This window comes from Silene latifolia, chromosome 3 (assembly GCF_048544455.1).
Source record: "Silene latifolia isolate original U9 population chromosome 3, ASM4854445v1, whole genome shotgun sequence".
Classification (NCBI taxonomy): Eukaryota; Viridiplantae; Streptophyta; class Magnoliopsida; order Caryophyllales; family Caryophyllaceae; genus Silene; species Silene latifolia.
Window position 1 is genome coordinate 6,360,796 of NC_133528.1, and position 71,127 is coordinate 6,431,922.

The 71,127-nt window shown below is 35.3% G+C and overlaps 8 protein-coding genes across 11 annotated transcripts in view; 4 read left to right on the forward strand and 4 right to left on the reverse strand.

The window, feature by feature from the left end:
- Nucleotides 1-3,178: 3,178 nt before the first annotated feature.
- Nucleotides 3,179-10,855, reverse strand: LOC141646952 (ABC transporter G family member 9-like). Its single transcript, XM_074454962.1, has 4 exons — nt 10,499-10,855; nt 5,259-6,060; nt 4,752-5,077; nt 3,179-4,030 (listed from the first exon to the last, which is right to left on the reverse strand). Exons 1-4 carry the CDS (start codon nt 10,595-10,597, stop codon nt 3,365-3,367), a joined length of 1,893 nt encoding a protein of 630 aa, XP_074311063.1. The 5' UTR covers nt 10,598-10,855; the 3' UTR covers nt 3,179-3,364.
- A 7,826-nt stretch (nt 10,856-18,681) lies between these two features.
- On the forward strand, nt 18,682-24,330 carry LOC141646953 (COP1-interacting protein 7). Its single transcript, XM_074454963.1, has 9 exons — nt 18,682-19,083; nt 19,456-19,635; nt 20,046-20,170; nt 20,430-20,476; nt 20,562-20,614; nt 20,715-20,867; nt 20,955-21,193; nt 21,510-23,113; nt 23,584-24,330. The coding sequence occupies exons 1-9, from the start codon at nt 19,025-19,027 to the stop codon at nt 23,845-23,847; spliced, it is 2,724 nt and encodes a 907-aa protein (XP_074311064.1). The 5' UTR covers nt 18,682-19,024; the 3' UTR covers nt 23,848-24,330.
- A 3,634-nt stretch (nt 24,331-27,964) lies between these two features.
- LOC141646957 (uncharacterized) lies at nt 27,965-30,547 on the forward strand. The gene is made up of 3 exons (XM_074454968.1): nt 27,965-28,297; nt 29,714-29,919; nt 30,122-30,547. Exons 1-3 carry the CDS (start codon nt 28,208-28,210, stop codon nt 30,339-30,341), a joined length of 516 nt encoding a protein of 171 aa, XP_074311069.1. The 5' UTR covers nt 27,965-28,207; the 3' UTR covers nt 30,342-30,547.
- Nucleotides 30,548-30,671: 124 nt separating this feature from the next.
- On the reverse strand, nt 30,672-32,874 carry LOC141646956 (GDSL esterase/lipase At5g08460-like). Its single transcript, XM_074454967.1, has 5 exons — nt 32,509-32,874; nt 32,070-32,197; nt 31,709-31,948; nt 31,260-31,515; nt 30,672-31,094 (listed from the first exon to the last, which is right to left on the reverse strand). Exons 1-5 carry the CDS (start codon nt 32,777-32,779, stop codon nt 30,874-30,876), a joined length of 1,116 nt encoding a protein of 371 aa, XP_074311068.1. The 5' UTR covers nt 32,780-32,874; the 3' UTR covers nt 30,672-30,873.
- On the reverse strand, nt 32,600-37,859 carry LOC141646954 (putative disease resistance protein At1g61300). The gene is made up of 4 exons (XM_074454965.1): nt 37,534-37,859; nt 32,938-35,948; nt 32,777-32,833; nt 32,600-32,688 (listed from the first exon to the last, which is right to left on the reverse strand). The coding sequence occupies exon 2, from the start codon at nt 35,940-35,942 to the stop codon at nt 33,096-33,098; it is 2,847 nt and encodes a 948-aa protein (XP_074311066.1). The 5' UTR covers nt 35,943-35,948; nt 37,534-37,859; the 3' UTR covers nt 32,600-32,688; nt 32,777-32,833; nt 32,938-33,095.
- Nucleotides 37,860-37,973: 114 nt separating this feature from the next.
- On the reverse strand, nt 37,974-40,376 carry LOC141646955 (disease resistance protein At4g27190-like). The gene has a single exon (XM_074454966.1). The coding sequence runs from the start codon at nt 40,374-40,376 to the stop codon at nt 37,974-37,976; it is 2,403 nt and encodes an 800-aa protein (XP_074311067.1).
- A 5,887-nt stretch (nt 40,377-46,263) lies between these two features.
- LOC141646958 (uncharacterized) lies at nt 46,264-54,766 on the forward strand. Of its 4 annotated transcripts, none has more exons than XM_074454972.1 (10): nt 46,264-46,472; nt 46,633-47,956; nt 48,057-48,156; nt 48,271-48,622; nt 48,843-48,927; nt 50,444-50,500; nt 50,924-50,983; nt 51,087-51,305; nt 51,712-53,085; nt 54,035-54,766. In XM_074454972.1, exons 2-10 carry the CDS (start codon nt 46,724-46,726, stop codon nt 54,428-54,430), a joined length of 3,876 nt encoding a protein of 1,291 aa, XP_074311073.1. In that variant the 5' UTR covers nt 46,264-46,472; nt 46,633-46,723; the 3' UTR covers nt 54,431-54,766. The 4 variants fall into 4 exon arrangements, with proteins under 4 accessions (XP_074311073.1, XP_074311070.1, XP_074311071.1 ...); XM_074454969.1 differs by having other exon boundaries at nt 46,289-46,472; nt 51,682-53,085; nt 54,032-54,766; XM_074454970.1 differs by having other exon boundaries at nt 46,289-46,472; nt 51,682-53,085.
- A 10,840-nt stretch (nt 54,767-65,606) lies between these two features.
- LOC141646961 (uncharacterized) overlaps nt 65,607-71,127 on the forward strand; it is a 7,179-nt gene continuing 1,658 nt past the window's right edge. Inside the window, exons 1-6 of the mRNA XM_074454975.1 lie at nt 65,607-67,855; nt 69,375-69,465; nt 69,638-69,795; nt 69,907-69,958; nt 70,044-70,126; nt 70,568-70,661. Coding sequence (XP_074311076.1) covers nt 66,173-67,855; nt 69,375-69,465; nt 69,638-69,795; nt 69,907-69,958; nt 70,044-70,126; nt 70,568-70,661 — 2,161 coding nt within the window. The 5' untranslated portion in view covers nt 65,607-66,172. The remainder of the gene's footprint in view (nt 67,856-69,374; nt 69,466-69,637; nt 69,796-69,906; nt 69,959-70,043; nt 70,127-70,567; nt 70,662-71,127) is intronic.

Here is a 71,127-nt window from a genome sequence, read left to right on the forward strand (position 1 = left end):
ACGAAAGCCTTCCATCTCTTCGATTTCATCCCAGCGCCTCTTCAGTTTGTTATAATACTCAGCCACTGAACTTTGATCTTGTCCAATGTTCCGCAATTCTTTCTTCAACTGATACAGTAGCGGCGCGTTAGATTGACCATAACTTTCGACGATATCGCTCCACAATTGCTTTGCAGATTTGCAAGAAAGAAAGGCTTCCTTCAATTCTTGACTTAAAGAACTCAGAATCCAGCAACGAATCATGTAATCGCATCGCATCCACATCTTATACCTCGGAGAAGTTATCGCCGGCATCACGGTAGATCCGTCAAGGAAACCGTCCTTGTTCTTCGCACCGAGCGCCAACATCACACATCGACTCCAATTATTGAAGTTTTTACCATTGAATTCGGTATTCGAGAGCTTCATAGAAGGACATTCACTATTCGATAGGAAAAGAGGATCGTCATACGGATTCTTGTAAATCTCGTTATTGACACTGTTATCGGAATTAATTTCTGGCATTGTAATTGATTTGAGAAAGAGATTGAAGATCTTGATGAGTTTGTAGAAGAAATCGAAGAAAAAATTGATGAAAATTGATGAATTTTAATGAAAATTGATTTCTAGGGGTTTTTTTTTTTGTGTTTGATAAAAGAAAAAAAATTGACGATTTAAAAGAGAATTACGCAATAATAAGCACAATCGATCAAGAGACAGGTCCTAACCTGCTCTGATACCATGTGAAAACTTGAAGATGAACTTTCTAAGCTCCATTAATGGCGGAAGCTTGAAGAATGTAAGATGGAGAAAGGTTGATATTAAAATGTTCTAGTAATTTCTAGAGAGAGACAAAAGAGGTAAATAAAAGTGAAGTGTATTGAATAATTATGAAGTATGTACATGATACAGTATTTATATGATGTATGTACAAAATATCTACATGTGCTAGAATATTACACTATTGCTGACGTAATCAGCTCAACCAACTCCAACTGATATGGCAACGTAATTTCCAAATGTATGATCCACATGCTCCTTCTCACATTATACAAATTAATTATACTATATAGTTTTAAATCACTAGCACCGTGTGATGGACCCGATTAAGGGATCTCAATGCAAATACTATATATTTTGGGTTAAAAGTATAATATAAAGATGCATTGATGACGAATACTTATGGAAACTAAATTAAATTAAAGTAATTAATTTTAGAAAACACAATAATATAGTAATTTTCCTTAAAATTAACATGCCCCGCTTATGGAATTAAATAGTATCATCATAAAATTATAAATTAAATTAAATGTAGTCAAAGTAATAGTAGTAGCAACGAGATTAAAAAATTTAACAGTGTTAATGTGGGAGTAGTGACAGTTGTAATAATGACATTGGGAGTAGTGAATGTAACAACGAAGGTAGTGAAAGTAACAGTGATAGCAATGAGAAAACGTATGAACAATTAAATAACCAATCGACTCAAGGAAATATTTTATTTATTTAAATATAGGCCGGATAAAATTAACGCGAATAATGAATTTAATAGAAAAAAAATAGAAGAATTAGTAAAAGAAACAATAGTAACTACGGGAGTAGTGGACGTAATGATATTAACAAAGAATGTCGTGAAAGTAATAATATTAATAGCGGGGCAGTGAATGTGTCTCATAATTTGAAAATAAATTTTACATTTTATCATAATTACAAAATATGTTATAGAAAAATATATTACTAATAGTAAACGTGTGAGTTAGACACCTCCAACATAGTTTATTTCATTGAAAATGAAATTTTAACGGTAAAAAAAGGTAGCCCGGGCAAAGCCGGGCACCAAACCTAGTAAAACCTAACCTAATGACCATGCTCTACGTACTACTATCCTATTATTAAACTGAAAAATTCTTATATGCTCCGGGGAAACAATCCTCCAAAGTTTTTACACCTAATAGTTCATTTGGTGAATTAACTTTAGGTTAGAGCTGATCATATGACCCAGGCCCACTAGCCTGACCCAATCCAGGTCCGATTTTTTCCTGGGCTTGGGCCTCGATTTTAAAGTCCATGGCCCGATTGAATATAATAGGGCCGGGTTTGGGTGGCCTTTACGGCCCGAATTTCGGCCCAGTCGGCCCGAACATATGCAAAATTTACGAATATGTACCATTTAAGAATGTTAATAAGCATTTAGCAAAATAATTAACCAATCAATTGTTGTATTGTAAATAAGTCGTAGTCACTTGTTTACATGTATTAGTTTGATAAGGCTTAGTATTTTTCTTTACCAGTATTTATATGATAAAAAATGAGCTAATGATTTTGTATCAAACTACTGCCGATAAATTGTTTTAACATAATCGACGTGCTGAGTCAATGTTTTTGAGCCTAAAGAACACCAAATATCAAATTAATTACAACACTACAACAATATACAGTGAGCACCACATTAAAATATATTATTACATCATTAAAAATTGTGCATTTAGTTTGTATGGGTCACCTCAAGCAGTAAGTACATAAAAGCTACATTAGGTTACTATTTCTTAATTGACAATACTCGAAAAAATCAGATAATTCTATACGAAAATTGTGATAACAAATACACAAAGTATCTAACTCCATAATAGGGATTTCTAAACTTATTTCAAAAGCAAAAATATTTAGCCCGAAAGCCCGCTTTAAGCTTGCATGGGCCGGGTTTGAGCCGATGAAATAGACACGCACTTGTAGCTCAACCAGGCCCGACCCACACACTTGGGCTTAATTTAATGCTTGGGCCTGGACCAAATCCAGCCCGGCCCATGATCACCTCTACTTTAGGTATAAGGAGGACGATTCCCCAAACGATACAGGAATTTTTCGATTAAGCAGAAGGCCCATTCAATCAAATATAGACAATAATGGATAAGATGTAATCAACCATTGGGCTTGGCTTTGACAAAGTTAGCTTATTTTTAGTTTCTTGCATGTGGGCATAAGGATCTTCAAGCTATACGCACCATATCGGCCTTCATCCACAATTGGATTGTGATTAAATGCAATTTCTCGGCTCCGATAATTTACGGTGCAAAACGTCCATTTCTGTAAATAATTATACAAAATCGTAGTAAACTGCAAAGGAAGGAAATAGTATACAAAATTGTGAAGTATGGAGTACTCTCAAGTCACAAAACAAATAAATCGACAACTTGCTCTATATCTTTTGAAACGATTCATTAAAATTAAATTGATCAAAATGTCACCCGTTAATTCGAGCAAAATTTTCTAATTCAAATCAATTTTACTCTTCCGACACAGCTATTATAAATCACTTACAATTTCAACTCCGTAGTGCATCCTTACTACATTATCTGTGTATAACGATCAATCTAAGAACCATAATTAATTAAGCAGTCTTGTTCTTCGTAACTCCAATGCGCATAAGCGCGACATAAGCAATTAACCGGTAGGCAACAAACATGACGACCAAAGCAATGACGGAATTAACTTGTCCGTCAAGTCCCACATTTTTAATAGAAGGAAAATCCGCAACCAAACACTCCTTACCATTACCACAAGGGTAAGTCTCCCCTATTTGATACTGAGACCCTAACAGTAACTTATAATTATAATTACTCGTCGACACATACTTAATCCAACTAATAAACTTGGGTATATGTTGAACATAAAACCCGCCTGCTAGTAAAAATGTTAGCATGATCACAGACCCTAATGTGGTCGCGGACTTTAAGTCCATGACCAAGGCTCCTAGTGCTAACCCTAACCCTTGCGCGACGAGGATGGTTAAAAGAAGGGTGAAAAGATAGTGGAGGAAACTTGTGACAGTTGGTTCAAGTCCGGCCATCCAATATGTTATGAATACGAATATTGTAGGGAGTACGAGTTCCATAGGTAGATCGCTAGCCATTCGAGCCATGAAATAGGATGATAGTCGATACATTCCTGACGATCTTTCCTTTGATAGTATCATTCTTTCGGGTGGGAATGTGAAGATTGCTTCGAATAATGGGAAGAATCCCCAAAATCCTGATGTGAAGTATAGTAATCCAATCTGCATTTTCGACAAATTTGATCATGAAAATATAATACTAGAGAAGTTGGAAATCTCGTAGAGCAGCTACCTTTAGGGCTGAGCATCGGTCCAAACCCTGACTGAAGACCGAACCTAAACCATTCGGTCTTGGACCAGATCAAACCCGAAATAATTGGTCAGGTCCGGTCTTGGACAGAAATGGATCTAAACTAGTTTTTTCACTATTTCGTATATGATAATTACTTTTTAATTCTTCTAAATAAATTACATTTAAATAATTAGACGGCTCTTTTTATGAAAATTATTGACAATGTTAATTTATAACGTGTTTTGAAGATAAAATGTTAATTTGATTCATGATATTTTAATGATTAGTCTTAAAAAACATGAAATTTGGTCCATTCGGTCCGGACCTAAATTAACCGGTTTAGGACCGGACCAAAATAATTCTGTCCATGTTTGGTCCCGACCAAATGGACCAGTCCGATACATTTTTACGGTCCGGACCAAAATTTGCTTGCCCCTAGCTACCTTAATTTGGCTGCAAATTTTCTTTAATCGTGTACTTTGTTTTAAACGTCAGCAGCTACATAGTATAATGTGAACTTTTATGGGTCGTTTTTTATGTTTTGGACCTGACGTTTAGCCTAAATGTAACAACTCTTTCTTTACCGCTGTCCATAACAAAAAAAATTTAAAAAAAATTAAAAAAACTACTTGTCGAAATAAAGTACATTACCTGGTCTTGTAAGTTAGAGATCTTGGACTGCCACCACAAAAGGCCAGCCAAAAGAGCAACCAAGACAATTTCGGCAATCTTAAGCATGTCGAAAGACTCATGTTTTCTCTCTTTAAGGCCTCTTTTAAGCAACACGGAAAACTGTTGCCACCAAGTTGTAGGCCATTCTTCCCCTTTGTACGGGTCATTACCCTCGCAAACGACACCGTCTTTGTCTTCCTCTTCTTCTAATTCTTCTTTCACTTTGTTTGCTAACTTGTTTTTGTAGGACACTATTAGTTTTTCTTTCACAATTACATGATCTTCTGTTTCATCTGGCCCAACTCCTAAAATTTTAGGTATATCATTAGAAATTAGTCAAGGCCGGATCTGACCCAGTGCAGCAAGTTATATTCAAATGTAGACTTTTTCTCAGTGTAAAGGGAGCCACAATGACAATTCTGAAGCTGACGGGTCCCTCTACTAGCTAAAGACGTCGTGAAAAACAAAATTACGAAAATGACATACCATTTGCAAGGTCTAGGAGGAAATCAGCAGGATTCATGGCAACAGAAGGCGCATACCCAACACTTTCAAAGTAGTCCATAACTTGAGCACCATTCCCAAAATACAAAGCATTACCCTCAGACAATAACATAACCTTATGAAACATGTAAAATAGTCTACTAGAAGGCTGGTGTATAGTCATCACAACTGTCCTGCCTCCATTAGCCAACTCGGACAACGTCGACACGATCCGTTGGGCCGTTGTCGAGTCCAAACCCGAAGTGGGCTCATCCAAAAACAACAAACTTGGGTCAATCAACATTTCTTGCCCAATACTAACCCTTTTTCGTTCTCCGCCTGAAACTCCTCTAAGATGATGTCCTCCAACAATGCTGCTTTTGCACCGAGTTAGGCCTAATTGAACTATAACTCCCTCAGCTTGCCGAATTTTCTCGTCTTTTGTCATAGTATTCGGTAGCCTTAACAAAGCGGTGTACACTAGCGTTTCTGTGACCGTTAAGTGTGCATATAGCACATCGTCTTGTGTTACAAAACCCGTGTTACGTTTTGTTTGTTTTGAGAACGGTTTACCATTGTATGATATACTACCTTTAAGATTTCCGCCTAGTCTGCCACCTAAGGCTGTAAGCAGAGTGGTTTTACCACTCCCTGAAGGACCGAGCATGGCTAGCATTTCGCTAGGTCTTACCACTCCCGAAACACCCTTTAGAATTACGCGCTCTAGGGATTCCGATTGTGACTCTTTCTTAAGAGAAATTGTTTTCCGTTTTGGTGATTTCACTTTGTAAACCACATCTTGAAACTGCAAAATGTAATTCAGTTAATTATACATGTAATTATATAGTTGCTACATAATATAATACGTCGACCAATTCATAGACTATACCATCAGGCACCGGCACTAGCACAAGCATAACTGTGGTATTTATCTTTATAATAAAGTTTTCGAGTTTTGTTATATCCACCATAATGTTAGCTTTATAATGAAGGTCGACCTTACTAGAACAAAATTTGCTCTATAACCTAATATCTACGTAACATAAATTATTCGACCCAAATTTCATGTCGAAAATTGATTTCCGACACTTGTCCGATTTTCATTGGGGTAGAAACTTCTTAACACATACCCATCAAACCATACTTCTTGGTACCAAACTTTGACATTACAGACAAAAACCTTTGCTTTTAAGGAATAGTAATATTAAATTCAAGATTTATTATGTTTAGTAATAATTAGTAAGTACAAATCTAATTCCAAAGTGTTCCAAATTTATGTGGATGGCTCTTCTACCACATGATGTTTCATCACAAATGTAGTAAAGATTTGTCTTTAAAGTTTCTTTAGTTCGTCATGTCATTTCTTGTTAAGTCCGCATACATCCGATCCATACCCTTTGATATAGGGTATGTCATTATTTGTGATTAGAATCGTGGTCTGCTTTAAATTTACGTATCTTCTAATGCTCGCTTAAGACCAGATACATGAATAACAAGACATCATCGACCTCAAAAAAATTACGTGACTTATACTTTACATACGGTAAATGAGTCATTATTCTACAACTGGCTCCCTTAATAAGGGAATATGTTATTATTCTTCTCATAGCAAGAAATAAACGAGTATACAACCATATATAATTAGAATATTTTCTTATTTTCTTATATTGGAGTGATGTAATATTCTCTAATCTCGACCATAAATAAGATTACAATAAATGTAAAATTGCATGTTTAATTCAAAGAAAGGAATATAATATAATTATTCGATTTTATGTATACTTTTGCCTTTTTCTTTACCAAATGAATGGTGTCGATTGTTCATTTGACATTCATATTTCTTGCACTTTCTAGCTTTTATGATACAATGATATGATGTACGCGCATTGACAAACTTTTCCTTTGTACATAATGCATATTAATTACGGAGTATAATCTTAATTAACCGATTCATGCATTAAAACTTATTACATTCATGAACTCACTAGAAATTAATTGATGAATGAAATTGATAACTAGAATGTGTAATATCACTTTCTATTTTAATTTCTACACCTAAGAAAAAACGTAATACTCATACAACAAGGAACTACAAATCGTCAATTATACACTTTATGACTAGTATTACTAAGGTGTACGGTTACATGGTACCCTGGTCACATATTCATATTACATAATCCATTACACAAGAATTGTTACACATGACGTACATGTATGATAATTTGCAAATGTCTACTAGTTGTTTAGTTTAGTTGATAAAAGTCATGAGAAGTCATGTTAATAACTTGGGTTCAAATCCCGTCAACATTAATGCTCATATGGCTCACTTTTAAGGAATAGTAATAATTGAATTCAATATTTATGTTTAGTAATAATTAGTAAGTACAAATCTAATTCCAAATTGTTCCAAATTTATGTGGATGGCTCTTTAACCACATGATGTTTCATCACAAATGTAGTAAAGATTTGTCTTTAAAGTTTCTTTAATTCGTCATGTCATTTCTTGTTAAGTCCGCATACATCCGATCCATATCCTTTGATACAGGGTATGTCATTATTTGTGATTGGAATCGTGGTTTGCTTTAAATTTACGTATCTTCTAATGTTCGCTTAAGACGAGATACATGAATAACAAGACATCATTGACCTCAAAAAAATTACGTGATTTATACTTTACATACGGTAAATGAGTCATTATTCTACAACTGGCTCCCTTAATAAGGGAATATGTTATTATTCTTCTCATAGCAAGAAATATACGAGTATACGACCATATATAATAATTAGAATATTTTCCTATATTGTAGTGATGTAATATTCTCTAATCTCGACCATAAAATAAGATTAAAATAAATGTAAAATTGCATGTTTAATTCAAAGAAAGGAATATAATATGATTATTCGATTTTATGTATACTTTTGCCTTTTTCTTTACGAAATGAATGGTGTCGATCGTTCATTTGACATTCATATTTTGTTGCACTTTCTAGCTTTTATGATACAATGATATGATGTACGCGCATTGACAAACTTTCCCTTTATACATAATGCATATTAATTACGGAGTATAATCTTAATTAACCGATTCATGCATTAAAACTTATTATACATTCATGAACACACTAGAAATTAATTGATGAATGAAATTGATAACTAGAATGTGTAATATCACTTTCTATTTTAATTTCTACACATAAGAAAAAACGTAATACTCATACAACAAGGAACTACAAATCGCAATTATACACTTTATGACTAGTATTACTAAGGTGTGCGGTTACATGGTACCCTGGTCACATATTCATATTACATAATCCATTACACAAGAATTGTTACACATGACGTACATGTATGATACTTTGCAAATGCCTACTAGTTGTCTAATTTAGTTGATAAAGTTATGAGAAGTTATGTTAATGACCTGGGTTTAAATCCTGTCAACGTCAACGCTCTTATGTCTCCTTTAAAGCAAAAACACATGCATGTATGATAATCTAAAGATTCACACACATTAAGCCAATATCTCTAATACAGAATGAAAACGCCACGTGTCAAGTGAAAGTAAAATTTTAATTTTTTTTAATCAAATGATAGGTGAAGGGGAGCCTTGGCGCACCGGTTAAGGGGTTGCTTTGTGACCGTGAGGTCACAGATTCAAAACATAAACTAAACTCATGTAAATTTGCACAGTATGATGTTTAAAACATTAGTTGTAACTAAAAGTATACAAAAAATGATTACATTATTTGTCAAGTCATATATAACATTTTAAATTTGAAATATAAATTGTATTTTACGTTTTATATTTTTCCTTAATAGATACTTTAATCTGTCAACAAAGAAAAAATTGTATTGAGAGAAAATTAAATAAATCCAATGCAAGTTTGTGGTAGGGTCCACCTATAGAAAATGCAATTATTTACCCGGAACCAATGAGAAGGCTAGAAATAACCTAGCTTTTATACTAGGTAGATGATAGGTAATTGTAATTTACAAGCCCATGAATGACTGATTGTGGTGTAAAAATGGAAAGAATTATGCAATCAAATTCATTTCCCATAAAATATGCATACAATTATACAAAGAAGGGAGTGATTTTATTTTGACTAACATTTTTTCACTACATATATTGCAATATCGCCATCAAAAATGGAAACTAAAAGATTTTCTCCAAGTTATTACGAGATAATGTTACGTAAAAGTACACCAAAAATGATACATATTGTTTTAACGGTTTTTCTAACGTGTGTACTAAGGTCACATATTAAGAACCTAAAAGTAAAAAGATTTACAAGATATTCTCACTAATTATAGAAACAAATTAACTAGTATAGTAAATTACCTATATTTTCGCTAAATACCCTACAATCTCGTCATAATTTCCAAACTGAATCAATTGAGTATTTAAAATTGGTAGCTAATCAGTATGTATACCTACCATTTCATTTCATGATACTTCTTAGTTGATTAATCTGTCTAGGCATAAGGGTTAAGTGATGTATGAATTCCCACAAAATGTATAATTATTGTTAAATTTTGTGTATATAACAAGAGTTTCGGTTAGGTCAACTTGGGCCGAGTGTCGTCAGGTTATCTGGGTCATTCAAGTCGGGTCAGTTTTAACAGATTTAATTGAGAGTAAATCCTCTCAATCACATTTGATTCACGCGTTTTAATTTACTTCCAAGTTCTCAAATTATTTGAGGAGAATTTTGATAAATGGTAAGAAAACAAAAAATAGATTTAGTAATATTTATGATTTTGAAATTTCATGTTATTTTTTGTCTTTTTTTTTAAAAAAAAATATATTTAATACGAAGTATGTGGTGATACAGGCTTGTGTTGGTGGACTCTAAATTACCGAATTATTGCGAGTTTCAGTTATTTTGGGTTACAAGTTGCGGTATGATTTATGGGTTTGGACTTAGATAAAACAAAGTTGGCTGAGTAAAGTTTTAACCGATCAACTTGAAAATACTCCGTAGTTATAAGTAATTTTATATTACAATTTTTAATAACAGTTTTGCGTAGTACGCGAGTTTAAGATTAGTTAAGTAGTATTCCTTCAATTCTAATTCAAGATGTAGTATAATTTGACAAAGATTCTTAACACCAAGATCATTACTATGATTATCATTCATGTTTTGTTTATATTTGATTAAAATACTCCTAACAAAAAAACTAAAAGAATAAACAATCTGTTAAATCGAAAGAAATAATGTAATACGAATAATATGACATACCTTCAATGTAACCGGACGTTTAGCCATTTTCAAAATAGCATGTCCATTGGATTCCGGCACATCTCTCTGAGCTTCGACATCGACGACATCCCCGTTCATGATTTAAATTCTCGTTACTAATGAAATAAGGTATACTCGTAAAATTAACTTAAAATTAAGTTAATTAAAGAATGATTAATTAAATGGAAAAAGTATATAGTATATGATGATGATGAAGACACGGCTGTTTTTATGGAAGAAGAAGTGAAAGTGTTTGAATAATAATGTATGTGGTTTGTCTTAAGGGTTTTTAGCGGATGTTTCTCTAATTCTGGTACACTTTTTATTCGAATAATAATTAATAAGGTTTTTAATTATGTTGCATATATACACGAGATGCAAGTGACATATATATACACGAATCAATAGGAGGCCATCTAAATTGTAGTTGGATGTACGTACTCCTATTTGAATACGGAGTATCTAAATTCTAAAAGTAGGTTAAATACGAATTCAAGTTGTTTAATTGATATCCTTGGTACGTGGACTTGGATCATATTTTTCGACCCGGTGATTTTAATCGAGTGTGAACTCGTAAATGGTTAAAATCAAATATAAATATGGCCTTAATTTTAGGTTTTTTTGTTTTATAACTCCTTTTTTTTGGACTTAAGTTCACTTCAGCTCAATTCAATTCATGTAGATTCAGTTCAATTCGATTTCTTATTGTTTATTTATATAAGTTCGGTTCATTTAAAGTCTATTCAGTTCAGTTCAAGCTATTTCAGTTCAGAAGAAAAAAGCCTAATGGTTAAAACAATTAGAAATATGATTTTTTTTCTTTTTTTTTTTTTTTTTTTTTTTTTTTGCAAATTCAAAGTTTAGGTCAATGGGGAGGTTTTAACCAGTTTGGGGTCCGAGCATATTAGACTATCAATCTTTTTGACAACTTACCGTGGTATTTACAGATTGCCTACCAATTCAACAAAAAACCGAGAATAGAAGTCGTATACGTTGGACTATTTACCAGTGGGACCAACCGCGGTTTATTATGAATTATGATCGGGAATATGATAAGGATATGTTTATTAGACAGTTTGAATAAGGAGTATTGTATTAAGACGAATTTGGCTAATTAATTTATGTTTGGTGTGTATACGTTTTTCTTTTTTGTGTGAAATACTCCCCAAGTCACAAAAACAAAACATAATGCCATTGTAAAAGCAGTTTTTTTTTTTTCTTTTTTTCTAATTAGTAAAGGTTATTTTCTCGTATACGGAGTATGTGTATTGATTAAGACGGTTGACAGTTGGACATTAATCTTTGTTGCAAAATTGATTTAAATGAAGATCAAGTTCCCAAAAGGTAAATGTGTTTCTCGTATGAACCTTTTTTTGACTTATTAGATAGATTGTGTTTGCTTCTTTCTAGATTGTGTTTCACGAGTGTTGCAATTTAATGATGTTGCTCTTGTTTTACAAAAGGAGCAAATGGTAATTTGTGGGGAGGTTTGATGGATAGTTTGGAATTAGTAGGTAAAACACCTTATACATTAATCCGATCTGATAACCCAATATGTATCTAATTCGACCTTTGAAATGAATATGGTGCGAAAATTTCAACGAGGATAGATGGGTAGTAATATAAAGGAAGCTCAAAAATTTAAGAAAAACATCGAAATTTCACCCCCCTAGCTTCAACAGTGCTAGAACTTGACCCATATATACCTTGAAATTACCCGACCCTATGTGACGTGACCTGAATATCTATTAAAGTGCATCAACAATATACATCTAAACAACTTAATAAAAATAGACCTAAAAATGACTTGACTTGACCCGAATTGTTGCAAACGAACTTTTCCAACCCGCACCGGTTAACACGTTTGACAAGTCCATAAGTGTAGTGGCAGCGGTGACGATGGAGCGAGCCCTTCCTAGCCTCTGCCTAGCGACGAAATTACGTGGGATTAACGGTGACTATTAAGGTTTAAGGGAGAATTAAATAAAGTTCTTAAGAGTATTGGTAATGGACAAATTAATAATAAAGATATGCATTTATTCGTCAATTTTTCTTGTTTTTAGTACAAACTTTATTCTTATTTTCAAATCAAGTTTGTCAAATAAAGGACAGACTTTTTGTCACAATGGAGAAACTCACCAAAATAAAGTTTTTGTGACAAACTCAAAAATAAAAACTATCCATTGTTATTGCTCTAAGTCATGAGTTTCCCACATATAAATACGTCTTTGTATAGGATGAATGACAATCAATACGTTCTTCCACAATGCTTATGGTACAACTAGATGTATAATCCTATTTTTGGTCATCCCCGGTACAATTATAATTTTAAGATCTTTAATTAAAATGTGTTCTTACCCTAGTTTACCCTTCCATTTAATTATTTTTTCACGACAAAACTTTGTTCTTCGTAACTATAAAATCTGGTTCCACCACAGGTAGGGATGACAATGGGTAGGGTCTGGGTCGAGTCCACCTAGACCCGGACCAGGACCCGAGATTTTCCCTTTGGACCCGTACCCGACCCAGACCCGCAAGGGTGCGGGTCTAAAATTTGAAGACCCATACCCGAACCCTATGGGTAAGGGTAGAGTCTGGGTCTACCCGCGGGTCCGAGTTTCAGCTACTTTAGTAACGGGATTAACAGCTATGGGGTCTATAATATTCAAAAAAAATTCATACTACTTTAACATTATGAGTTTATTAATCTCTATTGTATACTACCAAATCCAATATACATACCAAAGAGATTAAGAAAGATAAAGAAAACCTAAATTAATTTTACATCCAAATACATGTGAAAGAATCAAACTCGGAACCCAAAAATCAATACCGTACTTGATAGTCGTCTCCATCTGGCCATCGCTGGCTGCCGTTAATGGTGGTTGTCGGTCGCCGCCTATTAGAGAGGTGGTTGCCAGTCGCGTATCAGTGTTGTGGTGGTGGTTTTCTTGTGTTAGTGGTGGAGTGGTGGTATTGTCAGAAGAGTTTGGTTGGGTTTTATCACTTTATGGAATAAGGGAAGAGAAAAAAACTTTAATTGGGTTTTTACGGTCTGCCAGTATGATTTCAGAAAAGTTGTGATTTTTTTTTTTTTTTTTTTTAATAAAGGGTCTAAAGTCGGGTATGGGTCTCATAACTTAGACCCGGACTCGAAATATTTTCTTAAAACCCATACCCGACTCATACCCATTGAGTTTGAAAAAATGAGACCCATACCCGAGCCATTAGGGCCCGACCCTGAATGTCTGGGTCGGGTCCCCGACCCTCAGAGTCTGGGTCGGTCCCCGACCCACTGCCATCCCTAACCACAAGTACACAGGTAAATAGGTAATACAACTTGTGGACTCTAGTTTGTAAACCGGATAGCACTAGAGCGGGTACCAAACTCTCTGGTATTCCATAAAGCCCAACCCAGAAGTTGTTGCCCAAATTCAATAAAACGTAGAAGGCCAGAATTCAATTCAGCCCGACCCAAATGATTTTTATGTGGGACGGCCATCAACTTAATCTGCCCATTTGGTCTTTATATTTCACATTAGTTTATTGCATTTCTATGGGTTAACCCCATTTTCATGAATCACAAATTGATTTTTTGGAACGGTTTTTAATAAATTAAGAACAAATAAACCAAAATATAAATACTTATACATTGTACTCCCTCCATACCAGACAAATGGTAACGTTGTAAAAAAACGGGTTTTTAAGAAAATAGGGTAAAAGCAAGGGTAAAGAGGGAAAAAAATAGGTAGGGTATGTAATTGTGGGTTGATAGGTGGGGTATGTAATTACATTTTGTGTAAATATAAAAAAGACATAAGGATAACTTGGTAATGTTGTGGGCCAAATAAGGAATGTTACCATTGGTGTGGTACGGCCATATTAGGTAAGTGTTACCATTGGTCTAATATGGAGGGAGTATTTTGATAAGTTAATGTTTCATTATAACAAAAGGTATAATGATATATGTGAAAGTTTTGTACTTATTATAACGGATTTTCTAACATGTACTCAAGGGCCATTGCTGTTTTTAGTGGGGGTTTATGGAGGGGTTCCATTGAACCCGAATCCATTTTTGAAATAATGGTCAAAAATAAAATATTTGTCGTTTTGGGTCAGTTTTGAAAATATTTGTCAAAATGGTGTCCACGTAGGCTCGGGATTTCTGGACCTAAAACACGCCACTACCAATGGCGTGTTTATAATGGGTACGGAAAGAAACTTCATTAAAAAATGGACTAAAAAAAACACGCCATTGGGAATGGCGGGTTTCGGAGGGGAAACACGCCATCCCTAATGGCGTGTCTTATGTAATTTTTTTTTTTTTTTTTTTAAAAAGTTCAGTCAGTTGAAGAAAAAAAATTATTGTAAAGACACGCCACTACTAATGGCGTGTTTCCTTCACAAAACACGCCATTAGTAGTGGCGTGTTTCAGGTCTAGAAATCCCGAGCCTACGTGGACACCATTTTGACAAATATTTTCAAAACCGACCCAAAACGACAAATATTTTATTTTTGACCATTATTTCAAAAATGGACTCATTGAACCCCCACTGGTCTCAAGAAATAATATATATATATATATGACTAAGAATGATAATAAGTCTGTAAGATGGTGTTGGTAAAATGGTCTGTACATGACCTTCTATGTAGGAGATTTGGGTTCGATTCCCATGGTGAACGACCCTCATTCGAAATCCTCCTAGAATCATCACTGCCAAGGGTACATGTTAATAAGCTAATTAGGCAAAATATTGTTGAGAATATATCATGATAAATTAGAGTTAAAACTCATATTTACCATAATTAGTAAAATAATCTTGAAAATATTTCCCTATTATTATTATTATTATTATTATTATTTAATATTATTAATAATATTGTTAATTTTAATATTTCCATTATCAATACCTAATTATTTTTTCATATACGAACTTTACTCTTTCACATACACTTTTTCATAAACGTTCTATTTTGTACCATTTTCACCTAAAACTAAACCAAATGGACTCTTGAATCAATATTTTTCCCTAAAACTTAATTTAATTGCTCAAATGACTTAAAACTTACAAGATGGATTTTAATTTATCAAATAATAAATTAATTTACTTGTTTATCAATTATTAATATTATTTGTTGAGTTTTAATTAATCAGTCGAATTTTATTTATTTGTTAAAGATGAAATTAGGGTCTGTCGATTTTTATTTATCTAATTAATTAAATTAGGATTGCTATTGCTTCGTGGTGGATACCTAATCACTCAAATTAGAATGATACATGGCTAGACTTTGAACAACAATCTAGCAAATCGGCGCTCCATTATTTCACCTAATAAAATTGATGGTGTACTGTGGTTCATGGTGGCTACCTAGTTAATCACTCAAATTAGTATAATTACGAGTATTAATATTATTATTAGTAATGTTATTCTTCTTCTTATAATAATAATAATAATAATAATAATAATAATAATAATAATAATAATAATAATAATAATAATACTCCCTCCATACCAGACCAATGATAACACTTACCTAATACGGTCGTACCACATCAATGGTAACATTCCTTATTTGGCCCACAATATTACCAAGTTATCCTTATACCTTTATGATATTTACACAAAATGTCATTACATACCCCACCTATCAACCCACAATTCCATACCCCACATATTTTTTCCCTCTTTACCCCTACTTTTACCCTTTTTTCTTAAAAACTCCATTTGTTACCACGTTACCATTTGTCTGGTATGGAGGGAGTATTACTATTACTATTACTATTATTTCAGTTCAATTCAGCTTCAATCAGCTTAGTTCAGTTAAACTTTATTTATTTCAATTCATTTCGGCTCCATTCATTCATTCAAATTCCATTCCATTCGATTCAAATTCCATTCAAATTTCATTCAAATTTCTAAAAAGTCGAGAAAAGAACAGGGCCTTAGTATTACTTATAACAATTGTAAATTATAAAGAAGGGATGGACAACACCATAATCCTCAAAAAATGTGTTGCTTTGGGTGAATTTATACTCTCGTTGTAAATTATTCTTCTTAACGAAAATATATTAACAAATAATCCAAAAAAGTCTTATTAATTTTTCGTTATTAAGTTTGGACCTTTTTTTTCTTAAAAAGAGTCACAAGAACGTTTTCAATCTTAACGAAATTTTAATAAAGTTTTTTTTTATGGTCAATTTTAATAAAGTTTGAACTTTATTAAAATAGGTCAAATTTTACTCGATATCGAGTTCAACATTGGTTTGATCGATCATCACAAATTCACAGTACCACAACAAAATTTAAAGTGATACGGAATAGTTAAGTAAGAGTGTACGAGGCCCGCCAATGTTGTTGTTCTCTTCAATTATAAGCTTCCCTCAAAATCACATGATTAGATTTAGATTAGACCCCTCACCTCTCCTACTAAACAACAAGTAATCCAATACTCTTCCCATCATTTTCCTTAAACCATTTTTATTTGTCTTGTTATCATGTCAGTCTCACACTCTAATCTATTCTGTAATCCACGTATCAATATCATCACAAATTCTTATTTTAGACGATATTATTCATTTTAAATTTAAAACAGGTGAAGTATAGTAAATGAGAGAAAAAAAGGAGATGCTTAGTATCAAACCCGTTTTCATCTTGAGATGAATGCTGGCGTTTTAAGAGTGACTTACTAGAATAAGTTGTTTTGGAAAAACCAATTTTATGTAAACTTCTATCTAAGGTATAAGAACTATTGATCAACTCTTAATTATTATCAAGGTTCTGGTTGAGATAATCTTATCACGTGGAGGGGTGTTGATGAGACGAGACAGCTCACGAGTAACTTAAGATCGGCTCGGTCAAAGCTCGGCTCGTGTGAGATCGGCTGGAGCTTGGGCTCGGTTCGAGAGCTTAGCAAGTCAAGCCTGGCAAATGCCGGCTCGGCTCGAAAAGCTCGTGAGCGGCTCGAACTTGTGTGATTATATAAGATATTGCTCATATTTTATACAAATATTTTATCAAGATTATATCTCTGTATCACATATATCAAATGGCTCACCGATTTGCCTAATATTTTATATCTAATCTTTGAGTCTTGTTATTCAAAATAGCGAAAGCAAAAGAAAATCAAAATATAACCATTATATATAGGCTCGATAGAACTCGAGTTTGGCTCGAGCTCGCGTTAAAGTTGACAAACTTGATACCGAGCACATTTTTTACAAGCTCGGGTAAGCTCGAGATCGGCTCGAGTTCGAGTTTTGGTTATTAAGCACAAGCCGAGCAAGGCCAAGCTCGGGCTCGACTCGGCTCGTTAGCACCCCTACGTGGTATCAAAGATTCAAAGTGTGATAATTGAGGTTCCAAGTGCAAATTCTAGATCTGGGCACTATCCACTATTCAAGCCACAAAATAAAAAATTTGAATATTAAGATATATGAATAATCAACTGAACTGGCAAAAACCCGTTCGCACAGTTCACTTTAGAAACATTTTTAGGTGAACTGGTAAGGTATAGAGCCATCTTAAAAAATTTGGTTGAAATTATCAGGGTCGTCTAAAGTCCCAAGTCCGAATCCAAGGTATGTGCACCATCCATTTTATTTCCAACTCTAAAATACATTCAAGCAAGGGAGCATGTTAAGCTAAATAATCAATAATCGCGCCCCGAATAAAACCGAAAAACACATTCACACACTTGTCTCTAAATTATAAAAAACACAAATTTTCATTTGTAACGGCACTATCCCATTACAAGCTTGTGACCTCTTACAAAAAACAAGTGGAAGAACAAATAGAAGGGAGGCTGTGAAAGATCACAAGCTTATAAGTTATAAGTTAGTCTTGCTGAAGACGGGTCGAAGCAAGTGATGGGAAATGTCACTCACAAAACGGATAAGTGGATAAGGTGGGGGCACCCCATGTGCTCCCCTCTCTCCTCTATTTGGGTCATTTGTGAGAGGAAATGGTATCCGTCACTCCAAAGTGACGAATACGTGGCGTTTTCAATGAGATTTTGTGATAAGTTATAACCATTACAAGCAAGACATTCTGTAAAAAAAAAAAAAATTAATACTCGCCGCATCCTTCCCAAACCCGCATTTGACCACCCCCCATCTCTCGATCCCCCAACTCCCAACCCCAATTGACTCGAGTAAACCAACAATGCCAACTCATCCATAACCAACCACCCAAAAAGCATATCTCAAACATATAGAATGGTGTGATATGTCGGCATTAATTGGTGAAAATACAACATTTACATAAAAATGGGTCCCATTAAATGCATAAATTAGTTCAATTCCACAAATAAAAAAATTAGCAAAAATATAAAATCACACTCTTCCACAACTTGTCTTTATACACTTGATCCATGTGCTTTGATTCATCACTTCTAGCTGCCCATTATTTTTTCTTTCCTTTTACTTCCCTTTTTTTCTTCATATATATAATTCATTAATTCATAATTCATTTTCATGAATTTATAACCCTTTTGATTTGATTGAGTTGTGTGTCTTTTTTTGTCAAATGGAGTCTAATGCTCACCTTGATTATGTTCTTTTTCACCTCACCCCGACTCGTACCAGGTATCGTTCTAATTCTTATGTAAGACGGTTTTATATTCACGTCCAAGTTAAATGAGTCGGTCTTGTTAGTAATTCTAATTCCTTATTTTCCTCTAAGAATTAACAATATTAACCCATTTTCTTTTTCTTTCATTTAATAACGGTCTTACACAAGTATTTGTGTTAGGACGGTTTTTAAATAATCCGTAATGAAAATTGCGTTCAGTATATCTAAATTAATTAGAATTAGGGTTTACTGAGCTTAAAATCAAATTGAATTTAGTAATTTGACGATGATCCGTGATTAATTCGTGATTAATTAAATTTTGGTGCACTAACAGTATAATTGATGCTAATTTATGGATGTAATTGTTGAATTTTGATTGGTGATAGATGTGATCTGGTAATTTTTGCTGGAAAATTGAATGAAAAGTTAGCATATGGATTATTAGAGCCATTTATTGCACATTTGGGATCAGCTAAAGATCAGATTTCTAAAGGAGGTTATTCAGTTACTCTCCGGCCGCCATCGCCGTCGAATTCTCACTGGTTTACTAAATCCACTCTTCAGAGGTTTTTATTTCACATCATACTACTTGCTCAATAATTATTGTGTAAAACCGTCTTACAAGGTGAGACGGTGCTTTTTATGTATAAAAAAACACTCATCTATTGATAATAAAGTCTAAAGAATCGTCTCACACGGTAAAACGGTCATATTCCTTAATTTGTGTTACTTGAATATTCACTCCTTTTTATGGTCTCCAAGATGACACTTTGACCGTTTTTATAATCTCTGTAATTTCTGGTAGAAATTAATTTTCTGAAAGATTGTAAATTTTTATTTTTTAAATATATTTAAAGTCAAAGTTTTGACTTCGACTTCAAAAAGTCAAACAATAAGATTGTAGTGAGAAGGAGTGAGTAGTTATTATGTGAATTTTATATGATTTGGATATTGAAATTGGAAATTTGTGGATTAGGTTTGTGAGATTTGTTAGTACACCCGAGGTTTTGGAACGGTTTGTGACGATTGAGAGAGAGATTTCGCAGTTAGAGAATTCGATCAAGTCGTTCCAAGCTACGAATGCTGATGGTGAAATTGAAGGTATGAATGTGACTTTGATGTATGAATGGCGCGGTTTTGTTTGAGATTGGATAATTGGGAATTGGGATGCAATTTAATCTCTTTTATGTTGATTATTTGCTTCAGCTTAATTGGACTCGTTTAGTTTAAGTTTGTTTTAGTGATGACTGATTCTACTTTTGTTTACGAGGGTTAAGAAATTTAAAAGACGATAGCATTTGGTTTGTATAGACTTGCTCTTTTCTAACCCGAGAATGATATACCAAATTGGGATTTACAGGAAATGGTGATGGTGGAAATTCAAAAGCCTCAGTTGCTTCCACTAAGGTACGGAATTATTACATGTGCTCAAACAGTCAGAACACCTGCATGTCGAGTTGAAGTTGATGGTTGTGTTGTAATGGTATTGCAGTCATATGGCGAATCCAATGAAAGTGGTGATCTTGTACAGGAAGAAGGTTCCAAGTAAGCAATACTCTTTCTCAGTTTCAGAGAGACCTACCAAGTACCAAGTCAATGAATCCTCCTACTGATCAAGTGACTGCTTTTGCTTCTTACTTGATAGGGCTCGCCTTCATCGTGTAGTGGAAACTCGGAAAGTAGTCCTTCAGAAAGAACAGGCGATGGTATATGCTCGTGCTTTGGCAGCTGGATTTGAGATGGATAATCTGAATGACCTTATATTGTTTTCTGACGCTTTTGGAGCCTCACGTCTAAGGTACATAGCTCACACTGATTAGGATCTCAACGAATTTATTGAACTCCTTAGATTTTCTCATCTTTACTTTGTTATTATATTATATAGGGAAGCATGCATAAATTTTAGGGATTTATGCAAGAAGAAAAACGAAGATAGATTTTGGGTCGATGAGATTGCTGCAATGCAGGCTATGATGCAGCCAGATTTGTCTTTCATGGGGTCATCGGGAATAATCCTTGCTAGTGAAGAGAATGATCCTTTGACTGGTGGAAAGCAGAATGCTAGCACTGATATTTCATTGTCTGACTCCATGACTAGTCATGGCAGTTCAGATGCAAACCAAGGTTCGTTTATTAGTTATTTATTTTTCCTTTTGTTTTTTATATTGACGGATCAGATTAATGTTCTGGTTCATATTGCATTTAAACTTCACTGATCTTGTTCATTAAATATTCAACACTTCAAAGTATCTGAAAACTCTGAAATAGGTTAGGACTTGGGGCCATTGTGTTTCTTCACTTAGCTCTGCGTATCCTACAGTCTCTTGGGTATAAGTCACTTCGAGTTTTGGTCATTTCTGGTCGGGTAAGTTTTGCCAGGTGGCCTAGGTTTACGTACCATCTTCTGGATTTCTAACACCCTTTCCCTGATGCATTGTAGAAAGCGGCATTCCAGCACCTCAGACTCCAGGGCAAATGCAAAATCCATGGGCCAATCAATTCTCACAGTACATGAGGAACTTTCAAGGTCCCATGTATCAACAAATGCCACCCTATCAAGGATATGGTTTCCCCGGAATGCAGGGTCCCCCTCATCATTATCCTGCAAATATGCCGTGGCCTTCAGATGTTAATGGTTCAGCGGATCGTGATTCATATGATCGGAAATCATCATCTAAGAAGAAGAAGAAAGCCTCAAAATCACGGGGATCGGAGAATGAGGAGCTTGATGGAAACTCTGACGCCAGTGAGTCCGGCTCTGAGACTGATTCTTCCTCCAATAGGTCTCATCGGAAAAAGAATGCAAAGAAATCTTCTAGAAAAGTCGTCATTCGCAACATAAATTACATTAGTTCCAAAAGAGATGTTGACAAGAATAGTGATTCGGAAACAGATTCATCTGATGAGGAAGATTATTTGGATGGAGATTCTCTCAAACATCAACTGGAGGATGCGGTTGAGTCTTTTGAAAAGCACAAAAAGTCAAGCTCTCGTCGCCACAGAAAAAATAAAGGATCCAAGCACGGGAATTCTGTTAATGACTCAGCGGGCCCGGATAAAAATAAAGGAAACGAAGGCTGGGATGCCTTCCAACAATTGCTGTTGAAAGAGGACTCAGATTCCAATGCTCCGGAGGCTAAACCGATTCCTGTTGAAGAGGAACATTTTGCAACAAAAAGATCCGAGGAACAAAGTTCAGTGGTTGCTAGTGATGCTTTTTTAGTTGCTGAAAAGGGAACAGGACCTTATTACAGTGCAGCGAAAATCTCAGATGAAAGCTTTGAACACAGTGAGGGCTATAACCCAGTACCGAGAAGGGGAAATACTTCTGAGGAATTCTTATTTTCAGAAAGAAGTGAAGAACCCAAAAATCCTCCACGTGTTTCACTGTCTGATGATGTTGTCCGCTCTTCTGTTGTCAAAAGTCAAGCAAGTGATGATTGGTTTGTCGGTAAAGGATTGGACGAAGCAGTTAATCGAGGGCAAGACAGTCGTGTTGGGTTTATTGATGGCGATTATGTGACATCTTCAGCTGATCAGACTGAAAAGAGAAACAAAGAGACAGTTATTGATGATTCTCTCATGATTCAAGGAAGACTAGAATATGACCAATCTGAAGGGGAGAGACGCACTGATATTAGCATGGTTTCTGGTATCATTGAGGAGACAGAGGTGATCCCGCAGAAAACCCCCGAGTCACGGGGTTTTTATGAACCAGATGAACTTTACATGGTCCTCGATCGAGATACAGCTGTGGAACAGTCAATACCATCCTGGACACCCGAAATTGATTTTGAGAATAATGTGTTGCCGAACGATTCCAATAAAGGATCTGATATAGATGCTGCTGCTGACTTGCCTTCCAATGAAAAGGGCCCTAACAATAAAAAGACTGGAGCTCCTGTCACCAAAGCTCCCAGTAGAGATCCACGATCACGAATCACCAGTGGCCCCATGAGGAGAGGTAAACCCGAAACAACATCAGGGCCTCCAAGATCAACTTTTGGAAGCAAAACAGCTGCTCCCAAGAGTCAATTTGAGAAGGTATTGGTCACATCCGAACTAATTTTTAGGATGTTCTATTTTAATAATTAGCTAATGCTGTGTGGTTTGGCTGCTTATTTCTAATTTATTAGCTTCATTTTCTGTGATCTGCAGCTTAGTGAAAATATAAATCATTACGTGTCAGTTTATACTTAATTAGTTAAGTTTCGTTTATGCGATCTGCAAGTTTGTGAAAATTTGTGCGTTTATCTGGTGGTAATTACCTGCAGCGTTTGTTGGTGCGAAGGAAGCCACAAAGACTATTTTTTTGCTGATGCGTTTTTAAACCAAGGCATGAATTACTAGTTAAGCTGGCTAACATGCGCATTCTAGTCAACTGTTCTCACTGCAAACTGTTTTATTGTTTAATTTTCGACTGATTCTCCCTACAATTAAAAACTTTATCCTATATATGATTTTCTCGTATCTGGATGGTTTATTATATTAATCTGATGATTGCTGTCGAGCAGGATGAGGCGAGAAGAAAGAGAATGGAAGAGTTACTTATCCGAAGAGAAAAACGGATAGCTGAAAGGGGTGGTGGCAATACATCTTCAATCAGTTCCGACAAGTCAAAGCTTAAGGCAACAGCCGAAGAAACAAAGAAACCCAAGCCCGTTCTCAGGAGTTCCACCATTGATCGACTTGCAGCTGCAAAGACAATTCCAAGTTCACCAGTTGCTCAACCTAAGAGAGAAGCCTCTAAGGTGAAAGGTTCCAGTGGGCGAAGGTAGCAAAGGCCCCCCTTGAGGCATCACTCAGCTAAGTGGTCGCTTTGTTGCATATAAACAAAACACATGAAATACAATTCATGGGAAATTATTAATACATTGGGTTGTTTGGTTGACGCAAAACACAGGAATTAAAAAGTTCAGATGTTTGCACCTAGCAATTCCTGTGATCAATCAAACAACTTCTAATAATTTACGCGGCATACAAAATCATGTGAAAAATTCCTGTTGTGAATCGAACGACCCTAAATTTGCCATCCTTTATCGAGGAACGCTATTATATTCTGTACATTATTATATTTATTTTTTGGGTTGCTGCCATGTTTGAAGATCCTGCAGTTTCTGGTGCGGCATTAAGCCGTTGGCTTGGTTTCTTGGTGAATTTTGTTTGCTTTTTTGTATTCTTTGTATTGATTGATTATAGAATATCTGTATGTAATTTTACATCATCATAAATTTATAATACAAACTGTTTGGAATTAGCAAGTTTGCTGTTTGCATAACCATGAAGTACAAAGTTTCCCTACATTATTAGTCGCCGCACTCGCCGGTTTCAGTCTTTGTACAAAATTGATCGTCTTTACGTAAACTTGGTTGTTTGACATCGCCTCATAATCAGGTTACAGCCGTCACGACTCACGACTACCATCTCCTTTCACGTAATACGCTGTTAACAGAGATTATTAGGATGCACGTTAGAAAAACCGTTTTCGGAAATAAAAAAAGTTGAGTGGCAAATACTTCATATGGATAGTCTGTCATAAGAGTAATGTGACCGACAGATGAAGAAAGGAATGTGATTAGTTGGAGATAAGCTGTCACACACCAGTTGCACAGTTGACAGTTACTAATACATTAGCCAAATTGTGTTATTTCATTGTTTGTTAGATCTCATCTAGTTTATACATCGGATGTACTACATTATACTTAATAATTTTGAGTTTTTGTGTATTTTTTTCGAGTATTATAGAGTTTATGAATTATATTTTAATTTTATGATGTCAAAAATCAAATTTTTTTTAGCTTATATGTAATTTTTTTGAGTTATAATGTAACTTTTTGAGATTAAAATTTAACAAAATAAACTCAAAAACTACTTTATCTTAATACTCAAAAATTATACCATCTGATGTACTATATCAGATGAATAATCCACCTACTACACAAATTCTTATTTGCAACAGATAGTATCTGTCACAAGGTGACGAATAAAATAAAATTCATATAGGTTAGATAAAGACAAATTATTTAGGACTCTTTAAATACTTTATTTTTAACTTATTTATTTATTTATTTATATGAGTGATATTTAACCTGTCACAAATTTAGTTGGGATATATACCCACTACAAGAGAGAGTTATGATTGTCACTAATCACTGGAGTATCATTTCCGCCGTTTTATTTGTCCAGTGGTTTTTCTTAATATTGACTCCACCGACACTCAACGCACGTTATTTGCAATTTTTATTTTAGACGGATTATTTTCTCTGAACATCAAATAATAAGACGGATTTTATAATTATTTTATGGTTAATTGTAATCGCAATGGTTCAATTACAGTTTATTGGTAACTTTTTTTTCCAAAAATAGTCACATATACTGCAAAATAGTCTCAAAATTCCGTCTTATTATTTCATACGAAAATGACATATCTTAAGAGAGACCAATTCCACATTATTTGCTTCATGGTTACCAAGCCTTAATTAAATTTGTCCAATCTTAACTTAAAACGTCACTCACACCCAATTAAAATAAATATGTAAATACAAGGAGTTTATAAGACGTCTTAAATTAAGACGACTTTAAATAAGATCAACAAATATTTAAAATACCTTACTAGAAGTACTACTAGAAACTTTTAGGTAAGATGCCAAATGGTAGCTTTAAGACTTTAACTCAGTTGGTACAATGTCCTATTCTATTCTCCCTAACACTCTTCCATTCTTTTGGTAGCATAAATTCCATTCCATTTTATAGAATCATTTGTCAAACTTTTCAATTTTCACAGCTTATAATTCATAGGAAATTAGCTGTAATAAAACTTATTGTAAGCCAAGAGAATATTAGTGAGTGTCGTGTCACGCATCCGTTTATTAGTGAGTGTCTTGTCACGCATCCGTTTTATATGTGTCCGTGTTTGTACTGCTGTAACCTAATTGTTGGAATCACGTTAATGATTTTCTTTTAATTATGGCGATTAATATGTCCTATAGAAAGATGAGATGACTACACCAAGTAATATCAAATCATAGTACTATCCTCTCGCATACACTACATGTATTTATAAAAATTACTTGAATTATATCATTCAAAATTTGCTACTATAATGTAAAACTTTAATCTTTTTAATTGTCATAAAAAAACGATTGGTCTAAAGTAAATTTTGCAGCCTATTATTCATGACTAGGGGTGATCACCACAAACGTGGTCTTACTCGACTTGTTCTCAAAAGTCGAGCTCGAGCTCACCCAAACTTGAAAATAATATGCTCATTATCAAGCTTGTGAGCTTAAAACCGAGCTCAAGTTCAACTAAATCCTATATTATAATTCTTAAATTTTTATTTATTTTATTTGATATTTTCAGTAACACGATTCAAAGGTTATATATAATAATATAGGGCAAATCAATGAAAATATTTAATACAGTGATACAAAAATATAATCATGATAAAATATTGCTATAACATAAGAGCAAAATATTAGCTAATCACACAAATTTGAACTACCCGCGAACTCTTCAAGTCGAGTCAACTTTAGCACGGCTTGACTCAAAGCTCTTGAGCCATGGTCGACCTCGAGCCGAGCTTGCACAAGATGAGCTTTGAACGATCTTTGACTAAGTTGAGTTTGACTTGCTCACGAGCTGTTTCGTCTCATTATTACCCCTAATATTAGGAAATATAAGATCCCATCTCAAGTGTTATGATATTTACCCATTTTAATGTAAAAAAGGGAGATATCCGTATCACATACAAAATGTATTCCCTATATTCCGACAATGAGTTTCCCTTTTGATGGGTCAAGTATCATCCACGTGGGTAGATAAGATAAAAATTAAAGTGCCTAGAAAATCAGAAATGAATTGTGTTATTTATTTACCCATGTAGATTTTACTTGACCCGCCACAAGCTATAACGGGCCATCACAAATGAGACAAATGAGAATTTGTGATATTCCGATCACTTAAAAATTAAAATAGCTCTCGCAATTGAAAAAAAAAAAGGATATTCTACATGGTACCCCTTAACTTTTCGACTTTCTACGTGGTACCCCTATACTTTTTAAAACATACTCCCTCCATTCAACTCCACTTTACAAGTATTCTATTTCCGTCCATTCAACTCCACTTTACAGGTTTCCTTATTTGGACATGTAAAAGACCTTTTTATCCTTATTGAAAATCTATATTTACAAAAAATGTCATTCATACCCCACACAAATCCACCATAAAACTCACCTTTATATTTTTTTAATATCTTTAACCCCACCATTCCATTTCCCTATGTACTTTTAATAGTTTTTTTAATCCGTTTCTTAATACCCGCGCAAAAAGCAATGTTGCAAAGTGGAGTTGAATGGAGGGAGTATATGGTACCCCTAATTGTTGTCATTATTACTAAATGTACCCCTAAACTTTATTTTCCGTCAATTAAACTCAGTTTTAGGCGTTAAGTGATTACTTGGACGCGTAACCAAGCTTGTCACTTATCATCCCATGACATAAGGACTTTATTAGGCTCAATATCCATCTTTGGACGTGATAATTTGGCTTGGGATCAATAAATTTTCCGTCAAAATTTTGTTAGCCCATATATATCAATAAATACTAGGATCGAGATGGATATTAAGCCTAATAGAGTCCATATGTCATGGGATAATAAATGACAAGCTAGGTTACGCGCCAAGTCATCCCTTAACGCCTAAAACTGAGTTTAATTGACGGAAAATAAAGTTTAGGGGTGCACTTAGTGATAATGACAACAATTAGGGATACCGTGTATGTTTTAAAAAGTGTAGGGGGTGTATGTTTTAAAAGTGTAGGGGTACCACGTAGAAAGTCAAAAAGTTAAGGGGTATTATGTAAAAAAAAAAAAAAAAAAAAAAAAAAAATAATTGTATTCTCTCTCCCGACAGTTACGCAGTCCTACTGTAATACCAGTAGTTCATACTTCAGACTTCATTACTTGTAGTAGTTTATGCTTTGAACCCACTTCACCTTCCTCCCTTTAATATTACTCTTCTTTATTAATTAAACTCACTTTATTCACAATTTCACACCTTACAATTCCCAAAAGTCCAGATCTTGTATACTACAACTTTATTCAAATTGAATTTTTTAGAGCTCTAAATTCCTCCATTAATGGCTTCCAAGCTTGTTATTGCCTCCATTTTGATCCTTGATATCATTGCTTTTGGTCTTGCCGTTGCTGCTGAACAAAGACGCCATAAAGTATCCATCTTTTCTTTATTTTCTTAATTTCTTGCTTTCTTGATTATTTTTATTGGGTTTTGTTATACAAGTATTTGTTAATTATAGTAATTTAATTTGAAATTAGCTTTATTATTTGATTTTAATTAATGGGTTTTGTTTGTTTTATTGATTTGATTAATACCCATTTTTAGAAGTCCGGATCCCCTTGTCTCGTGTCGCATCTTGTGTCCCATTATCTCTCCATTCGACACATTAGCAATAAATATTAAAAATAAATATGTGGATATTATCTAAGGATGAGGTGTCAATATATTAAGGCAATGAGACACAAGATGAGACACGATAATGGGACAGATGATCTGAACTGCATTTTTAGTTAGTGGGTTTGTTAGAAGAGCGGATTCTCTGTCCCACTTCCGTGTCCCATATGAGGAGGTAATGGGACATAAAATAAGACACGGAAAATGGGACTGAGGATCCAGACTCGAGTTTTTGAGCTTGTTTTTATTAGATCTAGTAATAATATGTGTTTTTGATTAAAAGATTTAGAATTTATAGTAGATTGAGGAATCTATTACAGTTATTAGTTTGTTGAATTTATTGATTAGTGCTTTTAGTTGAAGGGTACATTTTGGGTTTAGTCCTAATTTTGTTGCAGTTGATGGATCTACTTTGAACATTTGGAATAATCAAGCTTTTACACAAATTATAGAATAAGACGGAATGTGAAACAATGCTTTGATTGGTTAAACACTCGTTTATTACTATCAATAAATGAGGTATTGCGGAAGCTTTTAACAAAATGTTTTGACTGTTATTAGGAGTTTATACTAATATTTGGGAAAATTATTGGCTTTATAATGTACACAAATTCTACGGACACTATCCGTCTAAAGCTGAAAACGGATAGTGCCCCTCTCACAGAATATAAGTGGATAGTGCAAGTGGGTGGGAAATGGATACCCCCACTTGCCCTCCCAGTCTCCCACTTGCATTTTTTGAGAGGGCTACTATCCGTCTTCAGCTTTAGACGGATAGTGGCCGTCTACAATAAGACGGACTGTCTACAATGAGACGGACTGGGTCGCCAACAAATCTCTAATCAGAACATGTAGGCATGTAGCTGAAGACGGATAGTTACCGTCTACAATGGGACGGACTGGGGTCGTCAATAAATCTCTAATCAGGACATGAGTACATGACCCCCTATGTCCTGTTAACACACGAAGAGGTGACCCCCTATCGCAGTGGGGTAATGTACTAATGTTGATCAGTTGATTGTATAGTGTATGACTTTACTGGTGTATCAACGAGTTATCTGAGTCTGAGTCTGGTCATTAAGGATATGAGGATCGAGGGGTTCTTTGGTTAGCCTAGATTCTAAAGTTTCACCCTTTTGTTGCAAAAAAATATCAACGGTTGCTTCTTTTACAGGCCCATGTTGCGAGAGATGCAGGTGCGGACTACAGATGGTGCGCTTATGACTCGGACATAGCAACAGGATATGGGCTGGGTGCCTTTTTCTGTCTTCTGGTGAGCCAAGCTATTGTGATGGTAGCTAGCCGATGCTTCTGCTGTGGGAAAGCTCTGAATCCAGGAGGATCAAGGGCTTGTGCCGTCATTCTTTTCATTGTCTGCTGGTATGTTTAACGTCTGAAACTCGGTGCTATTAACTGTGTACTGCCTATATTCGTTCTTGAGGGTCTACTATTGTCAATGTGAATCATTGTTTGCATATTTCTTACTTGGAAACTAACTAGATCATGAGTATCGCTCTAGATATAGAACGGTATCATTCGGGAGATAGTGATCTGATTGTTCGACACAAACTATTTATTTCAGGCTTACTTTCTTCATAGCTGAGATATGCTTATTAGCGGGTTCAGCTAGAAACGCATACCGACCCAAGTACAAGCAATACTACGAAAACCCCCTACCAGCTTGTGAGACGCTTAGGAAAGGTGTTTTCGCAGCTGGAGCTGCTTTCACTTTCTTCACTGCTATCATCTCTCAAGTCTACTACATCTGCTATTCCAGGGCACTCGACAGCTTCCGACCTTGAGCTTTCTAAATAGATATATACATTTCCGGCTATGTTACGAAATTTTTTCTGTTTTTTTTTTTTTTTTTTTCATTTCCACTGGAAAGATTATTTCAGATAGGATTTATGATGTCTTGATTTGTGAGATATATTGGTGATTAGGCTGTGTGAAGTGTTTGCTTGTTAGTTATACAAATAAACAAATAGCAAGACACGGTTTTGTCTAATATTTCGTTTTCCGGTGTCTGAGGGATTGAATTTTTGAAGGTTTTCTTCCTTGTTTCCTTGGTTCGCTTGCCTACACACTGAAGAATGAACTGACTATTAAGATCTCGGTACAGAAGTTAATATGGTCCTGGAAAAAAGATGCATATTAAGCGAGGTTACATTTCCTTGTATGTTTTTGAGTTTGATGTTTACGTGAAGGAGCTCGGAAATTCTAAATTAAAACTTATAAACTTACAACAAAACTCGAAAATTTATTATAAAGCTCGAAAACTATATTACCAGTTATACAAAGTGCAAATGAGTATGAAGGTACATTTTGTGTGTCTCAGCTAACCATGTCTTTCATATTCATAGGATAGCAAATGTTGGCATTCAGTCCAGACCACACATTATCTGCCAGTACTCCGTTTATCGCATCCGTTGGATGGTACTGATCCCACCACAGGTGAGATGAAGCATTCGGACAAGCCATATCTGGGGACAGACACATAATCCACCCCTTGTAACTCCCTAATCCACAACACGCTTCAGTAGTAACACGGAAACCTGCAAAATTAGTTTCGTAATTTGTTAAGAGATTTCAACAACATAATTACCCTAGTGCCTCAAGGGCTCTTGCAAATAAGGTAGAGGATTGGATGTACGGCTTTTCCCAACATTAACACGCATGAACCTAAATTAATTTCTGAGGTGAAATATTTGAAACTTTACCATAACTTTCATGGTTCTCTAATATGTTCATGGAACCTTCATATGTATCACAGAAGATGATCTTCGCGTCAGGGAGCTCTTTGTTAAGCTGTTCAACCGTGTATCTCATCATAAAATTGAACTCCCTTATCATGTTGTTGATATCTTGGATGCATTCTCCGTTCTTGCTTTTGTGCCTCCATAGATAGTGAGGAGCACAACCCATAGGCGCTAATCCCATCACCACCACTTTCCTCGCATCTTCTGTATATAAATTCTGTAATATAGCAGCATCTGAACATAATCAAACCATAGTCGACGACTTTAAATGCATCCATCAACACATCACAACAGTACAACACCGCCCCAATAATTTAGAAGTATCTGCCAGTCCGCCTCCACTGTATATGTTTACATGCATCCATCAATCAGAGAAAAAAAAAATCAGTGCATTCTGTGAAGACAGTTACCTTGATCCCCTGCTTAACTGATGTTGCCAAAAGATGGTTGAAATTCCAGGGAGTGAACGAAGATTGCACACCCGATACATTTAGGAGATAGTAATGTATGTAGTCATTAGTCCCTATCGAAATGTAGAAAATTGATTTAGAGATGAGATTAGTAGCGGCATCCTCCCCCATTTCCATTTTGAATCTCTGAAGTGTGTCAGTAAGCTGCTGAATTTGCTGAGCCATCGATATGCGCTGACCCTGCAAGAAATCATGTCAGAGAGAAATCGGAGGTACTTTGATGTATTTAGAGGCATTCCTGTAGAGAAATGATCGGGACGGAGGGAGGATCACTTCAGATAAGGTAGTGTATTCTTATTACCAGATCAGTACTGCTTGCAAAGATGATTCCTGCACCAGCAGAAGCATAGTTCACTCCATGGATCATTTCCTCAATACTCCCAACTAGTCCAAGATAACTTGGCACGAACGGAAGCCCTAATTTCAATGCTGGCATTCAAGCAATTAATTAAATAGGTTAGTATATTTCCATGTACACACAGCTCTAAACACTAGCAAAATGTTTAAAATCATAGTATTAGAATTGAGGGCCACAACAGCTTTGCAAAGTTTTGATTTCTACAGGGTCATCCTTTGTACTATCGGCCGCATTTATAACATACTGTCTGAAAGCAAGACTGTCCGACCCCAAATTTGAGACCATTCTAAAAAATGCATGAAATTTCGCCAAATATATTATAATCAAGCAATGACCCATCAATCGAAAAATCTAAAAGAAAAAACAAGCAAGGATTACAAACCAAGAAAATCAACAGGGATCCTGCCATTGGAGAACCGTCCAGTAGGTTGATGAGTATCAAAATCTCTTCCATAAGGAAGATGATCAGCTCGAGCGAATGTACCCAAGAAGTTATTGTTTCCACAGTCTACAGAAGAGTCTCCAATGACAAACAATGCTGGAACTAACCCGGATATATTCTCTGCAGAAGGTAATGCTAAAGCTGTTACGTACGAGGAAATTGGGAGGAAAAAGAGGATAAGAAATGAGAAAGTGAAGGTTTTGAGCACCATTGTTGAGTGTTGGACAAGTAAGACATGAGCTTCAGCAGCACTTTATTTATGCAGCTGAAATTTGGTAGATCACACAGAGTGAATGGACATCAACTTATTATGGAGAGCGGGAATGGGTTTGGTACTTTGGTGTAACAGTTGGGGAATGTCAATATTACCTCAAGGTTTGGACAGTCTTAGAGAGACAACCAAAATCTCCGACCGCTTTGGCATTCCATCTGAGTTTCAATTACTTCCTCCCCAATAAATTTCCCGATAAGCCTCTGGCTATGCTATGTATTCATGAAGTCTGATTCAACAATAATCTCCTCGTAAGTCAATCTATAGAGCAAGCTGCGTTTACATACAGCTTATCAGTAGTCCTGATACAATGGCTCCTACCAAGACGATTTGAGAAGGCAAAAGAAGCCAAAGTAGAAGCTGAGGTATCGTTTATCCGAGGTCTTGACAGTGACACTAGTTGCAGCTTCGCACATTGGACTGTCCTGACATATCCCAGAGAAGTACAGACAAGTAACCCACCATAAAGACTGTGCAACATTGGTAGATCTTCCAAGCTTATTACTTCTAACTTAGGGAGACAAAGAATGGGGTTGAAACGCCAAAAAGTGGGACCACATGTATCTTGATGACCTACGATCTCCCCTGACCATGAAGATGTACTACTATTGGATTCAAAAATTTCCTCCACCTCATGACAGTCAGTCACATCAATTAGACGGAGATTGGGAAGGTGAAGCTCCATATTCTGCGAAAACACAACCTTGATCTTTGGACAGGACTTCAAACGCAATTCCTTAAGTCGTGAAAAGGAGTAGCCCCCAAACTCCACTATCCCTCTCAAATCAGGCAACCAACTTAACTCTAATTCCTCCAGGGACTCCAACTGAGAGTTAATAGAGGGATCTTGCTGTTTGGTTGCTGAAACCGTTAAGTATTCCAACCCTGTACAATCTCCTACAGTCAGCACAATCAACTCGGTAAGACCAGCCAATGAAGGCAAAACATCTGTTAGAGTTCTCTTCCCTTTTATAGTCATGCAAAAGATGTCTACCACTTCAGTGTTGCAAGGAAGTAGAGGGCTGGGATCCTTCACTCCGAATTGGCCCCCTATTATATTTACTACAATCTGATATTTAACGTAATAATTGGTCAGACGAGGAAACTGATCTGCATATGCCTCATCATAAAGGCGAAACTGGTAGCGATCTAGTAATGCAAATTGCCAAAGTTGTATTATGGCATTGAAGTCAGTCACATCAGACATCTTCCATATGAAATGGGGTAGTTTCTCCAGATACTTCAGTCTTTCTAACCCCTTAGGTGCTGCAATCTTCATATCATCTGTGAGTTCCAGCACCCTCAGGTTAGTCAACTTTGCAACTGAAGGCACATACACAAGCCGGTTACAATGACCGAGTAAAAGCGCCCTCAGATTTTCCAACTCGGAAATACTTTCAGGCAGCCTAACCACGTCGGTAAATGATAAATCAAGAAGTGTAAGGGCCTTCATGTGTACAAAGAATGATTCTGGTATTCCCTTCAGAGGATTGTGATTAAGCATCAATGTCGTGAGCTTTGGAGTCATGGGTGACAGGCCAGGTTGTATCTCGCTTATCTTATTCCTGCTTAATATGACCTTCACCAGTTCTTCTTTCCAGTTCTTCTCATTTGGTACTTTACTCAAACGAAATCCAGACTTCGCCATAATACTAGGATGATTCTTTGTGATATAAATACCCATGTCTCTAATCAAATCATGCAGTTTTATGCATTTCAAACCCTGTCGATTAAAAGTTGACTCCAACAAGCAGTAATTTTCCAGTTTGTTTAGAATAGCATGGCCCTTGTTTTTCTGCTTTGACCTGCCTTCCACATCGTCCAATAATCCCTCCATAATCCATAGATTTATTAATCTGGTTCTCTCTATATTGCAGTCTTCGGGGTATAAGACACAACTTAAAAAGCACCATCTTAAAAGTTCATTGTTAAGGCGATCATAGCTAAACTTTAGTATCCGGAGCACATCATTTTCCATGTCATGATGTCCTCCATTAAGGTTTCTCAACTCATCCAGAGCATTTTGCCACTCTTCCTTGCTGAAAATCCCTCTCATACAAACTGCAATCGTGATTATTGCCAAAGGCAGACAACCACATTCCATAGCAACTAAATATGCTATTTGCTGCACATCAGGAAGAAGTGTCTTAAAATTCTGAAGTCTCTCGACAAACAACCTCCAAGACTCAACCATTGAAAGAGGTTTGACATGAACGTAAAAATTTCTGCAACCCATACTTCGACAAACTTCTGCTGAACGGGTACTTAAAACAATTTTGCAATAAATTTCTTCTCCAGGTCTGATATTTGAAATTACCTTGCAAGTGTTTGTTCCTAGTGGGATTCCAATTTTATGTACTATGAAGCGATCCCACACATCATCTAGAATCAGCACAAATGTTCTTATTTTCCCTTCTTCCTTTTGTTTCCCTATGGTCATTATTGAGGCATGCAACAAAGCTTCTCTGCAATTTTCATCTTCTACATCAGAAAGGTCCAAACCGATAGCCCGAGCAACTTTGTGTTGCAAGTTATAAATACTGAAGTCTTGTGATACAGTTACCCAATGAACCAACCCTTCCATATCAGGATCTGACAACAGTTTGTTGTATACTTGTTTCAACAGTGTGGTCTTCCCAACACCGCCCATCCCTTGCACGCCAATAGGGCATGATATGGGATCTCCTAACCATCCCATAATAGTTTCAACATGCTCGTGAAACTTCATGCCAGACAATGGAAGTATTTGAAATGGAAATGCCCTGCTCTTCAAATCAAAAAGTGTCAGCCCATTCGGAAATCTCCCCTGCTCAATCAACCATTCGACTTCCCTCACAGTTCTCTCAATGAAACCATTGAGCTGTGATTTTGATGCTTTGCATTCGTTTTCAATGCGTTGAACCTCGGTACGTTTTAGTTCTATTGTACCCAACCAATGAACGACTTCTTGTCTTCTCCTAATTCCTGGCTGTATCTCAGCATTTTCAATTTCTGTAAGAACGTCCATTTCTCTTGCAGCCAAAAGTTTCATTTTCTCTCTAAGGTTCTCTAACTTGGGTATCATGAAAGAATCGGTATGTAGCCATTCTCGCAGTCGCTTCATTGGGACCTAAAATAAATGATAATAGAGAGATTAGCCACAAATATCCCTATGTTTGTCCTGCCAAAAGAAATAAAGAAAGAATGGTTTGTTCAAACACTTCATTTATGAAGTACTGTTCTGGGGTTCTGCACTTCTGGCACCTTGTACCGGATTGTTTGGCTTTCAGACTTTAGGCCGTGTTTGGATGGAGAGATTTAGAGGAAAGGGATCCATTTTCCTTCCTCGAAGCCATATTAAAACTATTTCCATCATACTCAGTATCAAAGATTGAAGGAAAATTATCCCCTCCCCTCTTCTTCCCTCCAACACAACACTTGTATTCAAATAAAGGTTGAAATAAACACTATTTATTGAAGAAATATGATCTTACTCAATCACTAACAAGTTTTTGAAAGCCTATACACCTTATGGTGGAAACCGCCTTTAGCTTGGAATAGCCACTCACAAGTACAGGTAAGACAACAGGCCCATCAATTCACACAAGTTTAACTGACTTCAGAATAATATCAAAGGCGTTAAAAAGAGAACTAGAACTTTATTTTTAGCATGCGTAAGGCTAACCGATGAACTGTTTGAGTCATTACTTTTTTCTCTATTCACTGTGATTACTTATGGCTTTTTAATAAGACGTAATAGCCATTACTATGTAACGAGATCTCGACTAGAATATAACATTGAAGCACGTTTCAGCAGTAAAACAATTCACAAACTGATCAATTTTTATCATGCATCTTACCTAAAAACGAAAGTAACAGCAAACAAACACAAAACTGATATACACATATACCTGGTGTTTGAAATCCTCTAGCAGTGATGTACAGTGAAACAGTAGAAATTGACAATGAAAAGAAAGAATTATGGTTTAAGTTGTCAGTTAGATACACTTCACACTATTAACAGAAACAGACTGAGTGCTCTTCAGGAAGCTTCACTGAAATGCAGAGGCACATACTCAGTGTTCTGATATATTTATTTAAAAATAGAAGCTTGACTATCATGTCATTTCCACTACCAGGGAGTCAAAAAGGCGACATTAAAAGTAAACCCTATTGAGCTAAAAAAGGAGAAAATTTCAGGCACAATGCAAAAAAAAAAGTTTGTGGACAACAACACCACCACCAACAACAACATTACCCCACTGCCTCAATGGCTCCCGCAAATTGCGGGGTAAGAGGGGGTCGGATGTACGGAGTCTATTCTAATGCAATAATAAATTGGTAACAGGTAAAAAAAGATATTAACTACATCAAATGGGTTGTTCCAAGACATAAAAAATGTTTTAAGCACTTTAGAAACTCATAATTACTTGTCATCCCAGAACAACTTGTCAATAACAACAACAACAACAACATTACCCCAGTGCCAATGGCGGGGGGTCGGATGTACGCAGCCTTAGCCTTGTGTTAGCAACACAAAGAGGTTGTTTCCGAATGACCGAAGATGAAAATTGCGTCGAGAACTGCATTGAAGGACCGCTGCTTCACAAAAGACATAAGCGCAGCCACTTTAATGAGCCATTTTGATTTATTCCATTATAATCCATAACCAAAGAACAACTTGTCAATAAAAGGGATAATTTAATTGAACTTACATGATGCAGTCACATCTCACATATGAAAACATAAGGATTACTGTATGCACTCTTCCTGTAGAGCTCAAGCTTGATAGTTTTCAGTCTGCTGTATGTCCATGTAACTCTGAAGGCGACGTGCATCATGAGGGTAGTGCTGCTTTAGCCATTGCCACGATTGTTCATTATTTTGGAGTGACGACAAAGAAGAAGGCAAAGAATCACATAGAATTGGCCCTGTGAGAGGCACCAGGTTCAGCTTTGGACATTCTTCCTTGCAAAAGTTCTGCAGAGAGGTGCACAAGAGCGGCCCGCAATATATACTCTTCAACTTTGGCAAATCCAACAATTTTAATATCCTTACGTTGGGAAGAGAAATGATGGCATTGGTGGGATTAATAGTCTCAAGAACATCAGAGAACGATGGATCACAAGTTCCTATAAATATCTCCTCCATTTCCTCACATTCGCTGACTTTGATGTATTCGAGATATGGGAGGGATTGCTGCTGTTTTACCATATTGATGGGAAATAACTTCTTGATTATTGAACAGTTTTCGATTATGAACGTTTTGAGATGAGAAAATGTACCAGAGGGCGCCACACAAACCAAAGAGCTCTAAATACTCAACAGTTCCAAGTGGAGTCAAGATGGAAGGCAGAGAGATGCTATTAGAGTGTGACGATATGTACTCCAAGCCTTTGCACTCCCTTATATGCAGATTCTTAAGCTCCATAGCATCACAAAGTGAGGGGATAGCGCTCCCCAAGCTTGCACCCGCAGTTATATCACAGTCGTCAATTTGCAGATATTGAATGTCATATGGAAGTAGAGGAGTTAGTACCCCTTCCTTGAAAACATGCCCTGATATCACAACTTCCTTGTTTGATATCCTAGATGGCCCCTCAAAGTCTTCACCTGGTTCCCGAAGCCAAAAGCCATAGTAGCGTAACTGCCGAAACTGCTGACATTCTATGTATCTGTTAAAGGCATTGAGATGAGATGGTTTCCATCCACAACTTATTTCTTCCAAATAGCTTAAACCTTCAATCCCCATTGGTGCCTCGTCAATTTTGGTACCATAAAGATTCAAAACTTTGAGCTTTGTGAGCTTGGAAAGTGATGGCACATAAACTAGCTCTGCACAAAATCGAAGCATAAGTAGCCTAAGGCTTTCAAGATCAGATACGGAATCTGGAAGCGTCTCAATTCCTGTAGCAGATAAATCAAGGAGTGTAAGTGAGGTCATATGCATAAAAAATGCGTGTGGGATTTTCTTCAGAGGATTATTTTGGAGAAATAATACTGAAAGGTTTGAGCATCTAGGGGACATTTGACAAGGAATCTCCTGTATCTTATTACCCGTCAATGAGACCTTTACGAGATCTTCAGTCCAATTCTCTTCCCCGGGTACTTCTTCAAGATGCATGCCAGCTTTCACGATAAAGCGAGGATTGTCGTGTGTAATGAAGATTGCCATGTCTCGAATCAGATCATGCATCCCTACACAACCATCACTGTCAGATAACTCAGATCCGGCTACTGATTGTAGTAGGCATACATTCTCCAGTTTATTTATAATAGAATGTCCTTTGTTAACTTGATCATGCCTGTTTTCTACCTCATCCAACAGTCCCTCCATAATCCAAAGCTCTATCAATGTCTCTCTCCATATAGGATAGTCTTCTGGGTAAAGTACACAGCTTAAGAAACACAGCTGTAGATTCCTGTCATTCAAGCGATCGTAACTGACTTTTAATTTCAGAAGTATATTATTATCCATGTCGTCGTGCCAATTAGAGGCTTTCTGAATTTCAACCAGAGCATTTTGCCATTCATGAATTTCAAAAACACCTCTCATGCTGCAAGCCACTGTAATGATAGCAAGTGGCAAGCCACCACATCCGTCAATAACTAGCTCAGCAATTTGTTTCACATTCACAGACAGTCGCTCATAAGACTCAACCCTGTCAATAAACAATTTCTGAGCTTCATTTTCCGGTAGGGTATCTACCTTTATAATCGATTCATTATTGCATCCCATTCTTCGACATATTTCCAACGAGCGAGAAGTTAATATGATCTTGCACGTATCAGCTTCGAGTGGAATTCCCACTTCATCAATCAAGAAGTGTTTCCACATATCATCTAGAAAGAGTACAGTTGACCCTAAAATAGCCAGTCTACCACGTAAAATACCGGCTCTCTTCTTCTCATCTGTTTCAGCTGAAAGATCAATTCCAACTACTTCTGCAATCTTATGTTGGAGTCGGTACAGGCTACACTCTTGTGAGACAGTAACCCAATAAACATGGCCAAAAATCGTAGAATCAGATAGGAGCTTATTATGTATATTCATCAAGAGAGTGGTTTTCCCCACACCTCCCATTCCATAAACTCCAATTACGAACGCCTCACGATTTGTTAGCCACCACAGTATTCTATCAACATTCACTTTAAATCTTTCACCAATTAGATCTGTTAGCACCAGCGGCACCGACTTGCCTCTAAAATCATCCAGAGTAAGTCCATTTAGGAACGTACCATGATGTAGCAGGTCTTTAATCTCTTCAGAAGCTCTTTCAATTCGACCATTTAGCTCTGATTTAGATAAAAGGAATTCTTGTCCTTCAACTTCACTACTGATGCTTTCAACCTCAGTTCTTTTTACTGTAACGTGTCTCAACCAAACATCGACTTCTCTTCTCCTTTTCTTTCCCGGCTGAATCTCTGCATTCTCAAGCTCCGTACGAACATCACATTCCCGAGCAGACAACCAATCCCAATTATTTTTCAAAATCTGCACCTTTTGTCGTACGTCAGAGCTAGAACTACTACCTATCCAGTTCCGCATTAGGTTCATGATGATCAATATCTGGTCCAAGAAATAAGCTATAAAATGTCATTTTCCATGTCAACTTAGCTCATCCAAACATACTAGACTACTACACAATGAAAAAAGTGAGAAAAATCTACAGTAACACAAAACAGTGTCAGAGACTATTATTTGCATTATTTGCCTTCTATACTCCGCTCTATCAAAAATCATCTTTTCGGGCTTAGGGCATTTACACTGGTTGGTTTTTAACACTAATAACTGGTCCATAATAAGGTGCATTTTGAAAAGTAACCGGTTATACTGCTACTACTCCCTCCGTGCCAATCATTTGTTCACCTGATTAAAATATTCTCACAAAGAATAGAAAAAGATAAACAAATGATTGGGACGTAGTAACTACTTACGGAACAGCAGGACCTTTGTAGAAGAGATGTTCTGTTAGAAAGGTTGAGTGTTTTAAGGAGGATTGGTCTAATGGTCTATCATTGATGATGTGGCAAGGATGGGAGTTAGTAAGGAGCTCCATCATTGTGGATTGGTCACCCACTTTGATCAATGGCTGGTGGATTTTACCTCCGTCTTGCAGGATTTGACAATAAATTGACACGAAATATGGCGTCATTTTGCTAATTGGCTTGCGATTGAATTTACGTGTTGATTGGTGGTCCTAGTGTAAGTAGGAGATAAGTTATAACCCCTAATTTCCCAACAAAATTCCTCAATATTCATATGTCATTCACAAGTCACAAGTCACAAGTCACAACTCTATCATATCCAGTCTTCCTCTACCCATCACCCTTATTCCATCTATTTCCCTCCAAATATACTATTCCTAATAATGTAAAGAAATAGAAAATAAAATTATGGAGTATATCATATCCTATAAAACGGTTTTACAATAAACAATCGTTCCCTCCTTACAAAAAACACGTTAGTTGGTGGACGTTGTTTTTGTAGAGTTATTTAAGTAAAACAACGCCTGGTTTTACAATAACACTTGTGTAGAACCATTTTACACGAGAATTTGCGATCATACTACTAAATTCAAAACCTTTCCAATAAAAAGTGCCCTCCTTACAAAAAAAAACATGGTAGTTGGTGACAATTGTGTATAACCGTTTTGCACAAGAATTTGCGATCATCCTACTAAATTCATAACCTTTCCAATAAAAAGTGACAGGGCGAGATGGCTAACGAGGAAATCATCCACAAGCAATAGAAAGTTTACAAATTCCGATAAAAATGTTCGACCTTTTTATTTATTTTTCTCTAATTGTTTTTCCCCTAAGTTCAAATCCGGGTTCGCCACTGCCTGTGGATGAACAATCTACTCCAAAACACTAACTACAAGTCTACAAGCCCAGCATAGATTCGGTTTCGAAGCGAAAGAAATGTGTTTGAATGAGCAACATCCAATTAAATAGATTCAACCAAGAAATTAACTAATTAAATATGTGGTACTTGTCATTTTAATAACAGAACTGAAATTGAAATTGAAAGAGAAATAAATCAGATTATTGAATAATGCAGAAGATGGAAAAGAGTGAGTATACCTCAAAGTAATAAGAATATGCAACTTAAACAAGAATCCATTTTTGAAATAATGGTCAAAAATAAAATATTTGTCGTTTTGGGTCGGTTTTGAAAATATTTGTCAAAATGGTGTCCACGTAGGCTCGATTTTCGGGATTTAAAACACGCCATTACCAATGGCGTGTTTATAATGAGTACGGAAAGAAACTTCATTAAAAAATGGACTAAAACAAACACGCCATTGGGAATGGCGGGTTTCGGAGGGGAAACACGCCACCCCTAATGGCGTGTCTTATGTAAATTTTTTTTTTTTTTTTTTTTTAAGTTCAGTCAGTTGAGGAAAAAAATTATTGTAAAGACACGCCACTACTAATGGCGTGTTTCCTTCACAAAACACGTCATTAGTAGTGGCGTGTTTCAGGTCTAAAAATCCCGAGCCTACGTGGACACCATTTTGACAAATATTTTCAAAACCGACCCAAAACGACAAATATTTTATTTTTGACCATTATTTCAAAAATGGACTCCTTAAACAAGGATGGAGCACTCAGCTTCTTCTTCTTCTGGAAGCAATGTCTGATAAACCCTTCGTGTTTAAGACCATGTTTATCAGCTGGTCTTGAAGCCCTACTTAGACCTAGTTCTTGCATTAAAATATTAATATATACGTTTCAATCTATTTAGAAGACCTAGTTCCTGATTTTGTTGTTTTATCAAGACCTGCTTTAACCGGCTTTAACCAACATAAAAAAAATAATTCAAATAATCGAATTTTTGACCAATTTATTTTTGTGCAGTTTAAAATTAATACTTTTGATATATGTTAAAGTTTAGATTTTTAAAAATTTAATTTTTATTTATTGAAGATTATTGGCATAAAAAAAATATAAGTAAAATAAGCTCTAAAGTATAACAAATGTGGTCTCTAATTGTACATCATGAAAAATTATGAATTTTGGTAAAATTATATTATCAATTTTTTGAGTAAGATTTCACAAAAAAAACTTTTTGTAAACAAAAATGCTGATGCCTTTGTCTTTGTAAAGTTAAAAACTCTCCTCCCCCAATGATTTGTTACCACGTGGATCAAAGGACCAGGTCCTTCATTTCGTTCCAACAGGTCCAAAATAGACCATGTAGAACGCATTTGGCAAACCAGGTTTGCTTTTTTCTTTTATTTTTCCTTTTTTCTTTTTCAATGTTTTTGTCTTTATTCAAGACCTAACCCATCTTAGACCTACCCATAAACGTAGTCTTAGTGTTGAGTGTTGACCATCTACTAATTACACAATCGCAAAACGGTTTTTTTATTGTGTGCCTAAAGACAAACATTAGAGTGATATTGTCAAGTTGTCATATTGATACCTCACATAATAATAAAGCTTCGTTTGACATGATACTTCAGGTAACTTATTTGATCAAAGTAACTTATTTGACCAAAATTTTAGCTACCTGATTTTTTTTGCAAGTGTTTGGCAAGTAGCTTATTTGGTCAAATAAGTTACCTGAAATGAAATGCTACCTCAGGTAGAGAAATCAGGTACCTGAAATGACTTATTTTCCATTTTGTACCCCTTTATTCTATAATATTAAATAATGTTCATATCCTTTTACGTCATTTTACCAAAATCAGCTACCTTTTCAGCTAGTTTGCCAAACACATTTTTATATAATCAGTTACCTTATCAACTCCTAATTTGCAGCTACCTTATCAGTTACCTTTTCAGGTTTCAGTTAGCTTTTTAATTTTCAGTTACCTTTTCAGGTTTCAGCTACCTTTTCAGGTAGTTTTGTCAAACAGAGAGTAACAGTACAAAATAAAGATAAATGAATATCCGGCTCGAAGCCGGACTAAATCGGAAGGTCTATGTCAAAAAAATAAATGGTCGATACTCTATCATTTTAAAGTTGATTTTGTGTAAGACGGTTTTATACAAAAATAATGTCAAATGGATTCAAACATAACAATATTAATAGAAAAAAATGGTTATTAAAAGAGTATTTTTTTACAATAACCCGTATGAGTCTGACACAGGTATCTATCCCCTTATACTAAAAGAATAATAAATCTTCAAATTTTCCTGCCTAAATGAATTTGGCTATAATAGGACTTTCTTTATATCATATCTGTAATTGAACTTTCATTATATTATATTTACAACTCAATTATACCGAACTTTCCATTTTCCACCGATTAGTACAAAACATTAATAATAATAAATTTTACAATTAAATATCAAATTGAGTTAAATATCAGGTTTTATAATTGTTACTTCGATTTTCTTTAATATTCGTATCTAAAAAATCGCGCATTCACGCGGAATCTATACTAGTTATCATTCAAACTCATTTTATAGGGTTTTTTCAAATGATGTGGAACAGTTTAAAACAAACATACAATGGAAGAGGTTACCTAGTTATATTCGTTTGTATTTTTATGTTTAGAAGGGGTAAATATATTTTATTTTAGGTTTACTTTTAATTATTCTTAAAACTAAATGAATGACGCGTTAATTTCATTTATCCTTCTCCATTGATAAATGACATTTGGTGGTCATGTTTGAAGTGTTTCAGATCCTTTCAGTCACGTTTTTCACGAAGGTAAAATTTAGTGGTTAAAGTTTAAATGAAAATCACAAAAAATTGAGGTAGGAACCCTCATAACAACGATCCCATGGGTCACTAGTCACACTACTCACTATATAGAGAAAAAAAAATGTAACTAATTTTGTGTGCGTAGTTTCCATGCGGGGAAAGTAGCAAATTGCCCCAAAAACGTTTGGGGTTATGTGCATTTTGGCCCCAAATGTTATCAAATGTGCAGTTTAGCCCCAAACGCTTAAGATTATGTGCAAATCAGCCCAAATTTAATTTTCCGGCAATTTTATCTATACTACCATCTTCCCACCACCGTCAAACACCATCCTCTACCCCATGTCCCATCGTATCCCTTTTTAACACAGATGGAACGTGTAACAACTTTACCGTTTGCCAAAGGAAAATACATCGTCAAGTAGTAAACATAACACTTTCTGGGTGCCATTTTATAACATAGAAGTTCTTTTTGAGTAGTTATCGAGTTGCCACCTGCACATAAATTATATTCATGTATTTTAGTCCTGACTTATCTAAATTAGGATTTATCCAAGGAGAAAACCACCTCATTTAGTGGCGGACCCAGGGGTGCGCACAGCACCCCACGTGCGCACCCTTGGTTGGGTGATTTTTTTTTTATTTCGAAAAGACAGGAAAATCAATTATGAATACAATTTCCGCGCAATAAGAATCAGATAAACTAAGTGGTCCAGTGGGAAGGCTAGGAGCATTCACTCTTGAAGCTGCGCGCGGGTTCAATCCCTCCTAGAGCCCTTTTCCAATTTGGTGTAAATTGCTCAAATTTCAAACTCTAATTTCTAAATTCCATCTTCCTAATTTTTAAAATTTAGATTCTTAGTTTCAAATTCTCTTTGATTGGTTTGTTTTATGAATATTTTTCTACTTTTGTTTTGATTCTTTGTTTTATATTTGTGATTTTGCTTTGTGAATTTTGATTAATTGTCAACCTCAATTTTAGATTCATAGATCCTAAGATACGAAAATGTAATTTGTGAATTGAGCCATATTTAAGATTTTATTATTATAATTTATCAATTTGAAATCTCAGTTATGTACAAATATATTACTTTTCCTTTTAATTAATCGAAAAGCATAATAACTTTGAGTTTTTTTTAATCCACCGAAAAAGGCACACGTAAAATCTCAACTTACAGTGGTCAAAATCAACATAGAGAAAAATACATTTTTTTTGCATTAATAATAAAACCTCAGCAGTTCAAAAGACAATGATTTTTTCCCTCGACGGATGACTTTTAAGTCTATAGAATTTGTAAGTTTTTTCAGCATCATGTTTACTATATAATGACCATGATGGACTTTAATCATTTTGCTATATTTTTCGATTTTTTTTTTTCAATTGTGCACTCCCATTCATAAAGCTCTAGGTCCGCCACTGACCTCATTGAACTTTGACAGCTTTTTTAGTGACAAAGGGAACGTTATGGTCGTTGTTAGACTCGAAGAGGAGGGTTAGGATTGGACATGGGAAGGATTGTGTTTGTTTGATGGTGGTGGGGTGGGTGGGAGTAGATGTAAAATTGACGAAATTGGGTGGTAGTACGTATAAAAATGCCGGAATGTTAAAATTGGGTTGATTTGCACATAGTCTCAAATATTTGGGACTAAATTGCAAATTTAAAAACGTTTGGGTGCAAATTGCATATAGCCCCAAACATTTAGGGACAATTTGCTACTTTCCCCGTTTGCATGCTATCACGTACACGTATTTACTTATGGTTACACCGCTGCGGCTCCTTCATTTAACAAGAAAATTCTAAATTTTACTTGTTCACCGTCAGTTTCACATTTTTACCGCATCACAAAGCTTCTAACTTTACCACCATCTCGCCCAATTCCGAAATCATAATTTTTCCCTTTCCTTCCTATCTTCCGTAACCCTAATTTCATCTTCAATTAAAGTTTAAACAATTGCCATTCCTAATTAAAACCCTAGAATTCGTCACTCCGCAGGTAATTTCCTAATTTCGATCAATTCCTCGTTAATTCAGATTATTTTCGCAATCATTATCATAATTTGTGCTCAAAATATTAAAATTTTAATTTTTTTTTAAGTAGTTACTGTTTTCTGCTGTTAATTATTGTTAATAGCATAGAATGTTCAATGAATCAGGTTTATTTATTGGAAATTTTGAGATTGAGATTGTTTACGCCATTGGATAGAGCTTTCTCGATGTTATAGTTTTGTTTCGGTTTCGTAAATTATGGCCATGGAATCGGATGTGCAATCAGAGGAAGATAAAGATAATGCTGATTTAAATGTAATAGAAACTGGTGAAGATGAATCTGAGGAGGATGAGGATGTCGATTTTAATCCCTTTTTTATGAAAGGTAGTCCTTCCGAGGAAGCTTCGTCAAGCTTGAGCTCCGAAGTGGAAGGGTTAGATGTCGACGTTGTTAGTAGTCGTAGTGAAGACGTAGTGAGGAGTCCTGTGGGTGTAAGTGATCATGTTGGAGGTATGGTAGATGAACGAGTAGGAGTTTCTAATGAAGGTGAAAAAGAAAGTGGGACGGTTCACGGGGTAGATAAAGTGTCGACTAGTGGAGCTAATGTGGTTGCGGATGATTCTGAGGCGTTGTTGGATTTGGGAGATACTAGGGGTAAATCCAAGGTTGATTTTGATGATGAGGATGCGATTTGTAAGCGAACTAGAGCTCGTTATTCTCTAGCAAGTTTTACGCTTGATGAGTTGGAGACCTTTTTGCAAGAAACAGATGATGAGGATGATTTCCAAAATGTTGATGAAGAAGAAGAGTATAGGAAGTTTCTTACAGCGGTTTTGAAGGGAGGTGATGGGGATGATCAAGGTAATGTGGAAGGTAATGATGATGATGATGAAGATGATGAAGATAATGATGCTGATTTTGAGATTGAAATTGAAGAGGCACTCGAGAGTGATGTCGATGATTGTGTGATCACTTCTCTTAATGCTGAAGACATTGAGAGGACTAGCCTGCGTCCTCAGACTAGGCAAAATAGACGACAAAAAACCACGTCCCCTAGTAAGAAAAAGGGTCTGAAGGTGGAAGAAAGGCCTTTACGCCCACTAGTTCCTGTCATGTTTAGGGCACCTAATGCTTCTGTTCCCTGTCTAGGTACTACATTTGCAACAAACAGCTCGAGTACCCAATGTTTGCCATTGAATGGGTTTGTGGATCATCAGATTGGCCAACTTTATTGCCTAGTTTATGAACATGTGCAGCTTCTCATCCAAGTATATTCACTCTGTGCTCTTGACCCATCCCGTCAGCATATTGCAAATCAAGTTAAAGGCCTCTTGGCTGAGCTGCTTCACAAACGTGATCTAGTACTAACTTGGAGAAACGTCGAGTACCCGGATTCTTGCTTTGCTCCGCCACATGTCAACTCTGTATCTGCTCAAACTCAACATTATGTTCCTTACTCTACTGTTGCATCTGATGGGACTGATGATCAGGTAAAGTTTGTGGCTCCCACTTTCTTTAAGGATATGAAAATCTTTATTTGTCGACATAATTATTGCATAGTGCGTGGTGCTTATTTATTTGCTTGTTCAGGGATGTAGATGGCTGCCATCCATAGGTGGCCCTGTGCTCTCAGTGTTGGATGTTGAGCCACTTAAGTTAGCTGGAAAATATATAGACGATGTTTCAAATGGTATGTCGTGGAATGACTCATTAAATGTGAAGGCTTATTTGAGGCTTGGTTTGGTGATATTTTGACAATCCTCGGGTCTATGACATTGTCTTCCTTTTGCCATCGTGTACTCAGCTGTACGAGAGCATCAAAAGCGCTGTGTGGAAACTACTAATTACTTATTGGAAAAGCAACCTCTCTTCCCTCATCCTGCCTGTTCTTCTCCAGAAATAGATTGCAATGCTACTATAGGAGATGATCCATCTCCTAATCGGTCTGCTGTAATATCAAATGACAAGGTGCCAAAGAAGACACTGGCTGCTACACTTGTGGAGAACACAAAAAAGCAGTCTGTTGCCTTGGTCCCTGAGCAAATTGCCAAACTTGCCCAACCCTTTTATCCCCTTTTCAATTCTGAATTATTTCCTCACAAACCACCCCCATCATCTGTTGCCAATCGTGTGCTTTTCACAGATTCTGAAGATGTGTAAGTCAGGCCTTTTAATTAAAAGCTTAGCATTCTTTGATTTACTCACTAAGTTACCATTTAGAGTAATCTAAACTTTTAGGGGTATAATTTTGTTTTAAATGCTAGTGTAGATCGTCGGTACTAATCGTTCAGTTTTTTGCTTGGTGATTTTACTGCTGCTTTATCTTTTTTCAAGCCACTAAGAATAGTTTTTTTTTCTTTTTAATTCAACAAACAGGTTGCTTTCAATGGGGATGATGGAATACAATAATCATTGGAAAGCCATCCAACAACGTTTTTTGCCTTGCAAAACAGAGCATCAGGTATTAAATTGCTGTCTACTTAGTTGGTTGTTATAGGTCCAATGTTGGATTCTGCACTCTCTGTCTTATGCTTTAAATCATTAGTCGTTCATAAGTTGTGAAGTTGCTGAGATCTTGTAGCATGCGCACAAGGTTTGACATGCTAAATTTGATTCACATTCTAGAGATGTAAATGAGAATTGTTTTTTCTGGGATTATTTGTGCTTCACGTGTTTGTTCTCTTTTAAGACAAAAAATAAAAAAAAATTACCCATTTATGATCTGGTGTATTTCTTCGTGGTGTCTTCATCTTATGTCTCGACCATCTGTTTTCAACTCTAGATAGTACGAACTGCTTTGTTGGATAAAATTCTGAATAAGTTTCTACTGTAATCGTAGTCGTAGTCGATCAGCAAATCAGACAAGTCGCAACATTTATGTCTCGGCAGAATGATTTGAAAAACAGCAAATTGGAGGAGGTGTTGTCTGGATGGAAACCCAAACTTTGTGTATATTATCGTATGATCTGTTTTTTGCTCATCATCTCTTCTGTGTTATTTTGTTGACGAGCCTTTTCATCTATACATCATATTTGTGAAAGATACATTTGGTTCATGTTCCTGAAATGAAAGACGGCTTATAGTTCATTATCTAAGATTGTTTTTGTTTCATTTTTTTAAAAAGAATTCTTCTAGATTATCTAAGGAAAGTTGGGAGCTAAGAACACCCTCCCCCCCCCCCAGATTTCTTCTAGATTCACTTTGAATTTTCTGTGAACCAATTTTTTTGTTTCTCCGGTGCTTTCTGAAATCTTAGTTCACAGAAAATGCATTTAAGTGAAGGTATTAGTTACTACTGCTTGAAATTGTAATCTAGTTGATGTGGAATGTTTGTGGTTTCTAGTTTTCTCTGAACCTATGTTACTCAGACTCGTCTACTCGTATCCGGCAAAATACGTATCGGAGTATCTGATACGGCTATTTTGTGCGAAGTTTTCAATATTTTGGTCTAAAATGAAGTATCAAAGTGTCGTATCGTATCTGACAAAATACGTATCGGATACGGAATACGGCAACTAAGTGAAATATCGGAGTAACAAAACTCTGAACTAGTCGTCTGAAATCTTTGTATCTGTATCTAATGAACAATAACTACGTTTTGATTGGGCTTATTCTATATTTCTAGAGAAGGTTTTGTCTATTCAGAATTCAGATGTGACTGTTTGTTCCAAACTTCCAATGTGTTTATTGCTTTTCTTTTTGATATAGGAGTGTTACGGGATTCATTTTTAATAGATATAAGTAGTCTGTATTTCTAATATTTTGATGTGGCAGTTGGTCAATGCATTTTTCTTTTCGGTAAGAGAAAATCTTTCTCTATTCAACACAAGCTAAAGGCGACATACATCCCAACCCCCTGCTATTTTGAGGTGTTGGGGGTGATGGTTTTGTATACACTGACTTCTTGTTTTTCTCTTGGTTTACTTTAGCATACATTATTTACCGTATGTATTAAGCCTTCTTTTTATTTCTTGCAGATTTTTGTACGAGTAAAAAACCGCTGCTCATCTAAAGCACCTGACAATCCAATAAAGGTACCCATTAACTTTTCGGCAAGGAAAATTGCGCTTCTCCGTCTTTGATTTTTCGTTCCTTAATAATTGCAGTGAAGTAAATTAAATAGTCTATCTGTTAGATAACGTGGGATTGTCTATGCATGGTTTGAGACACTCGTTATTAGGTCATGTTGTAGATGTCTGTTGTCTTGGAAATTTTTCAAGTGCTAGTAGTGATATTAGGTCATGTAGCAGTATATCCCCAGTATCCCCTTCCGCATTACACATGTTAGCACTGAAAAATTAATGAAGATGCAAGTGTGCTATTAGTGGATCATAGATGCAACAGTTATTAAGAGCTATAGAATTTCAGTATATGAACATTGCTCTCCAAGTATTTTGTTCTTGTTTGGTACATTCTTTTGTTTCTCAAAGGCTGTAATGTCTATTTCTGTACTTCAGACTGTAAGAAAGTTGAAAACATCTCCACTCACAGCCGATGAGAAAGCTCTTATTGAAGAGGTAATTACATGGTTTCTTGCTCACCTCTGAGTTCTGATCTGTGAATCTATTTATCAAAAATAATTGTGCGTTGTGCTGTGTTACTTCATTCATAAAAAAAAAGGCATTGAAGACGTTTAGACTGGACTGGACTTCAGTTTGGAGAGCTGTTGTCCCATATAGGGATCCCAACCTACTTCCCCGGCAGTGGCGTATTGCAATTGGGACTCAGAAATCGTACAAGACGCCGTCGAGTAGGAAGGAAAAACATCGAGTTTATGAAGCAAATAGACGGAGAAGGAAGACTTCAGCTATGGATAACTCTCACACTGTATCAGAGGAGGTAAACATTATGCTCATTCACTCAAGCATGCATTCATGTTCACACTTGTTGCAGTTAGACACATGATTTCTTAGTGGCTGTGATGTTGAGGCAAGTGGTCATATTGACCCATAGTTTAACTCACTCTAACACTCAACTCCACAAATAACTGTCGGAATTTCTGTTTGATCAATTGAAAGCTGTGGAAAACCTCAGTTGTGTAGTCTCAGGAACCAATAATTTGTTTTGTAATGAACAAGATTCTTAATAATTGGTGAAGGAGCAATGTCATTCTTGATTAAGATTCACATTTTCTAAATGAATGAGATTGCGCAAAAGTCACAAGTTGAGTTTTGTTTCATTGTGGTTTGGACTTATTGTGTTTGACTTTATGAAGGATAATCAAATGGAACTTTGTGGTCCTCAGTGTGAAAATGGAGAGGATGGCACGGACAAGGAAGCATATGTTCATGAGGCATTCTTGGCAGACTGGAGACCATTTACTGCTGGACTGAATGCACCCAAAGTATTTGCATCAAATCTTAACTCTAGATGTTTGCCTGGAAATTTAGTTCCTACTAGATTCTGTGGATCGCAGGAAGTGCCAAATCACGGAAACAAAGAAACCCCCTCTATAAGAGACCATGCACAAGATTTCTCAGTTGGTTCAGAAAATTCCCATCCTGTGATACACAAATCCTTCCAAGCTTACGCAGGTTCTGGGTATCCTCCGACGAGAGCAACTTCCAGAGCCTTTGGTTGTGAATCGTTCTTGCATTCACAGAATGCTCAAAAACCTGGTATTACAAATGTAGTAAAATTAGCACCGGAATTACCTCCTGTGAAACTTCCACCAGCAGTCCGTGTTATATCACAGGCTTCTCTCAGAAGTTCCCAGCTTGTTAGTTCCACCGAGGTTGTGCATGACAAAACCAGGGTATTAAATCCTAATTCTGCTAGTGTGTCTTCTCAAAAGTGTGAATCTCTGAATAATAAAAATCGTATAGAAGATAAAGGCGCCGAGTTGGATCCCCAAATGCATCCTCTATTGTATAGAAGCCTCGAAGAGAGCCATGTACCAAGCTTCTCAGTCAACAATCCTAGCAGGATTCCCACATTTAGTTTTTTTCCAGCTTTTCAAAATCAATTGAATGGGCATGCTCGTCAAGATCCTCCTTTACCTGTCTCTGCTACTGGTTTAAAATCTTCTAGTTCAAAGGAAATGGCTTCCACTTCTTCCAGTCTTGATTTTCATCCCTTCCTACAAAGAACAAGTGACGTCGATCCTAAATCGTTTGGTTCTGATTCAACTAGATCTCCATTGACGACTGATCTGGAGCTGTCTAGAGATTCATTCGAAGAAATCGGTTATCGTGCTGGAACAGATGCAGCTCAGTTGGCTGCTCCTAGTAAACCAAACACTTCCAACATCGATGCGACTGATTTAGACTTGGGCATCCACTTGAGTACTTCAAGAAAGAGGAAAGCTTCAAGTCATGAAGGCGCTGAAATGAATCCTATGGTTCCATCTGTTAGTGTCGGAAACTCTGTTGAAGTTGCAAAAGGGATAGCTAGTCCCGATAATTCTGCTGCACGGACAGATAAGCTGGGTCATGAGTCTAATTCATGTATCAATGACAATGTCGGATACCAACCCCCCTTAGAAATAGTGATGGAACAAGAAGAGTTGAGTGATTCTGATGAAGAATTGGATGACGTTGAGTTTGAGTGTGAAGAAATGACTGATTCTGATGGAGAAGAAGGATCAGCTGCGGAGCCTATTGTGAACACAAGACTTGAGGTAATTAAAAAGAACTTGTGGCATTATTTCATGTATCTTTGAGGTTTCCTATAAATCGTTTTTTACATTTTAGTTATGGTTGTGGTGTTGTTTCTAGTCTGCTCTCATTTAGGCTTTTATGGAAACTGCCTGTGTTTAAAAAACGCATGGATTAGGCTGCATACATGCTACCCCTGCCATTGAGGCACAGGGTAACAGTATTGTTGTTTTATTTTAAGCAATTGACATGAGTTTTTACCATAAGTTGAGGTCAAGTTCAAGGTCTAGTTTCTTTTTCTGTCATGTATTTACGGCTTATCAATGGCTTTGATACATGCATAGAGTTGTTTGTAAGAGCCGCTGTTTGAAAATTGGAAATGTGGTTGGTTGCTATGCATGCTAATGATTTATTTTATTTTTAATTTTACAACTAGGTTAAAGAAAAGAACACTAGTAAACAAAATCACCCATGCTTTGGTTCATGACATCTCCGAATCAGAAGTACTTAGGGACATACAAGTGGATAATGATTCTCCTCTGTAGAGGCCTTCTTTTTTATCGTTCCAACAATCCTTGTGTGCCTATCTTATGATCACTTTTCTTTGAATCACTTTTGTTCCGTCTGCTTTTCTTCTGAATTGAGAGAAAACCTGGATCACAGACATTCTGTTGGGATGCCGATCATTTCCAGCCTTGGTTGTATTTCCTATCCTCTGAAGTTTTTTTGTTTGGTATTTCAAATATGTTACTTTGCACTGTAGTGATTTGCACTCCCTTTTGCCTCTCGCGGTTCAGTAAAATACCTATTATAACCGGAGAAAAATGTCGGACAACCTCATGGCTTATTTTTGCTATCTATGGAACCTTGATGCATGCAATTTCAATGGTGCTTTATTTTTTTTGTGTTAGCATTACTTTGTCTCCTTTTTTTTTTTCCGGAACAATAACATTTTTCTCTTTGGTATAGCAGGAGCAAGAAAATACTACGCCGGCGACAGAGATCAATGAGCAATGTTCTAAACCGGGCACATGTGACGTCTCCAAAGCTAGTCGTGCTCCCAGAAAAAGGAGAACTCCAACCAGTTGTTGGCTAAGCTTGAACTCAGGTGATTCTAATCACGCAGAACAAGCAAGTGCAAAGATCACTGAAACTTCCAACGGAGTCCTACCAAGAAAGTCACATTCTAAAAGATACTCTAGGAGACTGATAATTAACCCGAAAATTTCATCAGCTGTACAAAAAGGCGAGTCTTCTAGGTTAGATCCCTCACGCAGTTCATCGAGGAAACATAGGAAACATAGAAAACAATTAGTGAAAGCTCCAGATGTAAAGGACAGTTGTACAGCGAAGGATGCCAAAGTTTGATGGCCAGGCCAGCCATGTCGATAGCTGCTTTTTCGGTTGGCTATTGAATTTACAGTTTAATGGCAAGTCTACATATATGACTTGGCATTTGGGCTCTCATCTTCCTCAACCTGCCTGTGTTTAATGTCTTTAGAAAGGTCCATTCCAAGTGTAGATCGATTTTTCCTTTTTCTTTTTTTATTCGATTTTGTATGGCAGGCCGCTTTACTCCACCATAGACGGGGATCTTTTGAGGCGGCTAAGAGGTAATGTTGTTGAAGATGTAATTGTACATAACCTTTGGTATCATTTCTTTTAGTGTCAATTTTGAGTAAATTGCATAAATTGTCGTATAAACGCTCAAGTTGCTCTCATCACATTCTGATTTACGTTTTTTTATTTTTTTATTTTTTTATTTTATTTTAATAACAGTTTGGCTGTGAATACACAACGGTCATTTCGAGTAACTAAATTTGATGACAAATCGATAACTTACTTCATGCCAACTATCTTGAAGCCCAAAGGTTTACGAAGTCGCTTTTGTAACATTGTACTTAATTCTTACTCCCTCCGCATAACCGTTTTCACCTCATTTTAATAAAATACTTCTCACATATATTTGAGAAATGGGGTGAAAACAATTGTGCGGAGGGAGTATAAGTAAGTTATAACCAATCAACCCAATGCTAAACAATTCTTAGTTACTGTTCTTCAAAGTGTAATGTCGTTTTACTACTTCAATTGCGCAAAAACAACCCTACGATTATTACATGATTAACACTTAATTGTTTCATGTGGAAGAAAGGCATCACTTTAGAGTTGTGGCGGAGTCAGAATTTGCAGTAAGTGGGGGCGAAAAATTTCAACCGGAACAAACAAGTAATTACATAATGTAAACTTGACAAAACTTCAGAAATGTTACCTAAAACTTACGAATTTTTCCTTAGGTTAGTGGGGGCGAGCGGCCTGCTAACCCCTTAAATCCGCCATTGCTTTAGAGGCGATTATTACATGATTAGCACTAACTGTTTCATGTGAAACAAAGACATAACTTTAGAGAGCACAAGAACAAAAAGGTCGGTACAATCATTTTCTTCTATTATGAAAAGGCAAAAATAGGCATAATTATGTTTTAGGGATGTTTCTTCCCTTATCACTAATCTTAGTTTAATCAAGCATTAGTACGATTAGCACATGCAAGCATATGACATACAACAGTTTAAACATTGATTGTGTTCCCCATCTCTCTCTTTTTGGTCCTATTTTGGTTTGCCATAGTTGGTTCTTTAGGCATATTTGAGTGTTACTTGCCTTTGTTTATTTCATCAACAAACAATAATAGTAAGTCAAGATGAACTTGGGGGAAGTTTTTTAATAACTAAAGAGTTTTTTGAAAAAAAAATTACCTTATATTTAGGGGTCTTTGTAAAATAACTACCTTACTTTATTTTTTTTGTCAAATGCTACCTTTTATATTTTTGATTTGTATTTTTAGTACCTATTCTAACTTTCCGGCCAAAAAAGTCAAATTTCAGGCATTGACTTACTCCACACGCGAGAGCTTATGTGTTTGTTTTACGTTTTTACCTTTTAACCCTAAACAAGTCCTTTTCACTTTCACTCTTTTACCGCCTGCTGTAACTTTTACACTTCCCTCATCTTACATCTCTCTCAACAAAACAAGTATAAACCTTTATTAATCATTCATGAAGTCCTTGCATTTGTCCTGATCATCATCATCATCATCCATGCTCTCAGCTACTCGAGTTTACTTTTAGCATTTGACATGTACTAATTTTTAAGAAAAACCCTACTTTTAACAATAAGTAATTTGTAGTTCTTCATCTCCTTTTTCAATATCCAAGTCTTTATAAGTGTCATTGTACTTGGATTCAAGTCTTCACAAATTCTCCTCAAAAGCTTTTCTATCTTGAAGAGAAGAAGGGAAATGAAATAGGAGGGAGAAAAAGGAAAGTAAAAAAAGAGGGGAAATAGGAGGTAAAAGAGGAGGGGAAGGAGGGATATAAAGAAAACAAGAACATAAACATAAGCTCTCACGTGTGAACTTAAGTCAATGCCTGAGTATTGACTTTTTTTGGCCGTAAAGTTAGAATAGGTAGCAAAAATACAAATCAAAAATACAAAAGGTAGCAATTGACAAAAAAAAATAAAGTAAGGTAATTATTTTACAAAGATCCCTAAATGTAAGGTAGTTTTTGACAAAAAACTCATAACTAAATGATGGAAAGTGAAAATAGAATTATTATTTTGGTTTAAAGGGAGGTAAAGAGTGATTTTAATGGTGACGGCGGTTCGAACTAAAGTCATGAATATCATATTTTATGACTTTATCAATTGAGTTGGTTGACATCTAGAGTAATATAAGAATTGAAATGACATTTAGAATTAGTGTTGGATTACTAATCTAACTTGAGTGAAATTTGAAATCCTAGAGATTTAGTGTGTTTAACCTAGCTTTTCAAAGTGTTTTCGGACTTAAAAACATTTTTTTGCCAAAACATCATTATTTAAAGGTTGAAAGTAAATTCTCAAAAAACATCTTTTTGCTCATAAAAATGAAAGCACCAATTTGGCGCTTCTAGCTTTTTAAAACTACTTTTAAAACATTAAGCTTAAGAAATAGAAACCCATTTTTGACAAATTAGGCCAAACATGTTATTATTTCATGAGTTATTAGTTGTTTATCAAATTCACGTGATGTAGAATTTTCTATGCAATTCCAACATATATCTAAAAAATATAGTAAATCATATTAAAAGTAAGTACTCAGTTAACGCCCAGGAAAGAACGTTATGTTATAGATTAGTAATACGTCGAATTTGAAAATTATATCTATAAATATTTGGTAAATCAATGAGAACATTTGAAATGATGATACAACTATATATTCGTGATAAACTATTTATAAAAAATAAAAGCAAGGTAACATCTAATCATACAAGATCTACTCGCGCGTTTTTCGAACCAAATCAACGTTAACTCGACTTAACTCTTTAAGTCCTCAAACAAAACCTAAACTCGAGCCGAACTTTAACCGAGTCAAATTAAAATTACTCATAACCTGTCTTGTCTCGTTATCACTCATAATCGTCTAATATAATAGCATATATAAAGTCATGAACAAAGTTGTATGAAAATTCTCCCTTTGACCTTAGAATAAGTTTAGTGGGACCAAGTGACTAACACAAGTAAAAATTCAAAGGTTGAAATTCCTCTTGGTCCTGTTGGACTAAACAGAAAAAGTATGCAAAATGGCCGATAATTTCCACCATTCAACCACGTTTGAGGAAAAAAGGAAAAAGTTTCACAAGTGATATAGACAAAATGCTTATGTCATCCTCACATAATATTGTCTCATATTTTCAAAACAAGTCTCCAACCGATTATGAAAGCCTCTAAAACTCTATTTGGTTATAAAATTGGATAATACCCCTCCGTCTCGGTCAATAATCGTCTTTATTTGAAATATTTTCACAGAAAAAAGGACTAAAAAGTATTAATCAAAACCAAAGTAATTCAAATGAAATTAACAATTTAACAATAATTTAGCTCAATGTAATTTGAGGGTTTGTGATTTAACTTATTTTATCTCACAAACTATGTTTACTCCGACTCTTCTAATTCATCCATGTACCGTGTCCGATACTCGACACTCGAACATAGGTATGACACTTCGACACCTCCTTTTAAGCAAAAATATGCATATTTTTCATAAAAATGGTCGAGTTCAACGCTTGGACACACACTCATGTCAGATACTTATAAACGAGTCTGAGTAACATAGCTCACAAGCCAAAGTAATTTAAATGGCTATTGTGCTAAAGAAATTATAACTCTCTTAATTTTTCTCTCTTCATTTTCTTGCTTCATTACTTAATTAATAACCTGGATTTAATCTTAGATAAATCTACTTTTCGCTTTAGAGAACTATATTTCACCTAAAGAAATGAAGAGAATCTAGACCAAAACTTAACATAATCCATCACCAAATTGTCCATGGTACCACCACGGCCATCATGAATTTTTTCACTTCCTCTTTTCATTACCAAACTAATAACTTGGATTTAATCTTAGGTAAACATAATTTTCCCTCAAAGCACTCTAATGATTATTTAATTTATTCTGAATCGTTAATTCGACAATGGGCCCTCAGTTTACACCAAATAAATAAAGTGGATCCTAGTTTCCATCAAAGTGAGTTAACTAGCTTAGTTTAGATTTAATCTTTCTTAGGTACGCAAACCTAATGTTCTCTCATATCAATCTTCTGATTACCAAATCTATTCTGGACCGTTGACTCGATAATGAACCCTCTATTTCCTCCAAAGAAATGGACGGACCCTACTTTCCATCAAAGCGAGTTAGCTAGATTTAATCTTAGATAAGTAAATCTAATTTTCTCTTAGATCACTCTCTTTTGATGACCTAATTTATTCTGAACTGTTAATTCGTTAATAAACCTTTTATTTTCTCCAAAGAAATAAGTCGGATCCTAGTTCCTATCAAAGTGAATTAGCTTTGCCAATAAATGTACCACTTTTGGTGAAGCAAACCCATGATCTATGAATTAAACTCCATATCATTTTCCCATCACCTACTTCAACTTATTAAGAGTTAATGAATTTACAACTATTTCAAATGGTCTAGTGTAACTAGTGTGTACAAATAAATTATTGTTTAGCCATGCAACTACTAGTATACATAGTGCACGAGACTAATGGTTCATTTTCTAAAGTAGCTTTAAATTATTTCTTGAGCCTTGGCCCTCAATTTATAGTAGTAGAAAAGCAAGCTATAAAAAATACGTAGGAGCAACGTTATTGTGTAAATAGATCATTTAAAGATGACCCCTTTTGTTAGGTTTTTATGCCCGATTTGTTGTTTTACAATTCGCCAATTCGGTATTAATGAGGTTGTGTAGATGGTAAATAGTATGTTCTAATTTCAGATCATCTATTTATCCCCCACACTGTATTTAACATTATACCTATTTTTTTAGGAGAGAAAGCCCTAATTAATTAAGAATGATAAAAACATAATTGGTGTATTATGGGTAGTGACTAATGAGTTTAATTTTATCACTAGTTTCGACAAATGAGTCAGAAAACTCTGTCACCAAATATGGTATAAATGAGTTTTTTTTTCCTTTTATAAACGGAGTCACAAGAGCAATTTGATACTGATGGGGTTCGAACCAAGGTCATGAGTATCATATCTCATGAGTACCACATCTACAATGATACTAATGAGTTAAGACTTATATTTCTCATCATGACATATATATTCCTCTAACTCTTTCTTTATCGAAACTCTTTTTTATTTAGGTATTCTTTAATGTGTGCTGCTAGGCTACACATTAGAAAGATTGAGGTTCGAATTAATTTGTGAATTGTGTAAGCAATTGTTTGAGGTCATAAGGTTGAAGTGAATATGGTATTTGGTTATTTCATGTGTCAATTAATTCACTTGATTATTATAGACAAATGAAATAATTTTGTTGTAACAACATGTATGTTAAGTGATGTGTATTGCATGAACATTAAATTTAGTGGAGTATTAAATTAAAATAAATGGCCTATAGTTTGATAACTTTGATTTAAAGCCAAGGAGAATGTTAGCATTAATTAATGTTTCAAGTTGTTCATCCGCATGGAAAGATGATTTATGGTACATGTTTTTAATTCTTGTAGGTGATGCTTTTATTGCTAATTGGTGTTACACCAATGCATGAAATCTCATGTATTGTTATTGACAAGTTAAAACATTAGAGGAAATGGTAAAAGTTTCTTTCCTTTTTAAGATTCAATGGTAGAGTTAAAGGAGGGGTTAGCAGTTGAGTTGTTCATGGGTAGTTTCGTCCATTATTGAATTCGGTGATGTTTTTGTTGCTTTTATCGGATGATAGCGTTCCATTTGCCCATGCCCATCTAGTTTCAATTTGCAAATGTTTTCTTAATGACTATCAATGAAAGGTCAAAGTCCATCGTATCTATAAGGAGGCGAACGTGTGTCATGAATCATGATTGGTTCGCGAACCGGAGGTGGCTAACCCAACAGCTTGTCATTTGGGAACAAGGAGATGCCCCAAACCATCTCTTTCGGCTGATGCAACAGGACATTAGAGGTGTTTTGTGGCCTAAGATCGTTCCTTTTTATGCTTTCTAGTTTTTTACTTTGTTGTTCTGTTATCGTTTATGGGGTAATCCCGCTTTTTGTAACCAAAAAAAACTATGATGCTCCGTTGTTTTTATTCATGAGCACTTAGATCAATTGGTAAGAATCAGATGTCTCGTAGTTGACCTCTGGGGATGCAACAATGCTAAAAGTTAAAACTCACGAGAGAGTAGTTTTATCGCTCCGGTGATCCTACCTAGCTCGAATCAATGCATGGTCTATACCAAAAAATCATGATAGTATTTCGTAAGCTAACTCGAATTAATCTGAACCAAAACAATTTAATCATGTTTTTTTCAATATGTCACTTTGATCCTCAATATAGTAGGTTGGCCTATAAAGCAAAATTAATTTGTCTATTATTAATAGAGATCCTATAAAAACAAGTGGAATGGAGGATGCATGTGAAGTCATTCTCAAGATGAAGAGGTGTATGTAGGATTGTTTTAGACATCCAAAGTACGTATCAATTGTAATACATGTGCCACCGACTGCCTTCCTTTGCTCTTGTCATCATGATACCATGTACGTATCAACTATCAACTCCATGTCCACCTTGTATATATCTTAACCTCGTGATGGTTATAACTTATACGGAGTATATTACTTCCAACATTTCTGTATTCGCACATTCCCGTTTGTGACGGTAGTAAGTTATGATGAGGTAAATGTCAGCATTTTATTGATAAAAAGTAACCATTTATAATAAACTTGTGGTCATCTTTTACGTTACTGGAGTATGTCGTTACTTACGCGATAGTATTTTTGAAATTCTGATTTATCTTTGCATGAAAAGAAGTTAAATGTATTAGTTGTTGACATAAAAAAGATTGCATGTTTGTATACCTTAATCAATAATCTACAAGTGAAGTGGCATGGGTTGGGCCTTCGTTCGTTACAATCATTTATTAATTTGTAACTAAAATACTTCTCATAAAATAAAATAAAAAGATAAAGAAAATAATTGAGAGGGATAAAATAATATTTTCAATGATTGAATATTTTGTGTGATGACTTTTAATTTGATCTTGTTAATCACTAATGCATGTAAATGTGGAGAAAAAGGATTGTACATCAGATGTAGTACATCATACTTAATGACTTTTTGAGTTTTTGTGTATTTTTTTCGAGTACTATAGAGTTTATAAATTACATTTTAGTTTTATGATGTCAAAAATCAAGTTTTTTTGAGCTTATATTTAATTTTTTTGAGTTATAATGTAACTTTTTGAGATTAAAGTTTAAGTAAATAAACTCAAAAACTTTATAATAAAACTCAAAATTTTTAGATTAAAACTCAAAAATTTTATCTTAATGCTCAAAAACTATACCATCTGATGTACTAAATCAGATGTATAATCCACTTACTGGTAAATGTGTAATGACAAAGACGTATATATCTGAATGACTGAAGATGATATACTTTTAAGTTTCAACTAACATCATTATGGTGCATGTAATTAATTGTCCTTTATTTGTTTTTTGTTTTTTGTTTTTTTGCGTATATCATTTGGTTTAGTCTAATCTCATAGATAATTGTTCTTTGTTTGTAATGGGAATATTAGGGCTAATTAGTCATGACTCGCCCTAGGAGTCTAGGACCACAACCCAAGCAACTCAATACGACATGACTTAACAGATTCGATCAATTCACCGATTTTTTTAGTTTACTTTACATCAGTACTCGTTCACCACCTAAGAATTTTGTCGGTTCCTTACTACAAATCCTAGCTCCGTCACTGACGCCTGACGGGGCACATAATCCGTGAATCCATATTATTAATTGACGGTTTTACCCTCATGCATGAAGTTAAAGATAGAAAGTGGAAACATGTAAAGGGAAGGAAGCACATTGATGCAATGTGTAGCAATGAATGAGGCAAAGAAAAGAAAGGACAAAGTTAAACAGAGAGGTTGGTTTTCCGAAGAGAGCACATCATATAGATAATAGATGGAACAAAGGAACATTCAATTTTATTTCAGAAATTTGGACCACTAAATTAAACCAAAATAAAAACTCTAATTATTATAATATATAAAATAATATATTATGTTGAAAATAAATGTCCTAGCAAAGTTGTTTTCTTTGCTAGATCATGACCAACCTAGCTTACTAGCTTGCATAGTGAAATTAAATGAAATTATAATTATTATGATAATTATTATTATTATTATTATTATTATTATTATTAGTTTTTATTTTTGAACAATGACATTTCATCTATAAAATGGTCCATACATTGTAGCTTTACATTATCATGCATACATATTAATGGTAAGACTAATGTATGCATGTTCGATTTGGTGTTAATGATGAACTCAAATTAAAATTATTATGGTTGAAATATTTTTTTTTCTCACAACTGATGGGTGGTTTCACTAAATTTTAAAGATATCTCAAAACGTTTTTATGTTAAATTAAAGTTGTAGCTTTTTAAAAATATATAAGATGTTTAAATATAATCGAAATAACTTTTATATTTATAAATTATAAATGTCAAATATGATTTTATAACGCTAATTAGCCTAACCATGATCATTACAAGGCCTTATAAATCGGTGTTCCATGTCATCAAACTCAGGAGGCCACAACCACGTCACTTGATTATGTTTTTAACATGAAATCTACTAACCATTTTCAATTAAATTAAATTTTTAACTTTTGCATTTTTTTTACCTTTTTTTATATAAAAATTACATACATCAATGAATAATCACTCTATCACACCGTGACATCTATCATATCCCTATCAAATATTAATATCGATATTTTTATTACCGTATCTCCTTTTGAAAGTGTCAGCCGACCCCAAATCATTTTGGGATTAAGGCTCTGATGATGTTGTTGTTGTTGTTGTTGTTGTTGTATCTCCTTTTGAAAGTGAATGTCTCACACACCCTACATTTTGACATAATTTCAGAGCTAAAATCTCATAAATGTGTAAATTAAATTGCTTAAATTAATTATTATTTATAAATTTTTTAATAATATTATTTTATATCTAAGATCACTTGCTATCAATTTATTGATAACTAGTATTGGTGCCCGGCTTCGCCCGGGCTATCTCTACTTACTATTAATTTTTTTTTCATTAAATAAAATTTCTTAAAGTTGCATAACGACGCATAAATTTACGATGAAATAAATTTTGAGACAAATTCAATACTCCCGCTATTAATATTTTACTCTTATTAATGAAACAATAGTAATAACATTTCACTACTTGCCCGTAATCATTGTTACTTTCACTATTCCCGCCGTAATTATTGTTACTGTCACTACTGCCGCATTAATATTGATAATTTCACTACTCCCGCCGTAATTATTGTTACTTTCCCTATTATCGCATTAATACTGATTATTTCATTACTCCCGTTGTTTCTACCACTTTCACTAATCTCGCTGATAATATTGTTACTTTTATTATTCAAATGAGTGATTACTATCATATATATCCAATGTTACTACAATTCTTTTCTTTACTCAGTAAATTTACTACTTAGGCATGCAATTTTAAGAGGATTATATATTTATATAAATATATTACATATATGCATTAAATCAAATCGAAAGAATTATGCAATATTATATACGGAGTATTATGGAATCTAACTTGAATTATTTATAACCTACTTATTATATTTTTGTATGTTAAATAATTAACATCTCTATACATCTAATAAACAATAAAGTTTAATAAAATTGCATAGTTTTTAAATTTAATATATAATTTTATGATGATAATAATTAATACCATAAGTGTGCATGTTTATACTAATTAATAATTTAATTTTAAGAAAATTGACCATCTTCTAATCTTCTATAAATATTTAGGAAAATTACCAAGCATCTTCTTTCTTTTAATCTTCTTACAATTGACCATCTTAATTAATTATTTTATTTTAAGGAAATTGACCATCTTAATTAATTATTTTATTTTAAGGAAAATGGCCATGTTTTAGTTTCTTACAAATGTTTAGGAAAATTACTAAGCTTCTATATATTTTAATTTTAACCCAAATTATATAATATTTACATTGAGATCCCTTAATCGGGTCCATCACACGGTGCTATTGATTTAAAACTATATAGTATAATTAATTTGTATAACTTTCTTTAATTACATTGAAGTCCCTTGGTTTCTGGAATTAATATATAGTATTGATTGATTGATAAGCTAATAACATCTATTAACAACAACATTAGCAACAATAATAATTCATATCTATAAACTATGTCATGATGAGCACATTTGTAACTTAAATATCATAAACTTAACCTACAATCAAAACAAACACAATATCACTAATATCATACGAAGTACAATTTTATAAATATAACAATTAAATCCTAATTTGATATATCTAACCAAACACTGTACATTTTTTTGTTATTTTGAAACTAATTTTTCCATATACAATTGAATATCCGTTGTCCTAACTCCTAACTTAACTAACTCAAAATCCACATTCTAATATTAAATTCTCCAGACATCAACCTAAAATAATAAACCACATTATATCAAACATTTTCACTCAACCAACCTTCAACCATTATATTCACGAAAAAAAATGTTCCTTAGTCCTCACTAAACTCATGACTTGAACCAAACCAACACTTAAAACGGAACCGATCCATCCACTCTAGTAAATACATGACAAAATCAACCCAATCAGAATGATCATGCTTCGAATAACCCGACCACACACGAACCGCTCCCGGTACTAAAAAAAGGCCAAACCTAATAATAACCCAGCTCAAAATAACCCAACATGACCTGACTTGCACTTAAACAGAACCGTTCTAGCTACTCTAGTAAATAACTAAATATACGACAAAATCGACTCAACCGAAATGATCAGACACCAAATCACCCAACCACACATGAATGAACAACTCCTTATACTCACCTAAGGCCAAACTGGATGATAACCAAGCTCGAAATAACCCGACCTGACCTAACCTGACCCGACCCAAACTAAATCCTTGCAAATTCACATCACCCTCCACCCTCCATCACCACCACCAATCCACCATCTTCCCCTCCCCACTTACAATTACAATAACATAACAATAATAAGAAGGTTTGTGTTTATGTTTATTATTATGTGTATGGATTTCGCACGCACTGCTTTGGGCTTCGTTCAACACACACTTCCCTCCTTTCTCTTCCTCTCTCTATCTTTCTTTCTTTCTTTCATTGGATCTGCAATTCCTTCTCTCAGATCTTCAATCACATTTCTAAATCCCCTCTTTTCTAAAATTCAATTAATTTAATTAATCAATTTTCCCCAATTTCCCGCATTTTCAATTGAACAATATAGTGTGATTCAAGAATTTGAAGACGAGTTAGTGGAAATTGATTGATGCCCATTTGAGATAGCGTGATTTGTTCATCTGGGTATCATTTCGTTTTCCATGATCCCATCAAATTAATCAAACCCCCTTCAAAATCAATTAAATTATACTAAACCTAACCGCCATTGTTGAACAACTTGAAGAAGAAGAAGAACTGAGAGTATAATTAAGTGGAATAATTAGTGATAAGTTGTTAATTTATACCGGAAATGCCCTTACAATCCGAAGAAGAAGAGGAAGAAGAAGAAGAAGAAAGGTTTTACGAATCACTAGATAGAATACTCTCCTCTTCAAATTCCTCTACTTCTAATTCCGAAGACGATACCGAAAACGCTGTCGTTTTACCCTCCTCCTCTTCTTCTCCTCGCCGCCGACGTGGGTCCCACCGCCGGTTGTCGGCTGCGGCGACAATGCCGTCGGTGGCGTCGAACTATGACGTGTGGATCTCGTCAGAGACTTTTTCACGGTCGTCAGTTGACCAGCGACGTGATCGGCTTCTTCAGGTTATGGGTTTTTCGGCTGACGTCGCGCTTTCGCGGCGTCGGCCTGACCGATCCGTGTCGTTCACTTGTGGGACCCATACTCCGCATCAGGAAAGGTACATAGTTGGCGGTAATGGTAATAGTGATCATGTTGATTTAAGTATCAATGGGTTTAAGTCAGATCACTGTAATAATAATTCGTCTTCAAATTCGTCAAATTCGATTATTTCAATTCGTTCTGTTTCTGATACTGTATATAGAGATAGTTATTATACTAATCGAAATGATAATAATTATGTTGGTAAGGTTAATGTTAATGTTAATGTTGATGTTAATGTTAATGCCGATGTTGGTAGTAGTAAGAATTGTAATGGGGTTGGGGTTGTTGGTGACGTGGGTGTTGGGTCGGGTTTGGTGAGTTTGAATAAGCCGCCGGTGGGGAGGAGTGGAGGTAATAAGGTGGAGGTGTGCAATGGTGGCATTGGGAAGGAGGCTGTTGTCGAGGATGTCGAGGTTGATAAGATGTGTAGGATTAAGAATCTTGATAATGGGAAGGAATTTGTGGTGAAGGAGGTGAGGGAGGACGGGACGTGGGATAAGGTGAAGGAGGTTGGGACGGGGAGGCAATTGACGATGGAGGAGTTTGAGATGTGTGTTGGGCATTCTCCTATTGTACAGGAGTTGATGAGGCGGCAGAATGTGGAGGATCGCTTGAATGGTGGTGGAAGGGATAATGGTGGTGAGGTAAGTGGGAATGGGAATAGGAATGGTGAGAATGGGTCTAAGTCGAAGAAGAAGGTTAGTTGGTTGAGGAGTATCAAGAATGTGGCTAGTAGTGTGGCGGGGTACAGAGAAAGGCGTAGTAGTGATGAAAGAGATACTTCATCTGAGAAAGGTGGACGGAGGTCTAGTTCGGCTACTGATGATAGTCAAGATTCGTCTTTTCATGGGCCGGAAAGGGTTCGAGTCAGGCAGTATGGAAAGTCAGTTAAGGATCTTACGGCAGTGTATAAGAGCCAAGAAATTCAGGCGCATAATGGGTCTATCTGGACTATTAAGTTTAGTTTGGATGGGAGGTATCTTGCTACTGCTGGCGAAGATTGTGTGATACATGTTTGGCAGGTGGTGGAGGCCGAGAGGAAGGGTGAGTTGTTGATGGATAGGCCAGATGAGGGTAGCATCAATATGTTGCTTTTGACAAATGGGTCGCCTGAACTGAGTTTGGTTTCTTCGAGTTTGGAAAATAACTTGGAAAGGAGAAGGAGGGGCAGGACATCTATCAGCCGGAAATCTGTGAGCTTGGAACATATTTTGGTCCCAGAGACAGTGTTTGGCCTGTCGGAGAAACCCATATGTTCATTTCAGGGGCACTCAGATGACGTCCTTGACCTCTCATGGTCCAAGTCCCAGGTTGGTTATTACTGTTTACCAAATCAATGTGCTTAGTTCCCTTTTATATGCAATGGCCTCGTAGTCAGTACTCATTTGTCTTCCCGTGTTCTCGTTTTGCCTGTTCTTTTGTGTTTGCTAAATGATATATGTATCACGAATACCCCAACCCCTTGAATCGTACTAACCTTGTACCCCCTTTTACACTTAAAAGTATAAAGAGACGATATATTTATCTTCCATATAATACAACTACAGCAACAATAGAGGATTAGTCGTAAAATTATTTAGGGTCGGCTGGCATGAATCATCATTTAAAGTCATTACTTAATGATAAAATTATGAAGAAAAAAGAAAGTTAATATACAACCAAAAACATTAGGCTGTGCTGTTGTAAATCTATTTTGACCATGTAACCGAATACGACAGCAGCTACCTAAATTAAACCTTGTCCCTTTGGTAAGGGTTTGGCATGGTTCACTTTCAAGCTGATATTAAGATCAGTCTATATCAGTGATACATTTGCTGTTATCTATCTACCTGACTATTCATAGAATCAGTATGTGGTTGCGATCTATCCTTCGGGAGGACATATTTGGAGTTGCTATTCCCCGTGTAATAGCGCGTAGTTAATTTTTGGGGCTTGCCCCTCATTAGTACCAAAAAAAAAAACATATTGCTTGTTTATTTTGTAATATACAATTCTAGGAAGGATTTAACCTTGATATGGACATAGAGTATAATTGTTTTCTTGTATATGGCATGTAATTTTTATGTTTATTCAACTTTTTGATATTGCTGTACGGTTTATTATCTTATTATTACACTAGTATAGATCCCGCACAATGCATGCGCGCGGTATATATAGATTTTTATTTTTTTAGTGTATTATTTATACATTTTAAGTTTGCACCTTAATATTTAATATTTTACCCGTAAATCACCCCATTGTATTTTGATATGAAACAAAAAAATTGAAATGGAAAACTAATCAAAGAGAATTAAGTAAAGTTAATATTTTTTTTTACCATAAAACAAAGGATTTCATTTATAAATTTTCTCCAATTATTCTAATGAATTTTTTTTATAAATTTTCTCCAATTATTTTAATGATTTTTTTTTTGTCCCAAAGCTAATTGAAAGTAAGTGTGTCAAGTTATTTTCTAAAGTAATAATTATTGCATTACTAAAAAATTTAGCGACTCATAATTTATCGTTTAATACCAATTTTTTTTAATGAAAAAAAATCATAATTATGAATTTAATAAAAAAGATTAGATTTAATTATAAGTATATTTATTGAAAATATAATAATTTAAAAGAAAGAAAGTTTCATTATTTCCTTATTTAGTTATATGCATTTTGGAGGGAAAACTAGGAGAGTTTTTATTCTCTTAGTAGTATGGGGGATGCTTGGTTTTTACTAAAAGTTCTCGTGTATTGTTTTTGTGGAGTCACCACTCTCTACATGTGTTTCAATGTAGTATAGGTGCCATATTGTAGTCTCAAGTTATCTTACTGTACAAAGTTACTTTTTCAGCTTTTACTGTCCTCTTCTATGGATAAGACTGTACGGCTATGGAATTTGTCTAGCAAGACCTGTTTGAAAACATTCTCTCACGGTGATTATGGTGAGTGCACCACCTTTTCTGCATGCAATTGTGCATTATTGAAGTTTGATTACCTTATCCTTTTCTTCAATACCTCTTCACTCTTCAGAAGAAATTGTATGGTTTTGCTTTCTGATGGTTAATTAACAGCTATATGCTTACCATTGTACCATTTTTTTTTTCTTTTCCACAGTAACTTGCATACAGTTCAATCCAGTTGATGATAGATATTTTATCAGTGGATCTCTAGATGCCAAGGTTCGCATATGGAGCATTCCTGATCGTCAAGTTGTTGACTGGAATGATCTTCACGAGATGGTTACTGCGGCTTGCTACACACCGGATGGTCAGGTATCATGGAAACTTAGCTAGCGATTCTTTTTCAAATATCTTTGGTATCATTTCGACAATTTATTTTGCTAAACCTCACAAGTTCTTAATTGTTGGTTTGTTTCTCTGAAGGGTGCATTGGTTGGTTCATATAAGGGAAGCTGCCGCTTGTACAACACATCTGGTAGAGTCTCACATAATCTTTTATATGCTTTACCAAACTTAATATTAGGTTATGAATTCTCTAATTTGTAGTATTATTGTTCCAGAAAACAAGCTGCAGCAGAAATGTCACATCAACCTGCAAAACAAGAAGAAGAAGTCTCACCTTAAGAAAATTACGGGTTTCCAGGTAAGGATTTTATGATGAGCCTGGTTCTTTTGTGCATTTTGTTTAGTTACGCATTAATAATTTAATATCACATCCCTTGACGACTTACATGTAATGTGTTTTTATGCATTGCTGTATTCTACCTGTTGAGGGATTATTGATGAGTTGTTAATCCCTTGTAAGACAATCTTTTATTAATATAACGCGAGACAAACTCAATTCAACTAGAATCTCCACTGGTAGACCCATAAATAAATTCACTAATAAATAAAGCCCATCAATAACTATCCCATCATATGGATCAGTCTCAGATGAGTATTTGTGATCGATATGCTTGATTTCTTCTGTGCCATTAGTCTGGTCATGTATATATATTAATTTATTTCTATGTGGCTATGTGCCTTATCCCATTCATGATGCTGCCTTCTGTATTACCTAAACTTCTAGCTTTTCATCGAGCAGTTTGCCCCTGGCAGCTCTTCTGAAGTTCTGATTACATCTGCTGATTCACGTGTTCGGGTTGTTGATGGAGTTGATCTTGTGCACAAATTCAAAGGTACATAGCACAAAGTTTTTCACGTTTTAACTTGTTTTTCTGTCACTCCTCTGGCCATTTAACTTTGTTAGGTCATTTTCTGTTGTATTTAATTGCTAAAGTCTGCTACTACCTTTAACGTTATTTTTATTGTTGATGAACACTAGGAAACTAAGTAAAGTAGAAATTAATTTTAGAAGATTTCCCCTTTTCCGAAATGTGTTTATGGGCCTGTTCCAAAGGAGCAATAAGTTTCTCGTACGGGCTGAAGCTTTCTCATAGAACTAACATTTGGCTCAGTTGGATTTGTTGGTTTTTGACTTAACTTCTTGTTTCTGATATGTATACTAGATGGATGGGGTTATGATACTCTCCATTCATTTTGGTTCACTACATTTTTCGAAATACCTCACATATTTTTAAAGATGTAGTAAATCTGATTGAATGGAGGGAGTATAATAGGGTAGGCCAATGCCTGAGCATTTCC

Bases quoted from the DNA above. Each gene is read 5' to 3' on its own strand.
- LOC141646952 (XM_074454962.1), bottom strand. From the start codon at position 10,597: ATGAACGGGGATGTCGTCGATGTCGAAGCTCAGAGAGATGTGCCGGAA. The intron at 6,061-10,498 runs GTATGTCATATT...TACATTTTGCAG, and splicing joins AACGTCCGGTTACATTGAAG to TTTCAAGATGTGGTTTACAA. The intron at 4,031-4,751 runs GTAATGTACTTT...TCGAAAATGCAG, and splicing joins TCTCTAACTTACAAGACCAG to ATTGGATTACTATACTTCAC.
- LOC141646953 (XM_074454963.1), top strand. From the start codon at position 19,025: ATGGAGTCTAATGCTCACCTTGATTATGTTCTTTTTCACCTCACCCCG. The intron at 19,636-20,045 runs GTTTTTATTTCA...TTTGTGGATTAG, and splicing joins ACTAAATCCACTCTTCAGAG to GTTTGTGAGATTTGTTAGTA. The intron at 21,194-21,509 runs GTTCGTTTATTA...GATGCATTGTAG, and splicing joins CAGTTCAGATGCAAACCAAG to AAAGCGGCATTCCAGCACCT.
- LOC141646957 (XM_074454968.1), top strand. From the start codon at position 28,208: ATGGCTTCCAAGCTTGTTATTGCCTCCATTTTGATCCTTGATATCATT. The intron at 28,298-29,713 runs GTATCCATCTTT...CTTCTTTTACAG, and splicing joins CTGAACAAAGACGCCATAAA to GCCCATGTTGCGAGAGATGC. The intron at 29,920-30,121 runs GTATGTTTAACG...TATTTATTTCAG, and splicing joins ATTCTTTTCATTGTCTGCTG to GCTTACTTTCTTCATAGCTG.
- LOC141646956 (XM_074454967.1), bottom strand. From the start codon at position 32,779: ATGGTGCTCAAAACCTTCACTTTCTCATTTCTTATCCTCTTTTTCCTC. The intron at 31,516-31,708 runs GTAACTGTCTTC...GCTATATTACAG, and splicing joins CAGTTAAGCAGGGGATCAAG to AATTTATATACAGAAGATGC. The intron at 31,095-31,259 runs GTAAAGTTTCAA...CTAATTTTGCAG, and splicing joins AGAGAACCATGAAAGTTATG to GTTTCCGTGTTACTACTGAA.
- LOC141646954 (XM_074454965.1), bottom strand. From the start codon at position 35,942: ATGAAGCGACTGCGAGAATGGCTACATACCGATTCTTTCATGATACCC.
- LOC141646955 (XM_074454966.1), bottom strand. From the start codon at position 40,376: ATGAACCTAATGCGGAACTGGATAGGTAGTAGTTCTAGCTCTGACGTA.
- LOC141646958 (XM_074454969.1), top strand. From the start codon at position 46,724: ATGGCCATGGAATCGGATGTGCAATCAGAGGAAGATAAAGATAATGCT. The intron at 48,157-48,270 runs GTATGTCGTGGA...TCGTGTACTCAG, and splicing joins TATAGACGATGTTTCAAATG to CTGTACGAGAGCATCAAAAG. The intron at 50,501-50,923 runs GTACCCATTAAC...TCTGTACTTCAG, and splicing joins CACCTGACAATCCAATAAAG to ACTGTAAGAAAGTTGAAAAC.